At 48.5% G+C, this 71376-nt stretch overlaps 1 protein-coding gene across 8 annotated transcripts; it reads right to left on the bottom strand.

Annotated features, from left to right (window-relative positions):
- Positions 1 to 6327: 6327 nt before the first annotated feature.
- Positions 6328 to 54195, bottom strand: Fubp3 (far upstream element binding protein 3). Of its 8 annotated transcripts, none has more exons than XR_013050408.1 (19): positions 54031 to 54195; positions 40497 to 40602; positions 30807 to 30840; positions 28410 to 28459; positions 27991 to 28062; positions 26660 to 26717; positions 24662 to 24824; positions 23247 to 23345; positions 20451 to 20555; positions 19036 to 19138; positions 18393 to 18493; positions 15725 to 15866; positions 11769 to 12424; positions 11444 to 11517; positions 11124 to 11195; positions 10929 to 11002; positions 9075 to 9146; positions 8017 to 8144; positions 6328 to 7643 (listed from the first exon to the last, which is right to left on the bottom strand). XR_013050408.1 is itself a non-coding variant. In XM_076568959.1 (19 exons), exons 1-19 carry the CDS (start codon positions 54112 to 54114, stop codon positions 7635 to 7637), a joined length of 1704 nt encoding a protein of 567 aa, XP_076425074.1. In that variant the 5' UTR covers positions 54115 to 54194; the 3' UTR covers positions 6328 to 7634. The 8 variants fall into 8 exon arrangements, 7 of the variants coding, with proteins under 7 accessions (XP_076425074.1, XP_006983504.1, XP_076425077.1 ...); XM_076568959.1 differs by having other exon boundaries at positions 12264 to 12424; positions 30807 to 30837; positions 54031 to 54194; XM_006983442.4 differs by having other exon boundaries at positions 12264 to 12424; positions 54031 to 54193.
- Positions 54196 to 71376: the final 17181 nt, after the last annotated feature.

Raw genomic sequence — 71376 nt, forward strand, 5'->3', positions numbered from 1 at the left:
GCTCATGAAGTCCCACCCTATCTGAGGGACTATTGGCAATGGAGGCTGCAGAACTCAGGCCCTAAGGGGCTGCCTGTGCTCCAGGATGTGGCCCCACACCCATGCGCATACAGGCTGCACCATGTGAGTATTGAGAGAGAGACAGAGACAGAGACAGAGAGGTGGGGAGGCAAGAGCTCATGAATTTGGAGGGGAACAACAGGGGCCGTGTTGGGGGGCGTGGTTTGAATGGCCTCCCTAGGCTCATAGATTTGAATGCTTGGTCATTAGGAGATGGCGCTACTTGACAGGGATTAGGCAGTGTGGCCTTGTTGGAGAAAATGTGTCACTGGGGTTTTAAATGCTCAAGTCAGGTTCTGTGTCTCTCTCTCTGCCTGCTGCCTGCCAATCCAGATGTAGGACTCTCAGCTCCTTCTCCAGCACAGGTCTGTCTGCATGCTGCCACGCTTCCCGCCATGATAATGGACTAAACTCTGAAATGATGGTAAGCCAGCCCCGATGAAATGTTTTCCTTTATTTATTTTTTTCCAGAGCTGAGGACCGAACCCAGGGCCTTGTGCTTGCTAGGCAAGCGCTCTACCACTGAGCTAAATCCCCAACCCATGTTTTCCTTTATAAGCGTTGCCATGGTCATGGTTTTGTCACAGTGATAGAAACCCAAACTAAGACAGGGTGTAGAGGATGAATTGGAGAGGAGTAAACTGGGGTGGGTGGATCAAAGTATGTTATATTCATGTATGAATATAAAATAAAACATTTAATTAAAGAGGGGGTAATTAAAAGGAGAGATGGCTCAGTGGTTAAGAGCACATGCTGCTTTTCTGGGGGGTTTGACCCTGGAGTTCCAGCTCCAGGGGGTTTGACCATTTCAAAGTACCTTTGGTCTCCACAGGTACTTGCGGTCATGTGCACACACCCACACACAGACACATAATTAAAAATAAAAAATTAAATTAAAAAGCCAGGCACAGCCCTGGGTGTTTGTAACCCAAGGCCCAGGGCAGGCAGAGACAGGAAGACTCCTGGAGTTTGTTGGCCCATCTTAGCCAGGGAGCTCCAATTTCAGTGAGTGACACTGCCCTCTGTCTTTTTTCTTCTTCTTTCTTCTTCTTCTTTTTTTTTTTTTTTTTTTTTTTTTTTTTTTTTGAGACAGGGGTTTTCTGTGTAGCCCTGGCTGTCCTGGAACTCGCTCTGTAGATCAGGCTGGCCTCGAACTCACAGAGATCCTCCTGCCTCTGCCTCCTGAGTACTGGGGTTAAAGGCCTGTGCTGCCACCACCCAACCAGAGTGACCCTGTTTTAATTAAGAAAAACAAAAAAGGCGGAGAGCAACTGAGGAAGACAGCCCAAGTGTCTGTGTCCTACACACACACACCCTCTCTCTCACACACACACACAAATATGTGTGCCTGTACACACCGCTAGCCCACATACAAACAACAAAAGCTCACAACTCAAAACTGAACCAAACACCTATGCATCTATAGATGCCTCATGGAGCCTAATGAGATTTGGATCATGAGTGTGACCCAGATCCAAGGAAAGGACCTGCAATGAACAGGCTTGACCTTCTCCAATCATAGGGCAAATCCCCACTGGAGTGGGGACATAGCTCAGGCCCCTCTTGACCGAAAAGGAGGCAGGCTAGGGAGGAGTCTAAAATATCCATCTAAAGCTGAGTGTGGTGGTACCTGCCAATGGCCCCACCACGCGGGAGGCGGAGGCAGGAGGATCTAGAGGCCAAGGCCATCCTTGGCTATAGAACAAAACTGAGGCCAGCCTGAGCTACATGAGACACTGTCTCAAAAACAAACCCAAATCACAAACCAAACAAACAAAAAACCCAAGCCCAAACCAAAACACCAAAACCAGCCCCGCAGGAAACGTTTAGACAGATGGCCCAACTGTCCTGAGCACACAGCCAGAGCCTTCCTGTTTCCCCGGCCCACCTGAGGGATGGAGGTTTGCTAGGAATGCGGGGGGGGGGGGGGGGGGGGGGGGGGGCAGGGGCGGGGCAGATGACAGAGGGGTAGTCCAAAAGAGAGCTGTGAGCCAGCTTCAGTTCTGGACCATGGTGCAGCTTCCCAGGGAAGGGATGGATGGTCAGAAAATCCGACACACGAGTTGCAGTACCTCAGACTTGTTAGCAATAAGCCAGAAGTGAGATTTCCGGAAACGTCGCTGTGTGGGTCAGAATGAAGCGGCCTTGACTAGACCAGCCGCCACCCACTTGACTATGTGGTGGGTCTGGCTGTCTGCAGAGATCCCTCTCGTCCTGGCTGCTCTCTCCCAGGGACCGGCTGCAGGACTGTGGGGGCCGGGGACAGCGAGGTGCTGTGTTCAGATCAGTTCGCCCCTGCTGCTCTTGCAGGAAGTCACCACGGTGGTCAGAAGTCATTCTGCAGTCATTACTGACGGCTGCCACTTCCCATGGTGACCTCAGGTTCATGTCACCCCTTGAGGAGGGTGCTTATCGCCACCTGCTGTGAGGGGCTGAGGTGGAAGGAGGGGGAACAGGGTGGCCACACAGAGGCCAGGGAGTGTGTCACTTGTCTTCTCAACACCTGAGAGAGTGACTTACAGAAGGCCGGAAGCCTGAAGGGACAGCCCACCATGGCGGGCAGGATGTGGAGGCAGGAGAGTGACTGCGTCTGCAGTTCCTGCTGGTCCCCAGCTCGCTGCCTCCTTTTCCTTCGGTCTGGGACCCCAGCCGTAAGGTGGTGCTGCCACATCCAGCCTGAGTCTGTTCCCACAATTAAACCTCTCTGGAAGTGCACTTTCCCACATCTGCCCAGGGGTGTGTTTCCATGGTGATTCCAAACTCAGTCAATCAACACTAAAGATGACCCTCACAAGGAGTGAGGCAGGGTTCTGAGGCAAGGCCGAGGTCGCTTGTAGACACCCTGCACTCTGCTGCCTCGATGGACTGGACTGCTGGGCCCCTCTGGAACCACCTCAGACATCCCTCAAGCACTGGCTCTTTTCTGCCTACATCAAATAGACAGGGTAATGCTCTTGCATGCCTCGACAAGGTCTCTCTAGGGCGGAGCACAGCACTTCCCTCAGAGGGAACCACGCACTGGATTCTCCTGTGGTAAATACGGAACTCTTACTCTGAGGGTGGGGGTCACATTTTCTGCTCTAACAGTAGAATGCTTGAGGCTGGGCGAGGCAGAATGACTGATTTCGCATAAAGACCCCGCATCTAGGTTATAGAGCCAAGAGTTTGGCTAACAGGCCCTCGGAAGGAGAACAGGAGGCCCCGTGACCCACCGTGGAGAGAGCACACCCTCTCCTCACAGAAAAGCATGCATTCCTCTCAGGCCGCTGCTGGTGGTCACACGACCACTCGGGGTTCAGAGGGGTTAGACTGTGTGGAAGTTACAGCAGTGACTAGGTTCGGCTTCCGGGAGCCAGTGTAGAGCAGTCCGTCAGTGCACTGCATGCTTCCAGCCCGCTTCTATACTCACTGTGTGAGCATCTGTCTGTATGTCGCGTGCATGTTTCTGTATGTGTGCTTACCGATGTGTCTGTATTTACAGGTGCATGTGTGTATCAGTTTCCATCCACCAGCTTCCATCTCATGGCCACAGCACGGACTCAGGCTGGCACACAGCCTGGTGTCTTCACCTACGGCCTAAAGGTCTACACCAGCTCCCTGTGCTCAGTTACCAAACAGCACTTGCTGGCTTATCCTGCTTGGGTTTAACAGCAAACTCACCAACAAAAAGAGCGTGCTGGCATATACTTTTAGTCCCAGCACTGGGGAGGCAGAGGCAGGTGGAGGCCAGCCTGGTCTACAGAGTGAGTTCCAGGACAGCCAGGGCTACATAGAGAAACCCTGTCTCAGGGTTGGGGATTTAGCTCAGTGGTAGAGCGCTTGCCTAGTAAGCTCAAGGTCCTGGGTTTGGTCCTCAGCTCCAAAAAAAAAAAAAAAAAAAAAAAAGAGAAACAGTCTTGAAAAAACATAAAAAAAATTTAAAAAGGCCACACAATACTGTCTGGCTAAACTCAGCAGGGATGGCACAGAACAGTAACAATCACTGACTTTGGTCCATGAGTGACTGCAAAGGTATTGAAACTTTGGAGTTTCCAAGACATCTTGGTGAGGTGAATGGCAAGTGACTGATGCACCTTGGGCTTGCCCATGGCTGCTGCTTAGCTCCTACTCTTAGGACGGCCTCTCCTCCTCATCTACCTCACTGGGCATCTGTCCAGAGACCACCAGCTCTAGGATGGGCAGTCTTGGCCCTCCTGCAGAAGACCTGGGGGATGGGGAGCAGACGACACAGGGCCTGCCCCTCTACCTCCCAGGCCTGGGCCCAGTGTAGAAAGGGTGAGCACTTCCTTAGAGAAGTTGGAGAAAGGTTCAAGACAAAAAGCCCAAGATAACCATTGCTCGAAGCCTTTGGGATGTCTTCGCTTCCTCTTGCAGGCACCCTGGCCCAGCAGCCCCCTGCGGAATTGTCAGGCCACTTTCGGGCCATTAATTGGGGTCCTTCAGGAGCGGTTGCATTAGCCCATCCTAAACCCCAGCTGGGCCCTGGAGGGCTGGGAGTGGGCCTGGGAAAGAGCAGTGCCGGAGCCAGCTGGAGCTGGGGCTCCAGGGTGTCCAGAGCACCTTGGCCTGGGCACTACAGCATACCATCTGTGCTCCTGTGGGGCTGCAGGACAGACACATGGATGGTCACCACGAGAGAGGGCCCACTAACGGATAAGACTGCCTCCTACTTGAGAGGCCGGGGGCAGGAAAGGAGGTGCGTCCCATGGAGGATGGAGAACTCCTCACTCCAGTTCCAGTTTGGGTGGGGCTAGGTCAGTTCAGCAGGGGTCCTACTGAATGCTGTCTGTGGGCAGAGCCACTGTGGGTGTGGGGCAAGCCCTTGAAGACAGAGCAGGCACTGCCCTCCATGATGACCATGCAGCTTTCTTAATGGAACACAACCGCTGAACTTGGTACATTTCAAGCACTTTAGCCTTCCAGGACAGCCGACTGCTGATGGAGCCCATCTTCAGAGGGCGGGCGCCATGTTAATGAGAGGCCAAATTTCATATGCTTGCAAACTCTCCCCCCTGCGGCCTGCTGCTCTGCACACCCCACCCCCCAACAGAAGACTGCATCAGAGGGAAAGAGAGATTTCCATAATTTATAGTACGGCATTTCACTGGGGACAAACGCTAATCTGTACTTACCGATACATTTAAGAAAATGCATCCTCCCGCAAGCCTGCGCCATTTACGACTCTTGGCACAAACCGCAATGCTCAGTCTTCAATTAAGGGACACCTTAGGGTTCATTATCACACAATTGCTCCCTGTGAACCATGCCAAATGCTGTTTTGGCACCGAGCTTGGAAGATGAATTAGAAGGAAGTCTTCCCTGTAATGCCCTCTCCAACTCCCATTACCGTCATCAGCGCTGATGCCCTCTCGGCCGGCCCTCCCCTCCCCCGGTGGCTTTCACTATTCAATTTCTCAACGTCAAACTCGATTCTCTAGAGGTGTAGTTAAAGATGCCACATCTCCTTTTTGTCTTCCGGCTCTCAACAGGCCTCAGTGCGGCCCAGATGGGACACTCTCCCCACCCCCTTTTGGGCTAAAGGATCCACAGATGTGTCTTTCCCTCCTGTGTGGTGCATGCGTGCACAGCACCTCCCCACAAGAGGTTCTCAGCGAGGACTAATGGGCCTGTTGTCTATACGCAGACAATCCCACAGCATAGAGGTCCAAGGTGAAGGTTGGGCCAGGTAGATGCCCTGGAAAAAACCTGAATTTCAAGCCAGTTGCCTCCAAAAGGTGATAGAAAACAGCCAGCAAAGCTGCCTTTCCCCCATCAGGTCCTGTGGTTAGGCCTGCAGTGGGACTAGGGTGGGTGTGGGTAGTCCCCTTCTGTTTCCAACAAAAGGCCTGCATCTGCTGCTGTCCCACCTGAGACAGCAGAGCACAGGTGAGTGGGTCTGGAGTATGCAGCAGCCAGGGCAAAGAACCCAAGAGCGCACACTCGGCTGGGTCTGTGTGTGTTTAGGTGAGTGCGTGCCTGACTATGGGGCTGGAGGGTGTCAGGCTCAGGATGGGGTGCAGCCCCACTGGGTCCCCTCGGACACTGCACCCTCCCAGGCCCAGGCAGGACTACTCACTCATTTGCTGTGACAGAGAGGACTCGTTCTTACTGTGGCCCTTAAGTCAAAAGATCTTGTGCGAAGCTACACCTAAACACCAGACTGGCTTCAGAAGTCACTGTGCACCAACAGGTCAGGCTGATGCAGGCAAGGTGACCTCAGCTAGGAAGTGAACGAGCCAGGGGCCAGCAAACAGAACAGACGGAGAACACTTTGCCCACAAGGTGTCTTGTGGAAATTTTATTATATAGAGTGTAAAATGAATTGTCAGTCAAATAAAAAGAACACCTTAAAAAAACAAAACAAACAAACATGCATAACATTTCCAACTGCCTTTTTAATAGTTAGACATTTCAAGCATTGTAAGGAAAATGAGAGAACTGGAAACTGTAACTTGAGCACATTTCAAACGGAATGTTCCTCGGGGTCAATTCAAAAATGCAAGAAAAAATAGCTTCAATTCCGTTTTTTTTTTCTTTAAAAATACATGTTATCTGTACAAGATACACTACAGTAAACATTGGAAATCATATTATCCCTTTTATTAAATCAAAATTATTTAACTCATACTGTGGTTAATACTAGATTTATTTATTTATCTAGTTAATTTGACAAATATTAAGAAAATATTTAAAAGAAAAAAGCAAAAAACACCTTGGAATTAAAAAATAGTTACTACATTTTTATATGGTTTAATGTCCACAGTGTTTGTTAAAAGTTATATTGAATTTCTTTTAATATTAAAAATAACAGTATTTATATTTCTGAGAATAGAGAAAGGCTTTTTGTTTTTAAAACCAGCTTGGAGGTCTAGACATACAACCGCACCAGGTGACAGAGACGGGCAGCTTACATGAAGGTGGACTGCGTCTCTGCGCTACCCTCAGAACGCTAGAAATGACACAACCCACAAACGCCCCTCCCGCATACAAGGACCCGTCTCAGCTCACAATTCACATCATTAATTACAATACATAATAGTTCAGCTTTAAAAAAAAACGCAATAAAACTGGACAGCCAAGATACAAGTAATTAGAAGTGAAACACTTAATGAATTTACATTTACGAATATTTAAATACTGCTTAAATTTTTTTAAAGAATTTGTTACAATACCACCTAAGACTTCCAAGCCATTTTTTCTGTTGCAACAGAAAACAGAAACAAACAACAACAAAAAAAACTGTAAATAAAAAGACACAAAAATAAAACAAACCCATTATTTGATGAAATGTCGAGACTCTGAGGAGAATTGGGCACCTGAGCTCGCAGGCTTTGCTCCACAAGAACCCCAGAGCTTACACATTTGAAGTGACAAAGGAATCACGACACAGAAATTACCAGCAAGGTTTAGTAACTCATTTTCCCGATTTTTAGAAAAATTCTGTTAATCTAAATATAGTGTTTCACAGAACAAAACAAAAGTTCTTCATTGAAAGGTTTGCAAATCTAAAAATCTCTGTAACAAACAGGTTTTCCTCACACTGATTTCGGGGAAGAGCCGCGGCGGACGCCCATCTACTGCTCCTGTGGGGGAGGGAGAGGGTCAGCCCCAGCACCGTCCACCTGATGCTGGAGCCTCCCACAAGGCCTGAAGGCATCGGGTCCCCAGGAAGGTGCCCTGAGGGAGCACCAGGCCCTTCCCCCTTGAACAAAGGCCACGGCCCTTCAGGGGCAACTACTGGAGTGGCCCTGGAGTTCCCTGCAGATACAGGGAAAGTCCAGCACTTACTTATAGTTGGGCTACTAAGGCCCAGAGCTGTAGAGAGCAGCACCTGAGCAAGCCCAAGGCGGGGACAGAGGGAGACAGAGGAGATCCCCACAGGCCAGTGTGCTCACCGAGGGACTAGGTAAGCACAAAGGCTGGGTGGCATCATGGCACTGGGGACTGGCTACAGACCTGGCTGTGGGCCTGAGCCTGCCCTAAAGTCTGCCCGTAGAAGGCGGCCTGCTGCCTGTAGTACTCGGCCCAGGCCATCGTGTAGTCCGGCGGGGAGCTGGTCTGTGGGGCGGCACTGGTGCTATGACCTGGATGACAAAGGACAGCAGAGTTAAAGAAAGTGGAGGGAATAGAAGGCCCTTTTTCTTGGGCCTTGAGGCATCTGCTTCCCCCTGGACCACTGCTGCCATTTGGGGCTGCAAAGGTGCTTGCCATATAAAGTGCTGTGGCCTTCTGGTGCCAGCCTCTGCCACAGTCCACCCAGAAGCTACACTTCTACAGGTCTCCATACACCAACTGCCCGCCCAGCAACTCTGAGTCTAGAGAATCAACACAGCCAGTGGGGAGACAGTGCAGTGTGGCACTCAGATGGGGATGGGGGGGTTGGTGTTAAATCGGCCCTGGGTACCTGGAGTGCAGGTTGATAAGTTGTGGGGGGACAGGCACCTGAACTCCTCCACACCCCAGTAAGTAGACCACCTGACACCTGCCTGTCTAGTCACCAGAGGAGCTAGTGGCCCAGAGAGGACTCTGCCTCCAGGTCCAAGCAGCTTCTGACAGCCTTAAGCTGGGCCTTCTAATTGGCCAAGTGATTGTTCTAGGTGCAAGCTATTGCCAGGGGAGCCCTACATCAGACCCAGAACTGGCTTCAACTGGAATAAGCCCAGGCCCTTTGCTTTGGCAATCACTCAGGGGACATTTGGGTGTCGGCATCCCTCAAGCCTGCCTTGGTTCCTGGTGTTGTAAAGAGAATGGACTTCCACAGGAAAGACAAGCCACCAGCACCCAGGGAAGGAAGCTCCCTTTCCTGCACTGTGACCTCTTGCCTGCCCTGACATGGCCCCCTGTAAGGACTGTAAGGACAATACAACCAGCAGACATTGGCCATATCTGGCTTCCTCTGACAGGGCATGGGAGAGAGATCAGGAGGGCACCCAGATGCAGTCCCAGAGGGGTGTAAACCAGGTGACACTGGACAGCAAAGCCACAGCCGGGCAGTGTGCGGTGGCTGCACTCACTCTGCTTTTTGTAATAGTCCTCCCAGGCCTTGCTGTAGTCGGGCTGGCTGCTCTGTGGCTGGCTCTGCTGGCCTGTGCAGAGAACAGAGAGCAGTCAGGCCTTGCTCATGGACTCCCATCCTGCCTCACTTCGGCTCCAGCTGGGAAGCACAGTTATCACTGAGCAAGGCTGCAACCAAGGTTACCAGGAGGCAGGGCTGGAAGCCAGTCTTCTTAGAGTCGCTGGGCCTAGTTCCCAAGGGACAGTCAGGCCCCTCACGCTCCACTAGCGCTCTGGACAAGGAAGGTGAGAGGGGTGGGGACTCCCTGTGGCATGAAGGCACAGGTCTGGGGTTTGAGGCCAGAGACACACCGTGCATATGCCAGGGGCAGAAGCAACAGGCACCCAACTGGGATCTTCCTAGCCTTTCTTCCTGGGAACAGCACAGAACTCTAGGCACCTTCTTCTCCACTGTTGGCAGGGGAGGCAGGAATGAGGAGATCCCCAGTGTCAAGGCAAGGCAGCATTAGGCTCAGGGGCAGGTAAGCAGAGGGATAAGGCAGTGAGGCCAGGGACAGCGCCTTTGGTGCTGAAGGGTTCACCAAAGCCCTTCATCTCTTTTCAGAATCAGTCTAAGGCAGACAGAGGAATGTGAAGAATGTGCCCTCAACACAGCTCAGCAGGGTGCCTTTTTTGTTGTTGTTTTCAGGGTTTCTGTGTAGCTTTGGCGCCTTTCCTGGAACTCACTCTGCAGCCCAGGCTGGCCTCGAATTCAGAGGTCCTCCTGCCTCTGCCTCCCACATGCTGGGATTAAAGGCGTGCGCACCACTGCCTGGCAGAGTGTCTTATTTTTGCCATGCCAATGAGCTGCAGCCCAATGGCAGGGAAAGGCCCACTTGCTGAACTGCAATGTGGGGCTACGCAGCACAGGACTGCTTCCTGACCTGTCTGGACACAGGCAGACAGGTGGAAGTTGCCAGCCTACTTTCCTTCCTCCTGCTCACCACCCACACCAAGGACAACCCACCGGGTGTCAGGTTCTGCTGACCCTGACCCTAGTGCTCCGTTTGGGGGCACGGGGAGAAGCAGCTTTCCTCTCAGGGTTTATTCTGGGAACAGGGCAGATGGGATCACAATCTTGCCATCCTCCTGCCCGGGGGATGTACAGAGCACAGCAGTATTGACAGCCAGCACTGTGAGGACACCAGTTCCACAAGGCAAGGAGAAAGCAGAGTGCTGGAGAAGATGAGAACCAGGAGCCCAGGGCGACAGAGAGGGGCACTGTCAGGGGCACCCGCTGACAGGGAAGCACTGCCACAGTCTGAGAACATCAGAGCACATCTGGATGTGGAGATGCGGAGGGAGAGGGCTGAGCGCTGCACAAGCCTCCTCTTTGCAGTAGCTTCCTGGCCAGGGAGCCCTTAGCGGAGACAATTGTGTTGGTGTCCGCAGAAGTCCAGGTGACAGAAAAAGCCCTTTTCTAAGTCACTGGTGAGAAGTAAGGTCACCTTGACAAAGAAGACTGAGGAGAGGGGTCCTCAGCAGGGCAGGAGGCTGCTTAGGAGAGCCGAGCCCAGGGAAGTTGTAGGCTGCAGATTCGCCCTCAGAAGAAGATGGAGACAGGAGAGACTCTTATCAAACCACACCCACCGTCACTTCCCCCCTGCCCCAAGCTCTGAGGAGGTCCTGTGAGCCAGGGAAAGCAGCCTCACCTTCCTGTGCATTCACACATGCTAGGTGTGCCGGGCCCTTCTCTGGGGAGGAGCTGAACCAAGAGCGAGGCAGCAGAGCCCCTCACATCCCCAGTTCCCGGGATCTGTGAGCCTCAGGAAGCCACCTTGGCACCCACCCTCACCCTCCTGCGAGTCACTTACTTGGGACTTGTGTGGGCTGCTGCCAAGCCTGGTAAGTGCTGCCCCAGCCCTGGGTCAGAAAAGCTGGAGGGCCACTGTGGATGACAGAAGAGTCCTTCGTGACAGCACGGGTCACACACCCTCCCCCTGCTTTCCGATCATCCTCTTTCTGACTCCCTCACCCTCCTACTGGCAGAAGGACGGGTAATCACCTACCTCACAGGGGTGCTGTGGGGGTTCCCGTTAACTTTAGCAGCGATGTTGGGGAAGCCCCTGGGAGGAAAGGCGCTGTAGGCAAGGGAGGAGCATTGTTGATTTGCAGGAAGGGCGGCCCTTTCGACACCCTCCCCTCTCCCCAGGCAGTGTGCTCCCTTGGGAAGAGGGAGCTCTGAGGCTTTACCCTGTCTGGTCAGTGGTCTACAGAAAGGAGAGGAGATGCTGTCCCTGCCCAGGACTTGAGTAAGCACTTCCCAGGAGCAGGACAGAGGAGGTTAGACAGGTAATGGCCTCCGTCAAGATGGAGGCAGAGGACTCACTTTTGATGTGGCGCAGCTGGTGGCTGGCTGAAGGGGTTCTGTCCGAAGGCTGCAGGGGCTCCGAGGCCGGCACCCTGTGTGAGCACAGAGGAGCTCTCACCCCATGCACCACATCAGCGTGCCCTCCGCCCCGGCCCGCCCAGGGAAGCCCACTCTGGGAGGCAAGTCAAGTGAAGGAGACAGTTCTGCGCTCACACTAGCTTCCTTCCCCCAGCAGACAGGGTCTGCAGTGGTGGCCCTGCCCCTCAAGTGACCAAGACCACCACACAGCCAGTCCTGGCACCACCACGATTGCCCTGGCATGTCACCCTGGGGGAGGACCAACCTGCTTGACTCTCCCGTCAATTTAGGCTGGCCCAGGGCTCTTTCTGCCATTCTACGTCCCCATTGAGGTGAGCAGTGGCCCATCTGTCCTCCATCAACACTCCCTTTCTTTATCTGCTTTGAGGTGCCTGAAACTAAAGCCAGAGTCAATGAAAGCTGCCTGCAGGGCTGGTGGCCAGGGTGACGCCTGAGGGAGCCGGGGGCAGTGTTGGGGGAAGACTGCTGTCCGGCTGCTCATCTATGCCTGCAAGGACATGCTCGGAGGGCTGACTGCTGGAGCCTTGGCCAGTCATGCCACAGGCTTCTTTGATTGCATCTGAGCCTGGCATTCCCTGAGCCTTGGACTTTCCCTTTGGCAGAGGAGAGGCTGCCCCCATGTGATGCAAGGATGGAAAGGCACAGGACGCACAAGGTTCTGGGGGAAAACAGGTACCTTGGACATCCAAAAGCAAATCCAGCTAGTATAAGCCAGGTGGGGAAAGGCCCGTGTACGTACGCCAACTTTCTCATCTATGAGATGCCTGGCCACCTCGATCTGCTGAGGAGCGCCCCTGATGGTAAATATCCGCAGGTTGGGGTCGGTGTTAGGAGGGGGGTTCCGCTGAAGCTCCACATGCGCACCTGATTGCTGGTTGATGTTTTTGATGTTCTCGCCCCCTGCAGGCAAGAGATATAGCTGATTGGACCAGAGGTGGCTCTGAGTCTGCGTGGCCTATGTTTCGGGGAGGCTGGGAGCTGCATGCTAACTCTTGCCCACAGATAGCCACTTTCTTCTGCTTACTGGACAAGGGCCCTGACAAAATCCAGGGCTTCTTGTTCACAGCACTAGCTATTTGGAATGAAGATGACCGTTTGGAGCTGGACTGAGGCCTGTGGCCACAGGGCCTATAGAAGGGTCTGGGCCCAAGGCCCTTGGATCTGCCTTGAAATCCACCCAGAGTCACTGCGAGAGTAGAGACCTGATGGCCCTGCCATAAACAATGGGGCCTCCAGCCTAGGCAGGGCTGCCCTCCCTCCACAGGTCAAATGGGCGGCCACAGGCCCCACCAATGCCTGGAGCCCACTATGGCCTTCAATACCAAACCCTGTTCCCTCCTGGGTCCCTCTGCCTTGGTGGGGGATGGGTCCAGACAGAAGTGGTACAGGGGGGGAGGAGGCGGGGCACAGGGCCTAGATGGAGCAGGGTGAGGAAAGTTAGTTGTTCTCTCTGAAAACCGGCTAGTCTCAGTCTCTTCATAAAATGTGCGGAACAAAAACTCCACCAGCCAGGGAACAATGACCCAATTCCTGTGAAACTTCACAGAACTTACGGGTCCTGCATCTGTGGGAGTGGAGTATAGCCAGAACACAAGGAAAACCTGGAGCACAAGTCTTTCAAAACTGAAGAAGATAAAACGTTGCAGGTCTGGTGGTGTAGAAGAGCAGGGAGTCCACGTGCCCAAAAGCAAAGCCCACGTGCTGCCCCTGCCCACTTCCAACGCAACCCAGCTTGAAATGACAGGTGTAACACACTCCAACCTTCCCTACTGCCTTAGCAGATCAAAGGTCATCTAAGCATATCACCAAGCGATGTGAGGTGGCTGTGGAGGAGGAGAGCAAGGGCAAGCTTTGTCTTTATTTCACCCCGCAAGGGTCATGGAACAAGGACGGAGGTGAGTCTCAGGGAGCCTTCCTGAAGGTGGGGCAGCCAGGCTCGAGGAGGACAGACTAGGGGCTGACAGCTGAGTGCTCGCTGCACGCCCAGGAGAGCTCCTGGGTCCTCTTCTCAGAGGCTGGCACCCTTCATCATCTCTGCCCCATGCAGAGTGAGCAGCTTTGTTCCCAATCAAGCTCTGGAGATCCGACGAGGACAAAGCAGCAGCAGAGACCATGACCGCAGGCACCTGCACCCGTCTAACCTCAGATGGCCCCTGGCCAGCAGGCAAGGGCAAGTGTGCCCGAGACTGAGGACTGGCAGGCTCCAAACAGCAGCCCACCGTGGCCAGGCCGGCAGCCCAGGATGCTCTGCTGGGGCCTCAGGAGCATGCTAGTCGGCATGGAGGCACCGCAGAACTGCACGGGGCCAGAAGGAGTTAATTTAAGTTCATCGTCCTTCAACATGAGGTCACTAGTTTGGCGCATGGTGGCTGTCTTGAACTCATTCAGCAGCCTGCTCCATTCTTCCACCTGATGGGGAGCAGAAGTGACCCACCAGCGGCTGGCTGGATGTGAAATCGTAAAGCAATTAATCAAAGCTGCTAAAAGGCCTGGCTGACAAGGGCAGGGCTGGCCAGACTATCTGTCAATGTTGCTGTGTTTATCATGGAAATCCAGCAGGGGCCCGGGAGGCTGTCCAAGGGCAGAAGCCGGGGAGCTCTGCCTGGCTGCCTGGGCTCTCTCCTTCAGACATGCTTTTCCCAAGAAAAGGAAACCGCTCACGTGCAAGATCCTCTCCAGGGCCACCTTAGCTTGCAGTGGGTCCCAGACTGTTAGTGAACACAGGGACAGGGTGCCAGCCACCACTTCACTCTGTTATCACTGTCCTCTAGGCCCTACCTGGGTGGCTCCGTGGAGGATGGCAATGATACCACACACGTGCGCACGCACAGATGGGGTGCTCCTGTCAGGGTTTGCTGAGACACACTCAAATGAAAATATCACTGACAAGATGGTTTTCAAAAGGCCAAGACACCTATATCTGATCCCCTATCTATAGGTACTGGTAAATGTGATCTCTTAGTGCTGTCAACGGGCTGGGTGGGGCGTGGGAGGGGTGTGAGAATGTCTACCATTCTCAGCAGCGAGCAGGATCACGATACATTTAGTAGCGTGTACCAGAGAACAAAAACAACTGCTCCATTTGCCACCATGCCACAATTTCAGCAAGAGTAGGGGTTCTCAACCTGTTGGTTATGACCCCCAACAGGGGTCACATATCAAATATCCTGCGTATCAGATATTCACACTATGATTCATAACAGTAGCTATGAAGTAGCAATGAAATAATTTTATGGTTGGCATCATTACCACATTAGGAATCTAAAGGGTCCCAGTGCTAGGAAGGTGGAGAACCATTGACCTAGAGGCTGAGACAGGAGGGTCACAAGGCAGAGGCAGTCTGGTCTCAAACCAAAACCCTCCTTCATTATTCCTACCATCCAATAATCTGAAAGACATGGATACAATAGAGTAATATCTTGAAAGAGCACAAACACTCCCCCAAGGAGTGGTAACTACAGATGGGGGGGGGGTGTCCTGTGGTGGTAATACCCACTTAAGCTCCCAAGGTCACACGGGCAGGCGGGTGGGGTTAAGATCTGCTGATGGAGACAGCCCAAGTCACACTCCCTAGTAAGAAATCTGAGGGACTCTGGGGAGAAGTCATTGTCTCCCTATGCTGTCAAATGAATAATGAAGGAAAACACAAAAGAGCCAATGTCACACAGAAGTCCTGTTGGTAGTCAAGTTCAGCTCGGTGCTCGCAGGGAGACCAGCCAAGTCTAGGTGGTCCATGGCCTACTCTGCCTGCTCCCTCCTGGCTGACAGGAAGGAGGGCATTGTGCAGGCAAGAATGAGGCATTCCACCCAATGCTCCAAACTGCCCTCAAATGTCTAGCATCAACTAGCAAGCCAATCTCTACTCCTCTCACAGGCTGTCTGCATTGCTGAAAGCCTCCTAGGCTGTCCACGAAGACCCAGTGGCCAAATCCAGTGAGGGAAAGGTGACACCCATGTCAGAAAGCACTCTGTGGAAGGAAGGCATGAGTGTTGGTGACTTCCCAGGGCCGCGTTCATTCCAGTCTACAGACAAGGCCCTCACTCAAACAGGTGCTTTGCTTTTTTTTTTTTTTTTTTGTCACTCCATCGTGACAAGCCAAGTCAGGGACCCCAGAAGATGCCATGAATACAGGGCGGAGAGTTGGCTTCCCCTTCCTTGAGCAGCTGCAGGGGACAGAAACCCTGACAGCTGCCTCTTACCTTTGCCAATTACAAGGCCACATTTATCAGCTGGCACTGTGTATGTAATTTCCTGGACACTACCAGGAGTGCCCAAACTCCAGTCCCCACGGCCACGGCCTCTTCCTCTAGCCAGCGCCAGGCCTCCAAGGCCATCTCTTTCCTGGTAAGGAAAAAAGGTGACAGTGAGGACGTCTGCCATGCCATCAGCACATCTCCCTTCTCTGGTGACACCAACACCACACACTGGACCCTCAGCACTTCAGACTTGAAGGCTCGAATTCAGAACAGAATTAACCAACACTTGGTTATAAAAAGATACCCGTGGGCACACACAGCATCCACACACCTGCCTAAAACCGGAAGCCAGAAACTCTGGCTGAAGCCTGGGACTGCCCACTTTTCATTACAAGGCCCTCAAGACCAGGCTTTACTCAAAGCTGAGGCTAACTCATGGTGGGTCTGTCCGAGCACATAATGGCTACGAGAGAGCTACCAGTAGCATCTGAGAGGGGCTAGAGGGCAGTGTGTGACTCAACTTCTCCACAAGGCTGTCAGAGAACAATGGCAGCAGAAAGGGTCAAAGGACTTCAAGTCCTTGGTTTGGTGGGGTCGCTCAGTGGGTAAGGACGGCTGTCCTGAGCGTAACCCTGAGACTCACCTGGGGGAAGGGAGACCCAGATCCTCAAGTTGTCCTTCAACTGCACACACAGGCCACGGCATGCGAACATGCACATGTAATAAGTACAAATGTAATTAAAAAAAAAAAAAAAAGGCGGTCTTATTACCAAGAAGGTGTAGAAAGACCCTCAAGAGTGACCTCTTAGGAAGGATGGTGGCAGGTGTCCATAACCCCAGAGAATTAGGGGGACAGGCTGAGGGACAGAGGGACCTAGAACGGCTGGCCCAAGGTTGGTGTGTCGGGAATAACGGGAGTGGCAGCGATGGCAACAGGAGACAGCAGGCCTCACGCTGGTGTCAGGGAAGCAGCTCCCACACAGTGAAGAAGCACCTGCTGACTAGGAAGACGGGAAGCCTGACAAGGAAGCATGCCTTCCTGAGGGTTTCTGCTCAGACTCTGCCATGGGCAGCCAGCTTCCCCAAGACGCACGTGAGGGAAAAGGTGGCTCTTCAGCTTTCAAACTTACACAGAAAAGGTGTTACCGTGTTCAACCCTAAGAGACCACCAGGGTTCTGGTTAAAACCCAGGCCTATCCTGGTGATCAGGGACTGAACAGGAGGTACACATTTACAACTGAGAAGTAGTCCTTCACCCCTGAGACTGCTGGCGGAGCCTCCAGGCACCTCAGAATTTGCCAGAGGTCATGAGCTAATGGACAAGTAGGTAAGATGAATTTCGAAACTCTGCCCAGTCCTTTGTCTCTAGTTACTGATATGTCTTCACTCCTGCAGGCCTGGAGGATGTGCTAATCTACCACATGTGCTCCCTACCACACGTCCTCAGGTTAACAGATGCTACCGACAACATGAAAACTCACCTACATTCTAAAGGCAAGCCTGGAACCAAGTATAAGAGCAGGATTAGGGGAACATATCTCCAATCAATACTTGAGAGGCTGAGGCAGGTGATCTTTATGGCGGGTCACCATAAATTCGAGGCCAGCCTGTGCTATAGGGCTAGGCCCTATATCAAAATGGCCCCCAAAACATCAACAAGAGCCGGGCGGTGATGGCACATGCCTTTAATCCCAGCACTCGGGAGGCAGAGCCAGCCTGGTCTATAGAGTGAGATCCAGGACAGGCAACGAAACTAAACAGAGAAACCCTGTCTTGAAAAACCAAAGAAAGAAAAAGAAAGGAAGGAATGAAGAGACAAACAAACAAAAACCCCATCATCAACAAAACCCAGGTGTATGAAGACATGGTACCATCAGGGATAGAACAGGTTCTGCTCTATGTCCTGGATTCATTCCATGTTGGTTTTATATCATATACACCTGACTGTTGGAAACAGGCACTCTGCCATGACTCTGTCATCTACCAAGCTCATGCTTCAGAACCACATAACTGGGGATGGAAAGATGCTCAGAGGACCCAGGTTGTTTTCAGCACCCATGCCAGATGGCTTACAACTACCTGTAACTCCAGTTCCAGAGGATCCAACATCCTCTTCCACCCTCCATGGGTACTACATACACATGGTACACACACATGCAAGCAAACACTCATACACATGAAGTAAATATGATTACCCAAACAAAACAAAGTTAAAAACAAATTTAAAAATCTCAAAAGCTTCATGTAAATTTGCAATTTTGTACTGGGCTATAATTATAGCTAGGGAGCATATGACCTATGGGCCACAGGTTGGACACAGCTGCCGGATAACGAAAACCTAGGGTATGTGAGACGGCTTGCCCTAACAACCAAACCTAACAGCTAAATTTGATCCTCAGGACACACATGATGGAGTCTCCAGAGAACTGACTGCCACTTGCATGCCATACCATGTACACACCACACATACGAATAAATGCACGCGTGCGCGCGCGCGCGCGCGCGCGCACACACACACACACTCTAAATGTGTAGTGAAAACCTAAATTCTGGGCGATCAAGACAGGGGTTACAAATCAGCAAAGAAAAGCACCGAGGCAGGAGGAGGCAGATGTGGAAAAGTCTCCAGTTAGGGGCCTGAGTGGTCAGAGCCCCATGGTTCTGGACCCACCTGCGCTGTGAGAATGAGCTCATTGATGATGTGCGCTGCATGCTGACACCGATCTGGAGGGCCCATGACCTGTGCTGCTCTTTCTGGACTAATCCCATCGTCTGTGGAACCAAATGAGAGAGGGTAAAGAAAAGCCTGAGATCAAACAGCAAATAACATCTCATCTCACGTCTGAACTCTCGGAGGATCAGTGTGAGGAGGACTGTGTATGAGTGTGCCTTTTTCACACGTGTCAGAGTAACACCCAGTCACTGTGCAAGCACAGATGACCCAGCCCTTGGGAGGTTGAAGCAGGCCAATAACCAGCTCAAGACCAGCCTAAGCAACACAGTAAGATCTTCGGCCCTTCCATGAAAGGTTTATCCTTCTTTGTGATATTAAATTGTCTCTGATTTGCATAAAATCAAAATGGTACATTTTGTAAAGAAATCTTCACTTAGCAAAATTACAAACTGAAAATGCTTCACAGTTTGTGTGTGTATGTGTGTGTGTGTGTGGGGGGGTAGAAACCACAGGCCAGAAAGATCAAGCCAGAACACAACTAAGGAGGGGCACACTGACTAGGAAGGAAACGGAGATTGGCAAAGAGAAAGAAAATACACATGGCTAACACAGCCCTGGGTAGATCTAACACCAAACTAACCTGGTTTGAACTGGATCCTCACACCAGCATCATTCTGGATCTTTTTGATCATTTCTCCATTTCTTCCTATGACAATCCCAACAGCAAACCTAGGCACAGACACCTAGACAGACAGACAAAACCATCAGAGCTTCTGCAAATGTGGCTTTGTAAAGACTTAACTTCTAAAAAATTCATTTATTCTAATTTTATGTGCACTGATGTTTTGCCTGCATGTATGTCTTGTGAGGGTGTCAGATCTTGGGAGTCAGAGACAGCTGTGAGCTGCCACGTGGTTGCTGGGAACTGAACTCAGGACCTCTGGGAGACCAGTCAGTGCTCTTAGCTGCTGAGCCATCTCTCCTGACCCAATTTACAATTTTTAATTGTGTGTGTGTATGTCTTGTATGCCTACAAGTACAAGTACCTACTGAGACAGTGTGGAGCTAGTTACAGGTGTCTGTGAGCTGTTGTGTGGGTGCTGGGATCTGAATCCAGGTCTTCTGGCAAGAGTAGCTAGCATTCTTAACTGCTGAGCCACCCCTCCAGCCCCTGGCCTTTTCTTTTAAAAGGAAAGACTTTAAATAAACCCCTTAGTTTTTATTATAGTGCAATTTTGGAATTAAAATAATAAAGCATTTTTTTTCCTTATAGGACAATTTGTGATTGATGATTATGAGTCTGTGAAACTGCATACAAATATATGCCATTGGCTCTACCTGTGGCCTTTTACAGTCTTTTGTTCTTGATCTGTAACTGTGGTAAAATGCACAGGCCATAGCACCTGCTGCTCAGTCATTCAGAAGTGCAGAGCCCAGTGGCCTCAGATGGAGTCATGATGCTGTGGAGTGACCAGCAGCACCATCTAGACCCTGTGCCACTGAACAACACCACTTGCTTCTATTATGTTTTCTGCCTGACTCCACCTTGTCCAGAGTGGCCACTGTGAATCTAGCTGAAGGCACTAGGTGTGATGTTTGCACAGTGTGGCATAAATGGAAATTGTAGGACAGATTTTGATAGCATTTCATCTCATCAATAAAACAAGATTCCAGGTTTGATATAATCATAACACATTATCACTTTGAAAACTTGGATTTTGGCTCCTATTTAGACATCAACTTAACCTTTAAGCAAAACTGTGAAAACCAGAGGAATGACCTGCCCTGTAAGGCAGCTGGTTTTCCATGCTTGTTTCTTCTTTATACCCTTGAGCAGTGTGTGTACTCTTGAGTTTTGAAGATGAGAAAAACTACATAACCAGTTTGAGGCTAAGGAGCTGAGAGAAGTGTGACCAGTGGTTTTAGCGACATTCTTTTTTTTTTTGAGACAGGATCATATCACTATGCAGCCCTGGCTGGCCTGGGCTTGTTATGTAAACCAGGCTGGCTTTGAACTCAGCCTTGTTTGCCCACTGACCTGTGGGTCCAGCTCACCTCTATACTACCTCCTCCTGCTCTGGAGGTGAAATCGCCACGCACACCCCGAAAGTCAGCCTGGTCTTTCTCTCGGATGATCTCTAGGACCATTTCTCTTGCTTGCTGCAAAAACAAAAAGTACCAATGGGGAAAAATTCTGGAAAAAGACAGCACCGGATGAAAAGCCAGGATCAGGGTCAGGATCAGTGTGACCCAAGACTGTGAAGGCGCTCACTGCTGACAAGGATGAGAGTCTTGGGGGACAGCTACTCTAAGGTTCAAACTCTAAGTGTCACCTACTCTACCTGCAGCTCGGTCAACACAGCTAAGGAGAGTGAGTGGAAATCCTTCCAGTGGCCCCAAGTGTTTCTAGCAGAGGCTCCTTGAGCCAGAGGACAGACAGGAACAGGCAGCACAGGACATAGACACAGCTCCTGCCCTCCGAACTCTTAGATCTTGGCTTTTATACATGAAGTGCTAGGGGTGGAACCTAGGACTATGCACAATCGTAGGCACATGGTATATGGCTGAGCCACACCCTAGGTCCAGCTGAACTGCAGCAGGTACCGACCTCTGATTAAGATGGCATCATAGGCCGGGTGGTGGTGGCAGTGGCACATGCCTTTAATCCCAGAACTCAGGAGATTTCCGTGAGTTCGAGGCCAGCCTGGTCTAAAGAGCGAAATCCAGGACAGGCACCAAAAACTACAGAGAAACCCTGTCTGGGGGAAAAAAAAAGACAAAAGACAAAAGATGGCATCATAGACCTGAAAGCACGAGGCAGACCCTACTGCCCTCTCCCAAAGGTACGTGCATCTGCTCACACCTGTTTTTAATAACAAGTGGACTCAGTGCTTGCTTACCCTGCCTAGGACCTCAGGTTCAATGCCTAGGACTGCAACCAAACAAAAGGAAAAAATAACTGAAGACCTTAAAATCACAATTATTTCCCTGCAGATTTAAGAAGAAAGATCAATAAAATAGGGGTGTTTTCCTGAAGAAGACACTTTCCAAGAGGCTGGGGATGTACGCGTGTGTGGAGATCTAGGTTCAACCTCTAGCACTGTGTCAACTGTGACACAGTGGCTGGATACACCTGGAAACTTGACCGATGCAAAGACAAGATGCAATCGGATCGGGTACCTATCTATGGTCTGTGTTGGCAGGAGGAACTGTACACCGTGATTTTTAAGAGAGGGTCTCTCACTGGCCTCGAGGTCTCCAAGTAGGCTAGGCTGGCTGACCAGAGAGTTCCCAGGATCAACCTCTCTCTACTTCCTTGAGCTGAGATTAACAAGTGCCATCCACACCTAGCTTTTCTTTGCTTGCTTGCAAGGCAGTCAATTACTTTATCCATTAGATCATTTCCCTGACCCAGTAATCTTTTTTTTTTTTTTTAAAGATTTATTTATTTATTATGTATACAGCATGTATGACTGCAGGCCAGAAGAGGGCGCCAGATCTCATTACAGATGGTTGTGAGCCACCATGTGGTTGCTGGGAATTGAACTCAGGAACCTCTGGAAGAGCAGTCAGTGCTCTTAACCTCTGAGCCATCTCTCCAGCCCCCTGACCCAGTCATCTTATTTTAAAGAAGGCTAGAAGCTCTGGGGAGGAAGGGCCACTGGGAGCCGCTGGCCTGAAGGAAGGGAGGGAGGAGCTACAGTGCCGCCAGCCTCCCTCCCACCTAGCTTTCCCTGGCCACCCTGTGCAGCAAGAGACGGGAGTGACACGGAGGGACTGACCAACTTCACTGGGCCAAAGTCCAGTGCTTTTTGTTTTGGTTTTTCGAGACAGGTTTTTCTCTGTGTAGCCCGGACTGTCCTGGAGGCTCAGAGATCCGCCTGCCTCTGTCTCCTGAGTGCTGGGATTAATGGCGTGCACCACCACTGCCCAGCTCCAATGCTCTTAAAGAAGCACGACAGGTTAGATGCAATAAGGAGACAGGCTGCAGATGACAGAGCACTAGCATTAACCTGACAACATATACCCATAGAACTTACATTTCTGTCCCAGTAAGAGGGAGTGTGCAGCCACAGGCTGAACTCTGCTTTCCCAGTACAGGAAGCTGCTGAGGGCAAACACACCTGGCACTTGTTTTCATCTGCATCTCCAGCTGGCCTCGGTTTAAGCTGACCACAGCACAGCAAGGCTAACAGTATACTTAATCTGGGTTACCCAGTACCACCTGCAACATGAAAACTAGCGCATGCACTGTCCCAGGCAGTCATCTGTTCGTATGTGGCCACATCTAGCCAGTGGCTTTGGCACTGGGCACAGCTAGAAATTATATCTCCATCACATTTCCCCAAAGATGTACCACCAGCTACCAACAACCACTTGGGTCAGACCAGCAATTCTCAACCTGTGGATGGAGATCCCCTTGGATAGTGGTGGTATTGAATAACCCTTTCATAAGGGTGGCCTAAGACCACCAGAAAACACAGATATTTACATTACCATTTATTATTTTTTTTTAATTTTATTATTTTTTTTTTTTGGTTTTTTTCAAGACAGGGTTTCTCTGTGTAGCTTTGTGCCTTTCCTGGAACTCACTTGGTAGCCCAGGCTGACCTCGAACTCACAGAGATCCACCTGGCTCTGCCTCCCGAGTGCTGGGATTAAAGGCGTGCACCACCACCGCCCGGCTACATTACCATTTATAACAGCAGCAAAATTACAGTTATGAAGTAACCACGAAAATAATTTTTGGTTGGGGGTCACCAGAACATGAAGAACTGTATTAAAGGATCACAGCATTAGGAAGATGAGAACCATTGGGCTAGACAAATCTAACCCACAAGTTCTTCTTACCTGTACTTTAAATGGATCTCCAGTGATGCGGAGAGGCTTGTCTGCTCCTGTGGGCAGTGGGCCATCCTGGATCATGACCATTTTCACACCTGTCCGCTCCTGTTGGGGAACATCCAAGACACAACCCTCAACGTCATGGGGAAAACGCACGATGCCTCAAGAAGCAGGGCTGGGCCAGTTCATCCTAAGTCTGCGCCACACTTCCCATAAGGTGATGCCTTCTCCCCTGGACAGGCTTCGGGACAAAACTCCAATGTGCCCATCCTCTTTACCCATGTCCGGAGTATCTGAACTCTAGGGTGCTGTTCCTACTGAGAGCTACATATGAAGTATGTGTTCTGCTTATCATTAGCTGATGACAACCTGTGCCCACCATGCAACCAAGTGCTGCTGCCTCCCAGGCCCAGGAGAAATGGGTTCTCAAACCACCCAGGGGTCCAGGGCTAACCGGCTGATATGTGGGTTCTGTGACATCAAATCCCAAGCTTTTACAATTTACCCGAGGTTTTAGGAGGCCTTCTACAAATCTAAGGCTTGGGGTATAACATACAGGGCATCACCTACAGCCGTCAAGTCCCCGAGTTCTGAAGTCGGCTTAGAACTCAGTAGGACATGCACTCAAATGAGTAGCTCACCATTCTCGGGTCAGTGTAGCGGCATGTGTTTGGCTGGGGACATATACACTGCCTTAGCTGGACATGTTTAATCTCAAACATTCTTGACTAAAGGTTCTGCAGCTGAGAGCGGCCTCTTCATTGTGACTCTGACTATAGTAAGACAGTCACTCCTCTTTCTATAGACAAGGACTGTGAGTACTTGAAAAGTAAATGAGCACTTTTGGGCTTTTTGTTTAAGGTCTCCTAATGTAGCCCTGGATAGCTTGGAACTCACAGAGATCTACCTGCTTCAGCCTCCTGAGTGCTGCTAGGATGTTGGGGGAAGGCATGCACCACAACTGGGTTTTTAGTCTGTTCAACTATGTAATTTTGAGATAGGGTCTTACTATACATAGCCCGAACCAGCTTCCAACATACATTCTTCCCACTCAAGCCTCCTAAGCCATGAGACTCCAGGCCTGTGTCACCATATTTAGCTATAAATGAACCCCTCCCCCAAGCCAGTGTCTCATGAAGCCAAGAATGCCCTCAAACTCATTATGTAACCTAGGCTGGTCTTGAACTCCTGATCCTCCTGCCCTCAGCCCCTCAGGTGCTGAAATTCCAGGTATGTGCCCCTTGTCTGTCTAAACGAGCATGTTTAAGAGCACAGAATCAATGCTAACAAGGAGCAGATTTCTGGAGTCCCAACTCCAGGCTGTCCCATGGTGTCTGTCCTGCCCCATATGAGGAGAGGCTTGGAAGGAGCCACAGCTCTGCTGGCGAGGCCAGCCCAGCTCAGCACCCAGTACCACGCACCTGCAGCTGTTTGATTGTCTCCCCTCCTTTGCCGATGACCAGACCCACTTTCGATGCCGGGATGAGAAGCTCCTGGATTGTGCTGTTGCTGTCTATGTCATTGTGAAAGCCAGGGCCATTCCGACAGCGGTCCACAATCTGCCCCAGGAGCCGTTTGGCTTGTCTTTGGGAGGGAGAAAAAAAATCACAAGAGACCCAGCATTAAATGGATGTTTAAGGTCTTCTGGGAAGGGAGATGGTGCCGGGGAAACCACGAAGGAGTCAAGGCAGCCAGCCCTCCATCCAGCTCCAGCTCCTGCCTCACAACCTGGGAGGTCTGAACCAGCCACCATGCTACAGAAGTGCAATTCAAAAGAACACACACCGTACCACACACTGCAGTTTCCATGGAGTGCCAAGGAGCAGCCACTGTCCGACCCCATCCCTACATGTCCTGCTTCCTACTTGGAATGTCAGCAGCTCTGGTGGCAGAAACCTCCTATTCCTGTGTTCATCTCTGTTCCCCAGCCCAGCACAACCCTCACAGGGAAACACTCAGCACACTTGTTAACCAGGGTGAGGGAGAGAAAGAGCGATGAGAGAGACGGAAGAAAGCAAGGGTTAGTAGCCACGCTTCAGCTCCTGAACTCCAATGTCTCCCTGTGCCAGCAACACTGCTTTAGTACTTCCAGTTAAGCCCACAACACCTCCAGTGTGGTTTCGGGGCACAAGGGGCAGTGTCCTGCTGCAGCTGTACTCCAGGGGGCACCTGACTGGTGCACCCCACTCTCTGTCTTCATCTCTGCAATGTGGCAACAGTACAACCCAGCCTACCAATGTCATATGTTGGGTCGATTCCCTTTTCTGCACCAGAATCTTCCCTGGCTGTTATTTGCAGAATTTATTCTTTAAATCATGCACCATCTATTTTTTGGCTCCTCTGATAGAAACAGATTCAGCAACCAGACAGGCTGGCTGTGTTGGAGAAAGATTCCTCTTCAAGTTTAGTTCTCAAGCCTCAACTCCTCGGGTAGAAACAAAGTAGGAACGCTTAGAAGAGTAGGAAGGACATGCCGTCTTTTGCAGTCTTGAGCCTTTGTGTAGACTCATCTTGTGGGCTCTCAGCTGCAGCAGCTTTTTAGTATTTTGCTAGTGTACTAGATTAACCTGTGCTGGAAAAAAAATGCGCTACTCCAGCAAAACCATCCAGCTTGCCCTATAATGCACACCTGCCAGGGATATTTATTCTGGTTCACTGCTTGCAATGTTACAGCAGAACAAGAGAATTTAAACCCATCTAGGCTCCCTGAGAAATGGAAACAATAAAACAACCCTACCTATTGAGCCAGACATAATCTCAGCTTCCCCATGCCCTAGTGAAACACTACTGCACAGATTCAAAGAGGGGAAACGAGCCACTCCAGCCCGCACGGTCCTCCTCCTTAGGAGGTACTTGGGTTATGAGTCTGTGTTTGGTACAGGGCTCTGAGCAAGCATGTACCAGGATAGGAAATCAAGGCAAATTATCAGGGCTCTTGCCAAGAGCCTCCAAAGCCAAGGCATCTGCTGGTTCACAAGGCTCTGTGAGTGGAGCAAAGGCCACCAAGAGTGGATTCACTTGGTTCACAAATACCAGAAGGGCAAACAGATCAATCAGCCCAGGAAAAAGTCCTGGTGTCCAGTTCTCTGTTGCTCACAGCGATCCAGTCCTCTGACCCAGGCCTGTTCGGTATGGGAGGTGTTAACAAGGAGGTGGCTGGCCAGGATGAGTGTCCACTGAAGTCCCTGGTTTATGGAGAGGCCACGACAGCTGGAAGGCATTCTAGGTTTGTGTGTCTGAGGTAACAGAAGAGCTCTCCTGGCATGGCAACCTCCCAGGCCTTTCTCCTACTGGAGGTGTGCTGTGGGGCAGATTCAGCACAGACCAACAGTCTGCAGCAACAGTTTGCCCTTCCATTTCTCCTCACTTGGGGAAGGAGGAAGAAGAGTAAAAGGAAAAAGTAAATAAAACAAACTTACTCAATACTTTCTGGGGTTCCGGTAAGTACACAGGGCCTCTCTGGAATCCCAGAACTCTCTATAAGAAGAATCAAGAAGATGAGGTGTGTTGGTGGGCATCAGGCAACCGTGTGCCTTTGCCTCTGTGTATAGACTGTCTCTCTGGGGCTGGCTCCTACACCACCCCCACCGAAGAACAGTCTCCCAAAAAGACCAGTTTGCTTTGCTGGGGAACAGAACTTTAGTTCTCAATGTAGAGACTGAGTCCCACAGGGGAGCCAGGAGGACATGGCAGAGCTCTGAGAGTTGGTCCTAATTACCAAGCTCCACTCACTCTGACCTGCCCAGAGGCTCTGTAGCATCTGAGTCACTCCATTATGCTTCCCTCGCTCTGTCTGCAGAGCAGTCTCATGGACACAGGTCTGCAGACTGCTCTGAGGTGCTAGTAAGGACTTCATAAGCACATCAGGATTAGAGCAGCTACTGTAGCCATAGCCCAAGAAATTGGCAGCAGGGATGCAGCAGCATGGGTCCTGGACCATTTGACACGAGAAGAAAACCTTTGTTTCCAACACCCACATGTTTTAGACTGACCCTAAAAACTCCTTAAAAAAATGCGTCCTCAAAAAGTTGAAGGAGGGAACTGGGGACATAGCATTGTCCTAGCCTATGTGAGGCTCTGTTTGCAGCCCCCCCTCCCCCGCACTGTAAAAAACGAGCAAACAAAATTCTCAATAGCTAACAATAGCCAACAGCAATTACTGCCTTTAAGATATGACAGCGAGTTATCTTACAAATGACAAACAGCTTCTACCGCAATGTCTCCAGACCCTTCCTCTCAAATAGAAAGAAGACACACTCAGATGACATAATAAAACTACAAATAAAATAACAACTGTTGTTCAATCTGTGTCTTTCAACACCCATGATCAACACTGCCCGTGTTGTAGAGGTCCTGAAAGGTGTCTGATATCCACTCAATTAGCTAGGACCCCCCTGTCCTCTCTCCACAGAGTGGAAGGGTGGTTGTGCAGGGAAGCTGGGTGCAGGCCCCACCATGCCTGGCATCCCATTCTGGTGCAGAAAACATAGGTGCTAGCCCAGCCGGCAGGTGTCAGGAAGAGGCCATGCCGGCCAGAGTTGAGTGCTGCCCTAAAAGGCAGGAGAGAACCTCATCTCCAGGCTGGCTTCTGCTCTGGTGCTCAGGTGGGGTCCAACTCCACAAGTGCAAAACAGATGGCAACCACACATACTTACCCTAGCCTCTACCAAAAAAGCAAAGACACCGAATCTGGAAAATGTGTGGAACACTGATTTCTACTAAAGAAATCTATGAGAAAAGCAGCCCTTACCTGAGGCAATTTGAATTTTGCAACCAGATTCTGCTTGAATTCGTGAAATCTGCTCACCTCCCCTGCCAATAACTGCAACAAAACGAGCCGGGTCAGAATATACCTCCCCTTCCACACTTAATCATGCGGATAGCTTAATTAACCCAACAGACATTGATACTCTGCTCCCAACTCCCTGGAAGCTGATCTCTGGGGAGCCCATCAACTCCAGGGCATCACAGCAGCAGAAGCTACATGTGAGATCAGCAGGCAATGGTACCTTAGCTGAGGTGACCTTAGCTGGGGGTGGCCAGGCACAAATGCTCTGACTCTACCGACTCCAGTGCCCGACACACTCCCACTAGCATTCTCCCACAGGCAACATGCTCCTAAGAGATGGTAACAGACCAGGATTAAGGGAAAAGAATGCAGATACTTACTAAATCCAACCATTTTATCAGGCACTTTGAATTCTTCTGTTATTACTGCCCTAAAAACAAACAATAATTTTTAAGAAAAAGTCAGAATTCAAAATTCTGCAACCCCCTTCGATCCCCAAGATAAAAAGCTTACAGCAAATCATGCTGATTTGGCCCCTCCCAGGCACTCAGAGAGTGTCATTCCATGCCTCTTTGGTCAAGCATGCCTCAAGAACACCAAAGCTTCTCCCCTCTAGTCAGAAGTAAACCATCCTGATCCTTAACCAGCTCCTTCCTTAGCTGCCTGTTCTACATACAGCTGTGCTCTTGTGGCAGGACAGTTAAAGATCTGCTAGGGTTTAGAAAGAGGTTCAGACACCTATTCGAGTGTGCTCTCTAGATTAAAACAGAGATAACTTTTTGGATTTCCTGATCTCTTTGTTTCCTAGCCCCCCTCCAATATACCTATGTCTTCTAAGGTGGTAATGTGCCCACGACAACCAGCACCCCGCATAGCCTAATCAGTGTTGGCCAGGCCAGTATAATCGCCTCACTCGTGCTGTGAGAGACTCTTGTTAAATATGATCCTGTCCATCAGGTGCCTTCAAAAACAAAAAAAAAAACCTCCACTGGCTCTTTCAAACAAACTTTAAAATGTAGCATGCAGTGTATTGTGGACAATATCCAATTGCCCAGCACCCTGGAAAGCAATTAAATCTAAACATTTACCTTAGGGGATGCTAAATACAAGTAGTTTATTAAAAAAAAAAAAAAAAAAGCATACATTTTTAAGCATCTCCCACACAGCTGGATTTTTACCCATCATGGAAAGGATTGAATACAGTCATGTTTTCAGGGGAGTGCAGCACTTAGAAGAAATCTAACAGCATAAACAGCACTGTCACCACATCACTGTGACAGGAGCCACCTCAGCCTGTGTACATGGGGACCTTTCCTCATTTCTCTCCCTGTCTCGAGCAATACAAGCATTCACCCAATCCTAATAGGGCCAATTCACAGCCCTCAAGGCCTAACACCCCCTGGCATCCCACAGCCCTCAAGACCTAACACCGCTGGCAGAGACCAGGCCCGTCAGGTTGTGCTCCAGCACAGATGTCAAGGCTGGGACATCTTGTACACAGGACTGAGCACTGTGCCTGCTTATGTAGCACAGGCTGTCCACAGGAGCCGGCTAGAGTGCCTTCTACATTAGCACAGTGGGTCACCCTGGACGGAGTGCTCACCTAGCATGCTTGCTGGCAGTCCTAACTCATCCCCAGCACCAAGAACAAAAGCAGTCCCTAAAACAACATACACAATAGAGAATACCACAGAGCTGGGCAACCCCTCAGCTCTCATAAATAACACTGGCAATCAATCTCTAACTCCCCTCGATGTACCTCTAGCTGCCCTGGAACTTCCTATTTTAGACCAGGCTAGCCTTGGACTCAAAGACATCCCATCCACGCCTCACAAGTACAGTGACAGTCCTATGACACCACACCCCCAGCTCAAAGGCTCTCTTCTGAAGGCAAGGCTCTTAGAATAGGTATTCTGGAAAGGAAACATGCTAATTACAGTTTAACAGGAAATGCTCATCAGCATTTCATACGAACAACCCCATGTCAATTATTTTAACTCATTAACAAACAAAACAATGCAAACAAGAAAATCAGGCTAAACCTTCCATTTAACTGACTCTTAGTGGTGTTTAGAAACCCCCAGCATTCACATACAACATGGAGGGCAGAACTGTGTCACTGGCAGTGCAGATTAAGGACACAACTGACAGTTACAGTCTGCAGAGGAGAAGCAGCATAGTCTCCTGGGCACTTTCCCCCTCCTGTAGGTGATGCTATAACCAGATGCTCTTATCTTACAGATGGGCCCTTTTAAAGCCTAGGATCTTTGTCTCTAAATCCTCAACTTAATGGAAGGCTATGAGGGAAGAGGGAGAGAAGAAACTAAGGCACTAAGGCACTAAGAAACTAAACATTGTTCAACAAATCCCCAGTCCCAAGCACATCCTGCTTCTGAAGCCCCATACACTCTGTTCACCCAAGAACTGCATTCTTCTTCTGTGAAGAGGCTGAAGATCCTGAGGCACTGGGAGATTCACAGAACCAGCAGGACAATGCACTCCCTCCTTTCAAATTTAATCTACAGTGGAAGAGAGCAACTCCACCATTGTGAGAGTCTCTTGAGGCCCAACAGGGGTGGCTTAGTGCCTCATGTCAGTCTGCTCCTCTGGCTGATACTGTTTTGGAGAGGGCTGGCAGAAACCATGGGTCTTAAGGAAATCTAGCCCCTGGCTTCCCACACTCCCAACCTCTGACTTGCTAACACTCCAGTGCAGATGGTGGATCAATAAACAATTAGAAATGATCAATAAATAATAAAACATAACCCACTGCTTACCTTTGATGTACCAAGGCCCCTAACTGGTTACCTACTGTGGCAAAGAGAAAGAGAAAAGAAAAATCAAAGCATTAGCACGGATAAACTAACTTCATCCTTACCCGCATTCTTACTGTTCAGGGGTGGGCGGGAGACAGAAAGAAAGCAAACAGTAATTTAGGCTCAGTGGCTGAAATGAATGCGTTATGTGATATGAAACAGGAGGGGACGTCTTGTTCAACAGTCTCTAACCCAGTGTCCAGCTGAACGAAGGATAAGAAATTGATCTGTGTGTCCACATGCTGAGAGGCCTAGGAAGGAAGCCTGTCTGTCTAAATCCTGCCCGCTCCCTCCTGCTTGCCATCCAAACCCAACGTAGATACACCGGGTCCTTCCTACTCTTTTAAAACCAAATGAGAAGATTTATCTCCTTGGAAGCACTGAGGACTGCTCCATGGCAGCTGCAGTCACTAAGAACACGCACATATGCCCCTGTTCTGTAACCCCCCCCCCCTCACCCAGAACAGCACCAGAAAGGACCAGGCCCTCCTCCTGCAGCAGCTTCTCTAGTCCATTTCCCAGAGCTGAGTGCCTCTCTCAGGCCCTCACTTTAGAACAGACTCTGCAAACCGCATTTCCAGAGTGGCTCTCTCTGCCAGGCCCCCTGGGCTAATCTCTGTCTCTCGGCTATCGATGTGCCTGCCCCTCCTTCACCAGCCATCAGCAGAAACGGTTCTGTGCTGCTTCTCTTCTGGAAATGCAGTTCAAGAAATACAGTCAGTGGACAAAGGGAGACTATAAACTCAAGAACTGAATGGACCTTTCGGGATGCTAAAAGAGCATTCAAAAATATGTCCCTGGGGAAAGTGGGAAAGCATCAGCCACAGCAATGTCTGGGAGAGTGAAAATGCTTAAGAAGGCCAACTGCTGTTTCCCGTCCAGTTCCCCTGCCATCCCCTGGACAGTAGAGGTCCGTGAAGAGACAAACAAAAGCAAACCAGACCATGACATCCTCAAAGGAGAGAAAGCAGAGGAACAATATAGCCAAAAGTAAACTACTGAGTTCACTGAAGCTATTGATCCAGAAAAAATACTCTATTCCATCTGGATCAATAGCAAGCTGACAGTCTGCAGCCAAAGCAGAGACACTGTACACTGTTAATCGCTCATCTCAGGGGAAGAGAGTTGTTTTTAATCGACTCCTAGAACTTTCTTTGCCCTTACCCAGTGCTTGATTCCCTTTCGCATGAAAACTGGATACTCTCCAGCTTAGCAGAGGAATCCCCATCATGGGCTTTGCCCAAAAACTGTCCACCACCGAGGGGACAGAACAAAACGCCAGAGAGAAAGGCAAGGGCAGAGGCTTGTGGGCTGCATAGCAGTTCCCCCTGTAATTCCAGCACTCAAGAGGTTGACCAGCCTTAGTCATACGCACAGATTTCAAGGCAGCCTGGGTTATACTGAACCCTGTCTCAAAAGAAAGTTTAGCTTCCTCAATTTCCATCAGAATCCTCTATTAGAGGATGAAGAGTCCACTGAACACAGGAAGAACTAAACGCCCGCCAGTGAATGCAGTCCTCAGTGAGAGCTGCATGGCAGACTGCAGGCCCTGGCTCAGAGAAGCCACAGGAACACAGCAAAGGGCAACTTGGCCACAAAGAACCCTGTGAAACTCACCGGAACACCATTCAATGACAGCCTGTGTTCACGGCAACAGAAATTCCTTTTTGTTGGCAAGGTACATGTCACTGGCCATACACATGGCATAGTTCTGTCTCCCAGACACTCAGAGGTGCCCCAAACACTGGAACCAAACCTGCACACACCATTACTACTAAATACACAGCCTTCAAGGGCCATGACACCAAAGGACAAAACCAGATTCCACCACGTCAGTATTGGGCCTCAGGCAGGCTAAGAAGCCCAAATTCTCCCCTCTCTCCATGCAAGCACAACACATGGTACACATGTGTGGCTCCATGCATCTATCTTATTGGGTGCCTAAAAATGGAACCAACAGAAAGGACATTGGGTGCTGTGCATGCAACTACAATGCTCCTCTTGGGTCTCCTCTGTCCTCCTGGTGGGAGGGTCACACTAAGGAGGCATCTCACTTCCCGAGTCCCCTTAGCTCAGTTCCAGCATACCTGCACTCACAGGGTGGTTCTTACTGACCCTCCACACCAAACAATGGAAACTGCCTGGGATGTTGAGGGAGAATGAACTTTTCAGATATGCAGCAGCTGACAATATAAAAAACTATTTCTGAGGAGTAACATCCTGTAAAATTTCAGCAATAATCTTAAAAAAAAAAAAGTATAGTGCCAAACATATTCTTTCTCATGAGGGAAAAAAAAATTACCTTGTTTTTGGCCATTGCAAAGAAATGCTAGCAAAGTATCACTGGCCAATTAGCCCAACTTTCTAAGAAGCTGCAACTTTTTTTTTTTTTTTTTTTTTTTTTTTTTTGTCGGAGCTGAGGACTGAACCCAGGGCCTTGCGCTTGTTAGGCAAACACTCTACTACTGAGCTAAATCCCCAACCCCAGAAGCTGCAACTTTAATAATCATCTGCCCCTACCCCCCAGACACCAGGTGCTTGGGATAGATACCAGAGTGCAGCTCCAGCAGGAAGAAAAATGGCAGGATTTTTATGCTCAGCAACAACAAAACCAATTTCCTCTTCAGATTCTTTTTTTTTTTTTTAAGAGATGGTTGGTTCTTTCTTAGGCCACAGAAAGGCAAAGGTAGTTTGTCTTTTTTTTTTTTTTTTTTTTTTTAAGATTTATTTATTTATTATATATACAGAAGAGGGTGCCAGATCTCATTACAGATGGTTGTGAGCCACCATGTGGTTGCTGGGAATTGAACTCAGGACCTCTGGAAGAGCAGTTGGTGCTCTTAACCTCTGAGCCATCCCTCCAGCCCCCCAGATTCTTGTTTTAAGTCTGGATTTGTGTCCAAGAGCACCTTCATGCATAGTGCAGGCTTCATGGAAGTTCAGGTCACTGCTGCACACTCCAGGCTAACAGGCCGGAAGCTCCCGAGGAGTGCTGGGATTGCAGACACTGCACACTGATTTATATGGACTCTGGGGACAAGACCTTGGGGTTGTCATGCTCTCACACAATTGCTTTACCCCCTGAGCCATCTCCCCAGCCCTCCTCCCTCTTCAGTTTCAACATTCCCCCGAAACCCAAGCGCCCTCCCTTCTGATTATGATTGGCCCTTTCCTGGTCTCAGTTAAAGTCAGTGATACCCAGGTGGCTGAGGGGGACATAAAGGCTTCCTGTGTCCTATTACAGCAGCTCCTGTCCCAGACCACAGAGTGCTCCTTTGCTGAAGGGCCTTTAGGGCAAGTGATCCATTACTAATTTTGCCAATTATTTTTTTGTTTGCTTGTTTGCCTTGTTTTTTAAGACAGGGTCTCTCTGTATAGTCCTGGCTGTCCTGGAACTCTCTCTGTAGACCAGGCAGATCTTGAACTCACAGAGATTCACCTGCCCCTGCCTCCCTAGTCCTGGGATTAAAGGTGTGTTCTACCACCACCTGACTTCCATTTTACTTACTTACTTACTTACTTATTTATTTAGTTAGTTAGTTTGTTTTTGAGACAGGGTTTCTCTGTGTAGCTTTGGAGCATGTTCTGGAACTCGCTCTGTAGACCATGCTGGCCTTCAACTCATAGAGATCTGCCTGCCTTTGCTTCCTGAGTGCTAGGATTAAAGGTTTACCACCACTGCCCGGCCTCCAATTACTTATTTTTGAGAACTGAGAGAAGGGAGGTAGAGACAGGAGAACTGAGGGTTCCAGGCTAGCCTGGTGTACTTGGTGATACTCTCAACAAAGAAAAAACAGGCAACTGCTTGAGGGTGTTCCTCACTACTAAACCTGCCTTCTTTCCTGAGTCCTAAATCAGCAGGTGTAGGTTCTGCTCAGCCCTCAATCCCTTCTTTGGCTACTGACCAAATCGTGAGCATGCCTGTCCTGATCCTCAGCTTTCTCATTCTTTTTCTGAAGACACTCTCACACTCCATGCAACTGCATTCCAACTTCCATGGAATATGTCATTTTTTTCTGGACCCTAACTAAAAAGGCAGGGTGCTTTCTTCTTCCTCCTAGCAACTTTGAAGAGTTATAGCCTGTATGCACTGCAGACTGGAACAAACTGGTCTGCAATCCTCAAACAAAATAGGAAATGACAATGAGTTTGGTACATGTCTGCTAGCCCATCACTTAGGAGGTAAAGAAAGAATCAGGAGTCTGAAGCCATCATGAAGAAGTGCAAGTTCAAGTTCATTTCAATGTCACTCCTGCTTGCTCCTGAGCAGAAAAGACCAGCAGCAGCAGCTACACGTGGCACTGCCCTGCCACACCTGCTTTCCCCACTACCAGGGAGCTGCTGTCATTAGCAGCCTTCCAGGGCACAGCACAGGACACCTACACACTCACTCCAGCTGCCTGGATCCACATGGGCGCTGCCATTATCTGGGCACTTTTGGATCATTGTTTAGGAGGTGCTGAAGACGGAACCCAGACTTTCCTGCACACTAGGCCAGTATACGACCACTGAGTTGCACCCTCCTCCTGTAATATTGTTTCTCCTCAGCCACCACATCAGGCCATTAGGGTGCATAAGGGTCCAGTGTACACTAACTCAACTGGAGGGTCAAGATGAATCAACACCTGTACCCCTCCACCAGTACACCCTTAAAGCCAAGGCCTGACCCAGAAGCAACAGAGTAACAGTGAGTGAACAGTAGTGCTCTGAGGCCATCAGCACAGTACTAAGCCTTCCTCCCATGATAAATATGGGGCCCCAGATTTCTTTTTTGTTTTTTTTTTTTTTGTTTTTCGAGACAGGGTTTCTCTGTGTAGCTTTGCGCCTTTCCTGGAACTCACTTGGTAGCCCAGGCTGGCCTCGAACTCACAAAGATCCGCCTGCCTCTGCCTCCCGAGTGCTGGGATTAAAGGCGTGCGCCACCACCGCCCGGCAGGGCCCCAGATTTCTTAAGAACCAATTTACCACATAGTGAAGGTTTACATTTCCTAAGCCTTTATTTCAGTTTTGTGTGATTTTTTTTTTTAAGGTGTATACTAACTAGTTCTGATGGAAACAGGATTTAACTCATTCATGAGGGATAAGTTTTAAAAGTAAAAGCACTTCCTTTCCTATTTGTGGCAGTCCCGAGGATTGGATTTAGGGCCTCAGCCTAGCTCAATCTACTACCGAGCTACAGTCTCAGCTCTAAAACACATCTTGCTACAGTCTTCATGGATAGTCTCATGACGAGCTGTCACTGACTACAACTCATCCAGCTCCCCAACACTAGGGCTAAGCCTGGATGAAGACTATTTCTAGAAGGAAGTCACATCAACCTTGCAATCTAACACCAAGTAGGAAAGCACCGGCCGAGGCTAGGGGTCTAGATACAGACAGAGCAGAGAAGCAGCAGTTGAGCAGGCTGCCACAAAAGCAGAGGTGGACAGCCAGGCCACGAGGATCTAGGGCGTAGGAGAGAACCCTAACAAGCCAGACAGCTCTGGGAGTGGTACACCTCAGCATGTACAAAAGTCTGACAGGAAAGCACTGCAGTTGAGAACAAGGATTTCCAAACTGATGCAATGTCAAAGGTGTATCCCCAAAGATGCAGTACATGTGGATATCAGCATTCAGAGGTGAAGGGTTTGAGAGTCTGGGACTATGGTTTCAATGAACCATCTCAATGGATGGCACTGTGGGTAAAAGAGCTTGCCATAAAGCCTGATGACCTGAATTTGACACATGGAACTCACAAACAAGTATAAGGAGAGTCCTCTGACCTCTGTTCACAACCACAAGTATACCATACAGACTATAAAAAGAGTGACGAGTATAACTGCTTGAGCTACATGATGAGCCTGACTCCTGCCTCTGTCTCAAGGAGACTAAAAGGCTGGGGAAGAGCAATGAGCAGGCCTGGTGAGCTGAGCTGCTGTCCTCCTGTAGGACTAAGAGGCTAGAGAAGCCATCTCAGGGACTGGAGAGTTGGCTCAGAGGCTAAGAGCACTGGCTGCTCTTCCAGAGGACCCAGGTTCAATGCCAGCATCCACATGGCAGTTTAAAACTGCCAGTAACTCCAGTTCCAGGGGATGTGACACTCTCATACACATGTACATGCAGGCAAAACACCAATGTATGTAAATTTTTTAAAAAAATCATTAAGAAACAAACAAAAAAGAAGCCTAGAGTGCACTGATTTGTTCCTTTCCATACGGGACACTTCTTAAGGCAGCACGGCCCCGCATCTGCTTAGCTCTCTCTCCTCCGCAGGACACAGCTCCCCAGATCTGGCCCAGTGACCTAATTCCCAGTGGCCAGGGAGGGAGAAGATGATGCTGAGGCCAAAACTAGGCCCTATTTCCAGGGTTCTTCCTCTGCTCAACAGAAAACCTAAATTCCAAACTTGGAGAGCAGGAGGAAAGAAACAATTTTCATAAGGTGTTTAACAAAGAGGTTTACTTGATCAAAATGTGCTGCACAGTGCAGAGCACCTGCAGGTAATGTCTGCTTCCTCCAGTACAGTGGGTTGTTATGAGACAAGTGTGTGTGCAAGATCCGGGAGACCCAGCAGCACGCAGCTGCACTCTCCCTGGTACTCTCTCACTACGAAAGCACACTGCAGAAAGGAAAGGAAAGGGAGCTATACTGAGGAGCTGTCTGTCCTCAAGGACAGACAGACACAGAGAGTGTGTATTTCAAAAAGAGGTAACAAGGCAGACACAGTAGTGCATGTCTGTAGTCCCAGTCCTTGGGAAGTAGAGACAGCGGGGTTAGGAAAGACTTCACCCTGGCTTATATGACAATTTGGAGGCCAGTGTATGCTATCCTTAAAGTGGGCACGGTAGCACTTCCCTTTGATCTCAGCACTCAGGAGGCAAAGGCAGGTGGCTCTCTCTGAGTTCCAGGACAGCCAGGGCTCCACAGTGAGACCCTGTCTCATAAATCAAACCAAACCAACAAGAGAAAAGAAGTGAAAATGCATGCATTATAACAAGGACTTGGGATTTTAGGTGAGATTCTGGTCTTCTCTTCAGAGTCTTGTCTCTGGCACCCATATCTGCTTGTTATCCTGTGCTTTTTATTGAAATGTTTACTGATTTCTTTCAAACAGGCTAAAAACATCTTTTTTTTTTTTTTTTTTTTTTGCGGGGGGGGGGGGGGGGGGGGGGGTCGGTCGTCTGAGACAGGGTTTCTCTGTGTAGCCCTGGCTGTCCTGGAAATCACCGTAGATCAGGCTGGCCTGAACTCACTGAGAGTCGCCTGCCTCTGCTTCCCGAGTGCTGGAATAAAAGGCGTGTGCTACCACTGCTCATCGAGAAAAATATCTTCAAAGTGCCAGAGGGTTTCACTAACAAATATTTAGGTATGCCCTATGCAAAAGACAGCATGACCCAGCTTTTCACACTTGGAATCCACAGGCTGAATTCTAGACAGGACTGGGTAAACTGTAAAGTGATTGATCGTGATTTCTGGGAACACTGCACTAGAGAGATACCATCCATTAAGAAGATCTGTGCTCAGAGCCAGACAACTCCATTTTATTTTTATATTGACGTCGTCCTGCAGGAACAAACAAAGTGCAAGGCCCTGGAAAGGGAAAGAGATCTCTCTGACTCACTGCTCCTCACTTGTGCAAAACTGCCCTTAGCACACTCAACCACACTAGGTCTAAGAAACCACTCTACAAAACTGAGATACCATAGGATACACTTAGCAGCAGCAAATTAAATGGTTACCTGCATTTTGACAACCTTGAGGTGAATTTCTGTATGAGATCACAAACAGTTCGGGGGGGTTTTTTGTTGATGTTTTTTGAGACAGAATTGTAACAGTCCTGCCTTTCCTGGAACTCACTCTGTAGACCAGGCTGGCCTCGAACTCACAGAGATCTACCTGCCAATGCCTCCCAAGTACTGGAATTAAAGGCATGCAGCACCACTGCCCATCTTGTGATTTTTTTTTTTTAATGTATTTTGTATGCATGCATGAATGCACAGATGCATTGTGGAGTTCAGAGGACAAATTGTGGCAATCAGTTCTCTCCTTCCATGAATTGAACTCAGGTGCTGAACTGTCTCCACAGCCCATGAATAGTTTTTTTATTTTTTTTTTTTTTCTTTTTTCGAGACAGGGTTTCTCTGTGTAGCTTTGCGCCTTTCCTGGAGCTCACTTGGTAGCCCAGGCTGGCCTCGAACTCACAGAGATCCGCCTGGCTCTGCCTCCCGAGTGCTGGGATTAAAGGCGTGCGCCACCACCGCCCGGCTGAATAGTTTTTTTAAACAGACAAGAAATTTCACTCTTAAAATCCTTATTGTCAAAAAAAAAAAAAAAAAAGAAAGAAAGAAAGAAAAAAAAAATCCTTATTGTCCCTTATACTTAGAATCTAATCATTCTTTAAAAAAAAAAAATCTGCTAGGCAGATCTGTGAGTTCGAGGCCAGCCTGGTCTACAGAGTGAGTTCCAGGATAGCCAGGGCTGTTACAGAGAAACTCTGTCTTAAGAAAGCCAAAACAAACAAACACTCAAGTCAGGTATAGTGGCTTATGCCTTTAATCTCAACATTCAATAGGCAGAGGCAAGTACATCTCTTGAGTTCAAGGCCAGCCTAGTCTGCACAGTGAGTTCTTGGCCAGCCAAGAGCTATGTAGAAAGAACCTGTCTCAAACAAACAAAAACCACACTCTTTTGAAAAGGAGATTACACAACACATACAATTCTAAACCTTGGTGGTTTTTTCCTCTTAACAACACATCACAGAAGCATCTGTACACAACTGGCTATGTACCCAGAGCAACAGGAAGGTCAGCAGAAAAGACACCATCTCCCCAGCTGTACGCAGACCCATGTGTAACTCTGTTCACTCCCCCCCCCCCAGTGTGCTCCACTGCAGGAGGGACAAAGCCAGTGTGAACTCTTGTGACAACACAAGGCTGGAGCACTGGTGACAGGTACTCTGAGTGTCCCCAAATTCCTTTAGAGATAGAGTTGGAAATAGAAATCAACAAACTAACAAATGAATGAATGAAAATGGACGCTTCTAGAAAAAGCCTGAAAGTATATGGAGACTATTAGGGAAGATGATGGGTCAGGGATGGGAGAGGGAGACAGAAGGGAGAATGGTCAGAGTATGTAACATGCATATCTAAAAATGTCATCATGGAATCCAGTAGTGCATATAAATAGTACATGCTGATTTTGAAAAAAATTCAACAATAAACCACGCCAGACACAAATGGAAATGGTGAAAACTGGCAGAGACTGGAAAGGTCACCAATCTGCCCTTTCTTAGAGGTCAGCTAACTACAGTTTCCCCAGGACTTGCACCAAATCTTAGGATTTCACAAAAGTACTAACTTCAATTCCCATGCAAGTGCCAGAGGGACTGAGAACTAAATCAAACACAATTCTCAAATGGGTCAAATTACTTCCAAGTGGACGCTGAGGCCAAGTCTTTACCGTGGAGCCCAGCTGAAAAGATTCCTGTATTATCAAGGCAAATAGGAACTCAAATGCCAGCCAATTGCTAAGAAAAATCATCCTAACTACTTCCTCTTCAGCATTCCTCTAAGAGTGTGATGCTGGAGAACTGCTCAGAAATGGCTGACACAGACTCAAAATAACTGGCAGGTTCACTGCCATCAAAAAGGTGAGCCGTTTACAGCAACTTACCTCCATCATCCAGGGGCCGTTTCTGTACTCCATATCCGTACACCGAGGGGTCCACCAAGGGTGTGGAATTATTCAAGTGAGGAATTGAATCAATTTTAGCAGCAATCTACAGAGAGAATCAAATTTAAATACTTGGTAGCGAGTCATAGTTTTATCCCGAGAGGGAAGACATCGTCTTCTTTAAGGGGCTGTGACCCCATTTCTCCTACCTAGAGCATTTTCTCTGGTAGGGCAAACATTTTACCTGTTGAGTTTTCTTTGGTCTTGCCGCTTTAGAAATTAACTCCCCAAATGTTGTCTTTTAAAAATTTAATTCAGGGGGAGAAGAGGTGTGTGTGGAGGACAACCTATGATTGTTGGTTTTCTTTTTCTACCTCTTGAAGTCCATGGTTCAAACTCACATTGCTTTTACAAACTGCTAAGCCATCTCATCACCCCCTAAGAAAACCAGAATTTTTAGTCACTTAATATATATGTATGCCACATCTTCCAGAGTCCTCTGACTAACTCATAGGTCTTGTTTTAGACAAGATCCTACTAGATACCTTCAAACTAAGGGAAGCTCTCTGCCTCAGCCTCCTGACTGCTGCTATTATAAGCATGAATGGCAGACCTGGCTCTGGGCCACCTTAATTTTAAGAGCAGCCTCAAATATTCTCAGCACATAGTAAAAATGACCCCACAATGGGTTGGCAGGAGAGCTTAAAAGGTAAAGGGCTGGCCACCCAAGCCTGACTACCTAAATTTGACCCGCAGAACCCACACAAATGTGAGAAAACATTCCATAAACTGTCCTCTGACTTCCACATGTGCACACACATGCACAAAATTATTCTTATTTTATGCTTATGGGTGTTTTGCCTACATGTACATCCATGTACCAAGAGTGCCTGGTGCCCTCAGAGGCCACAAAACGGTGTCAGCTGCCCTGGAACTGGAGTTACAGATGGTTGTGAGGAGCAATGTGGGTGCTGGGAATGCAGCTGGGTCGTCTAAAGGGCAGCCAGTGCTCTTAATAGTCAAGCCCAGTCCATAATAACTTTTACAAGACTTGAGGAGCTGGAAGAAGAACTCGGTCAAGAGCTTCCTGGGCTTGCAGAAAGTTTGGTTGCCAGCACTCATGGCAGGTGGCTTACAATGATGTCCTATAACTCCAGCTCCAACAGAAGGAAATCTGACCCCTTCTTCTGGCTTTGGGGGACACACCCATGTGGCATATATTCACAGATATCTTTTAAAACATTAACTTTAAAATGACTCCCAGCCAGGTGGCAATGGAGCACAGCTTTAGTCCCTGCACTTGGGAAGCAGAGGCAGGTGGCTCTCTGTGAGTTTGAGGCCAGCCTGGTCTATACAGATAGTTCCAAGACAGCCAGAACTACACTGAGAAGAAAAAAATCCCACAAATAAACAAATAAAATGACCTCCCCTAAAGAGGTAAAGGGGTTCAAACAGTCAATGAGCAGCCTGAATACGGACAGGATCTAACCACAAGTCTGTACCTTAGGCAGGTTATTTCCATTCCCTTTGGAAGATGCCTCTGGTTTCCAGATTTTTGTTTGCTTGAGACAAGGTCTGCCTCGGCCTCCAAGTGCTGGTTTGCAGGTGTTTACCACCACACCCAGCCATTGTTTTTTGAGTCAGGGTCTCATGTAATCCAGTCTGCCAATCCTAGAACTCACAATACAGCCCAGCTAAACTCCTACCTCTTGAGTGCTGGGATTGCGGATGTGCACTACTATGCCCAGCCTCCTTCCTTATCTGTTGGTCTTACAAATAGCTGGAATGAGTGTTACGATGGTTTCCTACTGTTCATTTTATTGAATCAACAAGTATCCTTCTAAACTATAATGGAAGTTTTTGCATCCGTTCTAAATTTATGATTGTTTTCGTTGTCTATAATTTGGGAAATTACCACTGGGATGGAGTAACATAGAATATATGTGGTGGTCTGAATGAGAATGGCCCCAAGAGGCTCATATATTTGAATGCCTGGTCACTAGGGAATGGCACTATTTGAAGGGATTAGAAGGATTAAGGGGTGTGTCCTTATTTGAGTAGGTGGGACATTGTCGGACGAAATGTATCACTGGGGATGGGCTTTGGGCTTTCCCCCCCCTTTTTTTTTTTTTTTTTTTTTTTTTCCTGAGACTGGGCTTCTCTGTGTCGTCCTGGCTGTCCTGGATCTCCCTTTGTAGACAAGGCTGGCCTTGAACTCAAGAGCTCTGTCTGCCTCTGCCTCCCAAATGCTGAAATTAAAGGCATGGGCCACCAATGCTCATCTGGTTTTGAGTTTTCAAAAAGCCATGCAGGCCCAATCTCTCTCTGCCCATGGATCAAGATGTAGCTCCTAACCATTTCTCCAGCACCATACTGCCATGTTCCCTACCATGATGATAATGGATTAAACCTCTAAAATTATAAGCAAGCCCCCAATTAAATGTTTTCTTTTTATGAGTTGCCTTGGTCATAGTGTCTCTTCACAGCAATAAAACAATGACTAAGACAACATTGTGTATATAGTATATGGTAGTATGGGATAACAGTTAAAAAGACTAGAGCCAAGTATGGTAGTTCATGTCTGTAATCCCAGCACTAGGAAGACTGAAGTCATGAGTTCTATGCCAGCCTGAGTTACATTGTGAGACACTGTCTCAAAACAAACAAGCAAGCAAACAAATAAAATCAGGTTGGAAAGATGGCACATCACTTAAGAGCTCTTACAGAGGACCTGAGTTTGGTTCCCCAGCACCTATTGTGAGTGGCTTACAATCACCTGGGGATCTGACACCTCTTGCCTCCAAGGACACCTATATGCATGTACACAAACCCACACACAGATACAAATGCATATACGTAATTAAAAATAAATCATTTTACAACAAGAAAAATGCAAGAAAACAAACAAATAACAACAAAAAACCCACCATAGGTCAAAACAGGAAGATTGCAAATTCAAGGCCACCTGGGACTATAGAAGGGAGACCCTGACTCAGTCACACTCAGGTCTTTCTTGCACATGTGAGGCAAGTGCTCTCACTGAGCCATATCCCCAGCTCTAAGGAGACCTCGTCTCAAAAACAACCCCAAACAAAATTTATAGAACAAGACACACTGTAGCTCTAAAGCACTCTGAACTTGAATCCTGGCTATACAAATGCCTGTTACAATGTATCATTTATATTCTAGTGTACATTTTATTATGTTACAGCATAAAGAAACAATGTTTTTCTTTATCATACAAATGCAACCTTGTGGGCAGTGGTGGCACACGCCTTTAATCCCAAGCACTCAGGAGGCAGAGGCAGGCGGATTCTCTGTGAGTTCAAGGCAAGCCTGGTCCACAGAGCAAGTTCCAGAACAGCTAGGGTTACACAGAGAGACCCTGTCTTGGTGGTTCAGCAGGTTAGAGTGCTCAGCTTTGCAAGCATGAGGACCAGACTCGTATCTATGTAAAAAGCCTGTAATTCTAATGCTGTAGGGAGGAGACAGATGGATTGCTGGGCTTTACTAGCTGAGGGTTCAGTGAGAGAACAGAACACCTAACAGCCCTCTCCCATCTAGCTTCTGCAAGCACACACACTCGAATACAGAGTTCAGAATACATGACTGAGTAAGGTGGCAAGGTTCTTTTCCTTGATGCTTCCTCCAACAGGTACACAAGGCTGTTCTTGTGGTTGCAGGATCCATGCTTTCAAGACCACACACACACTGTTCTTAGTTCCCTTATATGCACAGCTAAGTCTCCCATTTGGGACAGTGATACTCTTCCCTTTTATTATTTCAAGGCCAGGCTCAATGGATAAAGCATTTGCGACAGAAGCCTGAGGATCTGAGTTTGGACCCTCCCCCACCCCACCTCCCGCCTTGCATCCACATAAAAAAAGCCAGACAAGCATGGTGGCCCACCTGCAATCTCAACACTTAGGTGGCAGAGCCAAGAGAGTCCCTGGGGCAAGCTCAGTGAGCTTGGGTTCATTGAGAGATTCTGTCTCAGTAAATTAAATGGGAAGCAACTGAGGAAGACACAGTTGTCTACCTCTGGACTCATAGCATACTTGCAGAGTGCTCCCATATATGCAAACAAGAATATGCATGTTGCTTTAATCCCAGCACTCAGGAGGCAGAGGCAGGCAGATCTCTGAGTTCTAGGTCAGCCTGGTCTACAGAGTGAGTTCAAGGACTGCTAGAGCTACACAAAGAAACCCTGTCTTGAAAAACAAAACAAGAATATACATGCATGCATGCGTACATACAATATACATTAGCAAAAAAAGAAAAAGGAAAAACTATTTTTAAACTGGAACCACACAAAGTAACTCATGACTGTAATGGTAGCACTCAAGAAGCTGAAGTAGAAGGATTGCCGTAAGTTCCAGGCCAGCCTGATTTTCAGGTCAGCCTAGAATGTAGCATGAGACACTGTCTTAAAACAAACAAAAACAAGTATTTTCAATCCAATGTGGTTGACATGAACCTATAATCACAGATCCTGGGATACTGAGGCAGGAGGACTTCAAATGCACTTCCTTGCACAAGGATTACTCAACTGGGCTCCTTAACTGTTTACACCCCATCATGGAGGGTTGGAGAGCCATGAGACTCTCACCTTAGTAACCAACCACTTTCCCACCACCTCCCTGTGGCATGTAACTCTGCCTTAACTGCAGGAAGCCTTGGGGAAGGGATAGACTATACAAGGGGACAGGGACCCCATCTGGGGGCGGGGGCTCACTGCTGCTGGTAGTTGTTTTTCAGGTGTGACCTGTTTAGGGGAAGAACCCTCACCTATGCTCTGTGAAGTCCAATAAACTCATTGGTTCCATGGTGGAATTATGCAGTTTGTTGCTGGGATCTTAGGAAAAGGGGCAGATATTGCTCCCCTGGAAAGGAATTCCAGCAACACACAGTGAGACCCCAATCCCCAAAATAAAACAAAGTAAAAATAGTAAACACACAATGTACTGAGACTTCATAAACACTGCAGAGGTCATAAAGGAGTCACAGTAAATCACTGTCACCAGGACACGGCACTTGCTATTCGCAGAGCACTCAAGATTGAGACTACAGACTCAACGCCATGACAGCTCATCTTGCAAACCCAAACGGGAAGCTGGAGCCCACCAATTTATCCTTAGAAACATGCAGAACCGCTAAATAAATGCTAGGCAGCCACCCACATACTATGTGGGCTCCAATAGCCCTAGTAACCCTGCCTGGGGGAATATGAGGCTGGACTGGCATACTCTGCTCCCTGTACTAACTAGCAGGAAACAGCAGCCAGGGTCACAGACCCAGTGCCAGGGGCTGGAGCCACAAGCCACAGGGCCATGTCCTGGTCCTGCATTCCATATCCAAGTACATCACAGAGAAAGTGACACATCAGATTCAGATTCCCTACACACCAACAGATGTCTGCAGTGCTTCATTCCTTTATAAAGTCTTCAGGGATCTTATAAAGAGCTTCCTGTGAGGAGGGGGTTACCTGGAGATAACAATGTAACAAATGCAAAGTACCCCGATCAGCCTGGCACACAGTACTAGAAACCAGAAATGGCCACCTGAACCTTTTATGGAAGTGTAACAGTAACTAAGAAAAGCCAGAACCTATAGCACCCTGATGGAAAACAACATTGGGCTAGGGGTGTGGCTTGGAAGCAGAACCTGCACACAGCATTTTACCAAGCCTAGATAGAGTTCAATCCAGACCTAAAAGAAACAATGTTTCTCTGCCTAGGATCCCTTCCCATCACTCAAGGGTCCTCTCCCAATATCATCTATTTTTAAGAAAATTATTACCATCAAGAACTTCCACTTCACAGATGAAAAACCAAGGCTTAAATAAGAGTTAAATAAGCCAGGCATGGTAGCACATGCCTATAACCCAAGTACTGCAAAAGCTGAGACACTTGGCTGACCAGTGAGACATCACCCAAGAGGAAAACAGAAAAAAGACTTTGTCAAAGTCTCCTTATTGCTTAGTGGGACGATCTGTTTCCACAGCATGGATCAGAATCATATCATGTCACTACCTCCCATTGGGGGACCTTACGACCATCAAATGAGTTGACATATCTAAGAACTCTTGCCTGGCACCCAGCACAATATGGATACTGTCAATACAAGGTATTACCACCACTGATGTTGCCCCTGGCTGATCCTGCTCTATTTACTGGCATTAAGCAAAAGGAATTCTGACTGTAGAGATGTCAGTTCCCAGCTTTCTCTAACCATTCACTGCATCCACAAGGGCAGACTGAAACTCCTCCATCTGTAGCACTTCACAAACTCACAGTGGCACAAGCTCACATGAGGCAGTTAGACTGCCTCCTTATAACTATGGGTTCCCCTTATAACTGGGGGAACAGGTCTGCCCCAGTCACTGTGGTGCACTAGGATTCGCCTACAGAGGAATCCTAAACTTAATAAAATTGAAGTATTTCTGGGGAGAAGTTCAGCTGTCAGGAGTCTGAAAAGGGTCTAAGTTCTGCCAGAGTTAAAGCAGACCTTCCCTGATGGGGGACGTCATGCTTGGCATGTGGCAGGTATTCAATAAACACCCGCAGAAGGCAAAGCAGGTATGGAGAAGTCCACTTGAAGGATCATCCCGAGACACGGGGCTAGCAGGTGGGGCTGATATGGCATGCCTCTCGGCATCTTCCTCTCCATCCTGCCCCACAAGCATCCCTTCACTACTGGGTCAGAGAGCTGCAGTCACCTCACGGAGGGGGAAAATGATCCAATGAACTGGACAGAATCAAGTCCTGCTTAAAATTCAAGAGCCAGCCCCAAGAGCCACAGCATATACAGCGTGTACACACCCGTGTGAAGCCAGGGGTACGTCTTCCTCATCCACCCACCCCATTTCGTAGGTCAAGGTCTCTCATTGAACCTGGAATTCATAAATTCAGCTAGGTGGGCTGACCAGTGAGCTCCTCCTGTCTCTACTGCCCCAGCACCGGGATTAGATACAAACCACTGCACCCAGGGACCGGAACTCAGGTTCTCATGATTGTGTGGCAAGTATTTCAGAATCTGGGCTATCTCCCAAGCCCCTGTGTGCCTTTTTGCGAAAAACTGCTCTATCTCCTTTAGTTTATTTTCAAATATGAAATAAGAATTCTAGTCCCAGCCCTGCATCAACTCCACAGGAAAATGAAAAGTAGCCATCAATGTGTCTGATTTATCTCCCCCTCTGGCCCAGCCCTTGGAAAGAGGCCTTGGACATGGCAACTCCTCAACTCTTCAAATAATGGCAAGTGACTTGCCACTATCTATTCTCACAGTACAACCAGTTTGTGCCCACAGAAGCAGACTGGCTGTTCTTCCCAGTCTCTTGTAAAACTCCATATGCAGCTGACTGTGGCAAGTACACCTTAGTCCCACCATTTGTGATGTGGATGAAGGATCAGGAATGTGAGGACTACATTTAGAGACTCTGAACTAGCCTGGGCTACACAAGACTATTCTAAAAGACCAAAATTATTCTTTTCAATTGGGATGATCCACAGGTGAAACAGAGTAAGGCAGTGGGGCATGGTGGTGCACACTTTTAATCCCAGCACCTGGGAGGTAGAGACGGAGGTAGAGGTGGAGGCAGGCAGAGCTCTGAGTACAAAGCCAGCCTTGGCTACATAGATCAAGACAGCCAGAGCTACATACAGAGACCCTGTCTCAAAAAAATAAAGGAAGACAGAAGAGTGCGAACAAATACCTATTATGTTAGAAAGCAGAGAGACCACAAAAAATGCAGCCATGTTTTCTGGCTGCAGCTAGGGGAGTTCTGCATGTTCATGGATGTGAAAGGGCTCCTGAGGTTGTCTAGAGTTTGACCCATAGAACTGACTTGTTTCCGTAAAGTGACATAACCCTCTCTACCCTGGTAGGCGTTACTACACATAGCTATTAGACTCAGAGCCACAGCAAGGACGTGGCTCTATCTTTATTTAACCCTGCCCACAAGTTCTCTTCCATCAAAGACCTAGAACAGTGTGCAAACGCACACAAACGCAGTAGTCAAGGCCTGGCAGCTACTTGTAAAAGACTCGGGCCTCTTGACGGGCTCCCAATTTGGAAAAGGATGGGAGAAAAACTGTCAGTCAGGGTCCTAATGGGCAGTATAAACAGTAGCAGCAAGGTGGCAGGAATGAAGGCAGCCCAGAGTGTCATGGCAGCAGCTACTGTTAACTGCAGTGGAAGACAATGACGGCTGTGGCAGACATGGAAAGGCAGTCAGCTTTCCTGGAACAACTAGAGCCCTAGATCTGTACATGAAGCCACACTGGCTTCTAAGTGTTACAGCGTGGGTGAGACAAGACCTAGCTGCAGGTTTCCTGGAGTCTTCTCCAGCCCACGAGGCACTAGCTGAAGAGCTGTGGTCAAGGTATTAACTACACAGCTGGGACTTCAAAAGACAGCAAAATTTGGTAACATAAGCGGGCTATCAAACCTGAAGATTATGATAAACTCCACTGAAGTCTTTGAAGTATACCATGGACTGCAGTTAATTTACTACCTACTTTTCAATATCAAGTAAGTTTCCAACTTCTACCAGGACAGCCGTTCCCAACCTTCCTAATGGGAGTTTGCCACACAACCCTTGTGTTGTGCTGACCCCAACCATAAAATTATTTTGTTGCTACTTCATCACTGTAACTTTGCTACTGTTATGAATTGTAATGTAAATATCTGGTATGCAAGATATCTGGTATGTGACCCCCCAAAGGGGTTGCGACTCACAGGTTGAGAACTGCTGGTAGTGATACATGGCAGTCACCAACCAAAACCAAACCCTCACAGGTGAACTCACTCCAAGGGTTCAACACTGCCCCATCAGAGCAAAGCCTCAGGAGCAGGTCAGGAATCCCCATAGACACTGGCTTTCCCCAGCTGTCTGAGAAAGCTGAAAGTATATAAACACAAGGCAGGATTTCAGTAGAACACAACTTCATTCTCTTCAGCATCCAGCAGCTCATCTGAGCCATGAATCAGACCCACATATTAAATGAGCAAAGGCATGAGCTGTCAAGGTGCATCCAATAGCCAGTGAACAGAGCTTTTGCTAATAGCAGGCACACTCTGTTCTTTTAAAGGAAATCTGCTGCTTATGCCAATATCATTTTACTGAAGCCCCATATTAGCCCAGGAAATAGGACACTTACCCCCAAGCAATCAACTCTCAGTCTCAAAAGTAGGAAATGGAGCACCACAAGGAGGCTGAACTTCTGAGGCCACACACTAATCAATATTTCCCCCACAAAGGTGCCAGTAGTGATTAGATTTCTAGGCCTACAAAATTCCTCAAAGGAATTAAGCTATTTTGCTAGCCTTCTCGATTTTATAATGGCTTGGTCACTTTTATTTGGGTGCAAGGCATGGTGCCCAACCCCTTGAAGAGCCATCTATACTGCACTCTATGTGAGTACACACCATGGAGCTGGGTAATGCATAGGGCCTCAATGGGGTTAAGACAAAACTCCTGAGCAAGGTGTGTGTGATGCTGCATGCCCATAATCCCAGCTCTTAGGAGACTAAGGCATGAGGAACATGAGTTTGAGACAATTCTGAACTACACAGCAAAACCCTGCCTCAACAAAACTACCTCCACAACAAATAGGAACATAAAGTCCTACAGAACACTGACTTTGGCAAAATACCCTATCTTCAGGAAAGCTAGTGGGAGGCTGTTGGCAGTTTGTAACACTGTGATGGTACAAGACCCTGTTAACAAGTTACTGTCTTTACGGGATGACCAGTGCTAACAGACTTTCTGGGAACATTTTTCTTTTTGGATAGGTTCTCATGTAGCCCAGGCTGGAATCAAACTTGCTATACTCCCTATGTAGCTAAGGACAACCTTGAACTTCCTAATCAGCCTACTTCGATCTCTCAAGTGCTGGGATCATATACATATGTGTGCCACCACATTTAGTTTATATGGCACTGGGGACTGAACCCAGTACTATATATATGCATACTAGGCAAGCATTCTACCAACTAAGCTATATCCCTAGCCAGGGAATATTTTTAATCATCCTCAGAAAAACTTTATTTATTTTTTTTGGGGGGGTGGTGGTTTGAGACAGTGTTTCTCTGTGTAGTTTTGGTGCATGTCCTGGATCTCACTCTATAGACTAGGCTGGCCTCAAACTCAAAAAGATCCACCTGGCTCTGCCTCTCTAGTGCTGGGATTAAAGGCGTGCGCCACCACTGCCCGGCGAGAAAAACTTTTAAAAGTAAAACAGACTAGTGTCCACTGGTCCCTCTTGTAACTCAAAGTCAGGGCACAGGTGCAGAATGTGACTCTGGACGATGACTTTCTTTGGCTGAGCCCACACTCCTAGCATCCAGTCCTCTCTAAACTAATGAAGGAACATTTGAACTTGCTAAGCAGCCAATGACTTGAAGAACTAGCCATGATGCTCTGGGAGTATCTAGCTGTCTTATACTTTATCATTAGTCCCAACTCAGATCCTATTTCTACTGCCCTTCAGAACAGATGTGAATTTCTTTTATCTGCCACACAGTAATCCCCTGGACCCCCTACTCTGGAATTTTTTTTTAAGTTTTATGAGTATATTCAGAGATTCCCCTTGAGTTTAAGAATTCCATACTCAAGTACACTAACATCAACCATTGCTGTTATGAGCCTGGAGACACTCGTATAAAGATGCTTTAAGAAACCACCAGGAAGGAAGCTCAGTGGCTTAAATGACAGAGCTATGCAACAGGCTTAACAGACTGAATTCCAGCAGGGCCACCTCATACTACTAGAACTTGCTAATGTTAACTGAACACAAGACAACTCATTACTCTGAAAAACTAAAGGCCTTACTGATGCTAATATTTATGAGACCATCCAAGAAGGGAGAAAGCTCTATGCTTATTAAAATGAAGAAATATGGTGCTGGAGAGATGGCTCAGTGGTTAAGAACACTGATTGCTCTCCCAGTGGACCCGGGTTGACCCACATGGCAGCTCACAACTGTCTGTAACTCTAGTTCCAGGGCATCTAACACCCATGGCAAAACACCAATGCACATAAAATTAAAATAAGTTTTTTAAAAAAAGATAAAAATGAAATATAGTTAAGTCAAGCCTAGGAGGTCAGGCCTGTGATCCCAGCTATGTGGGTAGCTGATGCAGAAGCCTGAGTTCAAGGCCAGCCTGGGCCTCTTAATGATACCTCAAATTTTTTTCACTGTGTGTTGAAAGGCTTGCTTAGCACATACAAGGTCCTGGGTTCAATCCCTAGTACAAACAAGACAAAACAAAAATCTTATTTCCATTTACTGGGGTGAGGGAGGCATCTCACCTTGGCAGCACTCTGTATGTGATGGAGACACAGAACCTTAACTATCCAGAACCTCAAACAGGATCTCCTTTGCTAAGCTTTATCATATGCATATAATGCAGATTTTTTTTAAAACATAATTTTACTTTGTGTGTAGATGTTGTGCCTACATGCATGCATGCATGTCTGTGCACAACCTGTGTGTGGTGCCAGAAGAGGGCGTCAGATCCCCTGGAACTGGAGCTACCAATTTGTTAGCCACCATGTGGGTGCTAGGAATACAATTCAGGTCCTCTCCAAGAGTAGAGCTCTACAATGCAGATTTCTCATGTTCAGTCTTACCCAATGAAATCTACTAATAAACCCCAAAATTACCACCAAATCTTTTGTTTCTTGGGTTTGTGTGTGTGTGTGTGTGTGTATGTATGTATGTATGTGTGTTTTAAAGACAGGGTCTCATTATGTAGCTCTGGCAGTCCCGGAACTCGTTCTGTAGACCAGGCTGGCCTCAAACTCACAGAGATCCACCTGCCTCTGCCTCTGAATGCTGGGATTAAAGGCGTGAGCTACTTATACCAGGCTCTCTCTCTTTTTTAATCCCCTTCAAATCTTCAAAGGTTGTATGGACCTCCAGCTGTTGCCACTCAGCAGCAACACCCCCATCTCCAATGGGCTTCACTACCGATCCAGGCATCAGATCAGTGCTTCAGAAATAAGAACAATGCTGATGAAGTTTTCCTTCTCCAGTTCTCCACATTAAGGCAGCATGTAACTCAAGGCACCCCCCTCGAGCAAGTTAAGAGATGGAGTCTTAGCAATGCTTAAAAATTCATTTTTCCACTCTGTAGGCAGAGACTCTAAGTTCAAGGACAGCCTGGTCTACAGAGCGAGTTCCAGGACAGCCAAGGGGATACACAGAAAAACCATCTCAAAAAACAAAACAGAAAGAAAAAGAAAGAAAGAAATTCATTTTACATTCAACTAAAGGGCTACAGACAAAGGACCTGAGCTTTCTAAACCAGCAACTATAATTGTTAGTGGTCAGAGAAAGCCAACATGATGACTTTGACATGCTAGCATAGAGGAAAATCCAGTAGATAGTACCAACTAGTACAAAACAGGGTTCAGGACCCTGTCTGGCAGAAGAAAATACTAGAACGTGCCAGTGAGCACAGTGGTGGAAGAGGAGGTGGGTGGCATGTTCATCCGTTACAAGTGCGTAATTGAGTAACTCTGTAGTGGAATATGGATGGATGCTCACTACTGTACTGGTTGGCCTAGACAGTGACAAACAACTCATCAGAGAAAACTTTGGGTGAGTCCAACATTGGGAAGTGTCAGGCTCCAATAATGTCTACAGAGCATCAGCATTAAATGCAAACTGCATGGGAGACAGGTAGGTTCCCTCGCAGGACTCCTGGAAAGTGATGCAAAGGCCCCATTTTCACGTGCACAGGTGAGGACTTCCTAAGAACGAATCCTGTGGCATTCTGCTAGGAATCAAACAGTCATTAGTTACGGCCCAGCTTTCAGAGAACCAGCGAGCTTCCAAAGTCAGGGAAGATAAACATCACTGAACAGAGGGAAGTTTGAGCGTCAGGGTATCTTGTCACTAAGTTTCAGGCAAGAGACAAGGACAGTTCTGTTCTAGGCACTATGCCAGGAGCCAGAGAGGTCCCATATTCATTCTCCAGGGAAGCTCAAGCCCTCTAAAAAGCCAGTTTCACTGACAAAACGCACGATATTGCCAGATGGTAAAGCTTCACGGTCGGAGCGAGCCCATCCCACACTCTTCCCAGCAGAGCAGGACTAATCGCCAGAAGGAACTCTTGGGGACCACCCACTTAACACCTCCCCTTCTCCTTTCTGCAAAAAAACAAAACAAAAAACAAAAACAAAAAAATTTCTTAAATATAAAATGTCTTCGAATTTCTTCCAATCTGCTTGAAATGCAGCAAGCGGAAGATGAGGTTTCCCACGGCTGCAGAAGCCACGTCTAGGGAGTGAGACGGATGCCCGGGGTCTACACCCGGGTGTCCACCAGGAGCTGTAGGGATTTGAACCCCGACTGGCAGGCCTGTGGGTGCAGCCGGGCGCGCAGGCGCCAGAAGCGCTCGGCTAAGGCTTGCTCCGGGCCCGGGCGCCTAAGGGAACCGCCCGGGCCTCCCGTGTCCCAGTTGCCCACCCGAGGCGTCGGCGAGGCGGCCTCCCGCCCCCGGCCCGAGCCTCCCGCGCCCGTACCTGCCGGACCCGGTGCAGGGCGTCCACGAAGCCCTCAGCCTTCATGCCCACCGGAGCGCTCTGCCCCTGCACCAGCTCCGCCATGGCCGACCCCGCCGCCGCCGCCGCCGCTCCGCTTCCCCGGTCCGGCCTCCCGCTCCGCTCCGGGACCCGTAGCCGGAAAGGGAAAGTCGCCCCACTTCCGGCGGAAGGGAAGCGGAGGGAAGGCACTGCCCGCTCAGTGAGAGACAGGTTGGGGAGAAGCCGCGTCTGTGAGGCGGGGTCTCCAGGCACGTGACCGCTGTCCGGCCGGAAGTGGGGGCGTGGCCGCGGCGCGAGGGGGCCTGCCCAGCGCACGAGGCTGCTGTCCGTCAAGAAGGCCGGGTCGCGACCCCGCCCTCTAAAGGGGTCTTGGGCCCCGGACCCTCATCTTCTGTGTGACGGCCGCTGAGGCGCGGGTGCGGCTGCCAGGCGCCCGCTGTCAGATTTTGGTACCTGACGGAAGGGAGACGTGGCTCTTCCAACACCTCGGCCAACCGTCGAGGCGCCCTGGCCGCCCACCCACCACCCCCGGAATACCGTGGTGTGCTGCGTTGACTGTGGCTGAGCACCTTGACATGGCGCTGGGAGGCTCAGTACTCCAGCATGTCCCAGGACTGGCCATCAGTTTGCCAAGGATGGGTCTGAGGACGCCGCTCTAGACGGCCACCTTGGCTGTAAAGCCAGCCTGGTGTCCTCTTTCACATTCTTTCGCTGGGGGGACAGGAAATACCCTAGGACCGTCACTGCCTCCGGGCCTGCCGAGGCAGGAGGCAGGCGGAATGTCTGAGTGCTTGAGAGGGAAAAGCTAGCAGCGATGTTTCAGGGGGGACTGAGGGCAGCTCGACTTTGGAATATGCTGCTTCTGCCCTCAGTCCTGTTAGAACAGAAAGGCACACCTGTGGATTAGCCCAAGAGGAGCAGGAGTTCAAGATCATCTTGAGTTCGCTAGTGAGGTCTTCCTCCCTCCCTCCCTCCCTTCTTTGTGAGCATGTATGAATGTGTTGCCACACGCAGGTGGAGGTCAGAGGGCACTTGCTCGAGTCGGTTCTCTCCTTCCTCCGTGGGTCCCAGGAATCAAACTCAAGCCATTAGACTTGACAGGAAGCCCTTATACCTGCTGAGGCCCTCACCACCCTAGAGGCTCTTGTTCGACCTGTATTCGTAGAGTTTGGCACATAGTAGGTGCTTAGGAAACTAATTTTAAATTGAATAATGTTGAAGCTGAATAATTCTTAGATTATGGCAAAATAAAAGAATAGCCAAATTACAAAATTGAAATTGATCACGTTTAGTCATCATTTCAAAACCTGTAGGGAAGCATGCATGGGTAGTATGGGCGTTACTGAGCACTAGCCATCTGGAAGCAGGAGGCAGCACTCTGGGTGGCTGAGTGTTGTAACTGTATATGATGGAAAAATCAACCATAGAGTTTCAGCTACAGACAGGCATGGTTCTACTTGACATCCTCGGTGGTGCTCCTGTTTTTACTGTTTCTACCTTTGAGGAAAGAGTGTTCACGCACCCCTATTGCTGCCGACTCTCCCTGTAAGTAGGAATGGGGTAAAGAGATCAATTTCCAGACTGTTTGCACTGCAAAGGTCACAGAACGCTTAGCTAGGATGACCAGGTTCTGGCCCACCCTCTTTTTCTGGTTGAGTAACTCTAGTCTGGTCAGTTATCTCTGGGGGGACCAGACGAGGAAGATGACTCTAACCTGGTCAGGCCACTGTGGAATGTTCTACTGTCCTGGGCTTCATTATCTAATACTTACTACAAATCCCCTGAAGCGTAAACCTAATTAGTCTTAATAAATAAAAACATGGCGCAGATGTTAGCAGGTTGAAAGTTGAAGGATCAGAGAAGCAGAGCAGCGAGCCACTTGAGAGGTTTTTTTTTTTTTTTCTGTCTGTCTTGGAACTTGCTTTGTAGACCAGGCTGGCCTTGAACTCACAGAGATCTGCTCGCCTCTGCCTCCCGAGTGCTGGGATTAAAGGCTCATGCCACCACTGCCTGGCATCTATGGTTAACTAATGGCTAGCTCTACCCTCTGATCTCCAGACAACCTTTATTTGTCAGAACACAAACAAAGTATCATACAACAATCCCCTGTTGCATTTGCTTGGCTCTTAGTTCAGCGAATACAGAAAAAGAATTCTGTCCAAAGAGCACAGAGAAAAAGAGTCTTAGACATTAAATGCAGAAGCCCAGTGGATGCCGCGCTGGAATCCTAGCACTCGAGAGGCAGAGGCAGGAAGTTAGGGAGTTCAGGTCACTCTTGGCTATACAATGAGGTCCAGCCTGTGATAGACCCTGTCTCAAAATAACAAAACCCATACACACTGTGGTTGTAGGTAGCTTTGTCTCTAAGACTATCACTTAAACTATTCCTTTGGCTGGAGAGTCGGCTCAGCCAGGAAGGTAAATGCTTGCTGCACAAATATGAGGTCCAAAGCCAGTCTTCAGAAACTACATGGTTCTGGGCATAGAGCTGGAGGGATGGCTCATCCATTAAGAGCTGTTGCTGCTCTCGCAGAGAACCCAAGTTTGGTTCCCAACACCTACATTGGATGGCTCATAACTTCCTGAAAGTCCAGTTCCAAAGGATATGACACTACACAGATGTGGCACGCACACACACACACACACACACACACACACACACACACAATCATTAAAAGAAAATAATACTGGGCCTGGCAGTGCATGCCTGTAGTCCCAGTGCTGAGTGGAGGGATGGTTAGAATGTGGTGGGGTCTGATTGAGAATGCACCCCGTAGGCTCATATCTTTGAATGTTTGCTTCTCAGTTGATGGACCATTTCGGAAGGATTAGGGGTGTGGTCTTATTGGAAGAGTGTGTCACTGGGGATGAGCTTTGAGGTTTCAAAAGCCCATGACAGGCTGTGTCTCTCTCTGCCTTCTGCCTGCAGATCGGGATGTAGAACTCACAGCTACTGCTCCAGCACCATGCCTGCCTGCATGCTGCCATGCTCTCCACCATGATGATAATGGGCTAGTCTGTCTGAAACTATAAGCAAGCCCCCAATTAAATATTTTCTTTTATAAGAATTGCTGTGGTCACAAAGTTTCTTCACAGCAATAGAACAGTGACCAAGACATGGAGACAGGAGGGTCTTTCTAGTCAAATTGGGGAGTACTAGTTTCGGTGGGACAGCCTATCTCAAAAAAATTAGGTGGACAGCAATTGAAGACATCAGCCTTTAACTTTCACATGTGTGAACACACATGCTCATGCACTCACACAAACAACATACACATACACATAAATGGGCTATTTTTCTCCGTCTTACTGATGACATTGAAATGCTTCATCCTTGTAGATGTGATGGCACACACCTCTAATCCCAGCAATCTGAAGGCAGAGGCAGGCAGATATCCGTAAGTTCCAGGCCAGCCTGCTCTACACAGTGAGTTTTAGGCTAGCCAGAGCTACATAGTGAGATCCTGTATCAAGAAAAGGGGGGGGGAAGCTGGAGAGATGGCTGAGCAGTTAACAGCACTGAACAGTAAGCACTCCTAACCACTGAGCCATCCATCCAGATCCTTGCTTTGTTTGAGACAGGGAAGGACTCTGGGCAGTTTGGAGTCAAGGAGCCAGAGAAGATGGCTATGTCTCCTTGGTCAGTTGATCCTTTCATAATTTCATACCATTTCCTCTTAATTCTCAGTAATATTGTTTTAGAGACAGCAATTTGATATGAATGCAGCTATTCCCGTCTTGTGATTATTACTGTTCGCTTCAGCTCAGGGACTGGCAAGATGGCTCAGTGGGTAAGGACTCTTGCTGCCAAGCTTGATGACTGGCCTTTGATGCTCAGAATCCACATAGTAGAATGAGAACTGACTCCTGAAAGCTGTCCTCTGACCTCCACCCATGCACTGTTATATGTGCATGCCCCTCACGCAAAAAATACATAAATCATATGTAAATAAATGAATTCAGTCCAAGAGCCAGTGAGATTGCTTAATAGGTAAGGGAACTCACCACAAAGGCTCATAAACTAGTTTTAATTCTTGGAACCCACATGGTAAGAGTGAAAAAGTGAGAGAGAGCCAACACCCATGTATGTGAAACAGGCACACACACACATTCACACACACACACACACACACACACACACAGAGCCAACACCCATGTATGTGAAACAGGCACACACACACACACACACACACACACACAGCCAACACCCATGTATGTGAAACAGGCACACACACACATTCACACACACACACACACACACAGAGCCAACACCCATGTATGTGAAACAGGCACACACACACATTCACACACACACACACACACACACAGAGCCAACACCCATGTATGTGAAACAGGCACACACACACATACACACACAGAGTCAACACCCATGTATGTGAAACAGGCACACACACACATACACACACAGAGTCAACACCCATGTATGTGAAACAGGCACACACACACATACACACACAGAGTCAACACCCATGTATGTGAAACAGGCACACACACACATACACACACAGAGTCAACACCCATGTATGTGAAACAGGCACACACACACATACACACACAGAGTCAACACCCATGTATGTGAAACAGGAACACAGAGAGAGAGAGATAGGAAGCCAACACCCATGTATGTGAAACAGGCACACACACACATTCACACACACACACACACACACACACACACACACACACACGGGTGGGGAAGACTGAGAGAGAGCCAACACCCATGTATGTGAAACAGGCACACATACACACACACACACACACACACACACACACACACACACAGAGGGGTGGGGAAGACTGAGAGAGAGCACTGGCTCTGTTTGGCTCAGAGAGCAAAACACTTGTTGCACAAGCATTAGGACCAGAATTCAAAATCCTAATGCCAAACGTGAATGCCAGATAGGCATGGCAGCTCACCTGTAATCCCAGCTCCTGGGAAACAGTTTAGCATCTGGGTAGCTAAACTTGTTGAATTAGTGTGCTGCCTTGGCTTTGCTTGCCAGAGTCAAATTGCTCTTCAGACTGGATAGTCTCTCTGAATTGTGACAAGCATCCTGCTAGCTATGGGCAAGAGTTCTTACTGCAGGGCCGACGAGATGGCTGGGTGGGGAGGAGGTAGCAAACATGCATGCTGGGCAAGCTTGATGATCTGAGTCCAGTCCCTGAAAGTAGAAGGAGAGAGCTGACTCCCAAGAGTTGTCCTAAGACCTCCACATCCACACAGTGCCAAGTGTGCATCTCCGCTCACACATACATACGACACACAGTTTAAAAATAGGACTTCCAATGCTTCAACCTTGTAACATTTGGTGTTACACTCTTTTTCTTTATAATCTCTTTTCATTGTTTTTTATATTTATTTTATTCTGTATGTATGAATGGTTTGCTTGCATGTATGTATGTGCATGCCTGGGGAGGTCAGAGCCAAGTATTAGATTCTCTAGAATGTTTGTGAGCCACCATGTGGGTGCTGAGAACCGAATCCAGACCATCTCTCTGCGAAAGTAGTAAGTGCTCTTAATAGATGAGCCGTCTCTCCAGCCCCTCCCCCACTCTGTCTTTAAAAGTCAGAGTTCCTCATCTTGGAGACAGTTTCTAGTGGATACTCATGTTTCTGATCTCAATTGTGTCCTCAACCAATGCTGCAGGCAGGTATGTGAGGTGCTTTTGGGAAGCCCCAGGACACAATGGCCGGGTCATCTGACCAAGGTGCAGAATGTGGAACACATGATTGAGGCCCTGTGTATTGCCCGGTTCAAATTCCATGATCACCAGAAGATCCACATCTCAAAGTAGAGGGGATTCCCCTAGTTTAGTGCAGATGGACTTTTAGACATGGTGCCTGGGAAGCAGCTCATCCTTGATGGCTGTGGGGGCAAATATATCCCTAGCTGAGGACTCCTCCACAAATAGCAGGCCCTGCTCTCCTGTGGGTTTCCACTCAGTCCCACACTCCACCAATCATAGTTCACTAATAACTTTCCTATCCAGCCCTCAAAAAGGAAAACAAACAGTCTTCTGTAGCCCAGGCTGGCCTTAAATTCTTTATGTAGCCATTGGTAACCTTGATCATCTGACTTTCCTGCCTCTACCTCCCCAGTGTTAAGATTACAGATGGTTTATACAGTTCTGGACATCTAACTCGGGCATTGTGTGTACTAAACATGAATTTAACCTACTGAGCTATGTGTCCCCAGCCCCAATACTTGCTATTATCAGAATTTAATTTTGTCAAATTTAATGAAAATATGCTTAAAATTGAGTTTTCTTTTCATTTACAATACAATTCAGTTCTACATATCAGCCACGGATTCCCTTGTTCTCCCCCCTCCCACCCCTAAAATTGAGTTTTTATATTGTGGATATGTGGTAATATATTGAGTACCATAATAAAGCTTGTCTGAGGATCAGAGGATAGAGACAGTCACTAAATTAGACATAGAGACCAGACAGTGTTGGCACACACTCTTAATCCTATCACTTGGGAGGCAGAGATCCATTTGGATCTCTGTGAGTTCAAGGCCACACTGGAAACAGAACCAGGCAGTGGTGACACACACCTTTAATCCCAGTACTGGGAAGCACACGCACCTTTAATGCCAGAAATTGATGACAGGGCGGAGAAAGGTATATAAGATGTGAGGAAACAGGAACTAAAGCAGTTCAGCTGAGACCCTTTTGGGTGAAGACTCAGAGGATTCATGGAGTTGGTGAGTTAAGAGGTTGTGGCTGTGACTTGCTCTGCTTCCCTGATCTTTCAGCTTTCACCCTGATATCTGGCACTGGGTTTTTTATTAAAAGACCGTCTAAGATCAAACAACATGGATAGATATGCATAACACATCATTTGCTGTTTTAATAATTTTTTTCAGTCACAGTTCAGGGACATTAAGAACGTTCATGGTGCCGGGCGTTGGTGGCGCACGCCTTTAATCCCAGCACTCGGGAGGCGGAGGCAGGCGGATCTCTGTGAGTTCGAGGCCAGCCTGGGCTACCAAGTGAGCTCCAGGAAAGGCGCAAAGCTACACAGAGAAACCCTGTCTCGAAAAACCAAAAAAAAAAAAAAAAAAAAAAGAACGTTCATGGTGCTGGGAGGTGGTGGCACGTGCCTTTAATACCAGCATTTAGGAGGCAGGCTCAGGTGGATTTCTGTGAATTCGAGGCCAGCCTGGTCTATAGATCGAGTTCCAGGAAAGCCAGGGCTACATGAAGAAATCCTGTCTTGAAAAGCTCCCCCCCCCCAAAAAAAAAGAACATTCAAGGTATTGTCAGCCATCACCTCCACCCACTTCTGGAATTCTGCATCTCAGAAAATGGACACTGTATCTAGCAATTAATAGCCACCTACTCTTCATCCAGAGCCATCTGGCCACCACTCCACTGCTCCAACCTTATGGATTTCACCACTTGGGGCATCAGACAAAGTCAAGGTCACAGCTGCTAGCCCCCAGTTTATTTCACATGGCATATTGCTTTCAAGGCTTGCCCATGTAACAACAGTGTGGTACATGTTGGAATTACCTTCCTTTTTAGTGTGTGTGTGTGTGTGTGTGTGTGTGTGTGTACTTGAATGTGAAGGTCAGATGACAACTTGAGGGACTTCGTTCTACCACATGGATCCCAGGTCACCAGGCTTGGGGACAAGTGTCTTTACCCACTGGGCCATCTTTCTGGCCTGTGTGTGTGTGTGTGTGTGTGTGTGTGTGTGTGTGTGTGGTGTTTGTGTAGTGTTGTGTGTATGTGTGTGTGTTTGTGTAGTGTTGTGTGTGTAGTGTTGTGGACTGAAACCAGTACCTTTCACAAGCCAGGCAACAACTCTACCAACCACTGAGCTGCATCCCTAGTCCCTGTTTGTGTTTTTGAGTCAGAGTCTCACTGTGCAGCCTTGCCTGGCCTAAACCTCAGAGCTCTGCCTGCTTCTGCCTCCCAAGTGCTAGAGTTAAAGGAGGCTGGAGAGACGGCCCCGCGGTTAAGAGCACTTGCTGCTCTTCCAGAGGACCCGGGTTCGATTCCCAGCACCCACTTGATGGGTCACAAGCATCTAAAACTGCAGTTCCAAGGGCTCTCACGCCCTCCTCTGGTCTCCAAGGCACCAAGTGCACACATGGTGCACAGACACACACGCAGGCAGAAGGCACCCATATACAAAATGAATACATCTTTTTTATTGTAAGGTGAAAGGTGACTGCCATCAAGCTAGTTTGGTTTTTCAGGACCTGGTGTAACTATATAGCTCAGACTGGCCTTGAACTCACTATCACCAAGCCCCCGCTGAGTGCTGGAATTACAGGTATATGCAACTATGAGCAACAAATTTGTTTATTTCCTTTTTTAAAATATGTGTATGTGTGTGGTGGCTGTGTGTGCACACATCTGTAGGTGTGTGGGCACAAGTGTAGGTGTATGTATGTGGAGGTTCTAAGCAGACCTCAAGTGTCTTTTTATTTTTTGGTTTTTGAGACAGGGTTTCTCTGTATAACCCTGGCTGTCCTGGAACTCACTGTGTAGACCAGACAGGCCTCAAATGCAGAGATCTGCTGCCTCTCTAGTGCTGGGATTAAAGGTGTGCAGCAGCAGCAGCACCCTGCTCCATTTTCTTTCCTGAGGCAGTCTCTCACTGAACCCAGAACTTGTCGATTCCCGCTAGTCTAGTTACCAGCTTCCCCTGGGAACACCCGTGTGCCTCCTGAATAGAGAGGACTGGTGGACAGCCAAGCCTGCCAGGTCTTCATGTGGATACTGGGCACGTAAACTCAGGTCTTCAGGCTTTCATGGTAAGGACTTTACCTATCTCCCCAGAGCCTTTATTTTTTGTTAAACTGAATAGTGACCCATCTATAAGCACTTAGCATCTGTTTCCACTCATGGGCTGGTGGGTGCTTGGATGGCTTTCAGCCTGGGCTGTTGTGCATGTCATTGCAATGGACACAGATTGGAGACACATTCTGGAGGCTTTGCTTTCTATAAAACTGGATTTTGATTCATGTTCTCTCAAAGACATGCTAATTTCCAGAAAGATGAGCCATGCTTGTAACCCCACCACTGAGGAAGATGAGGCAGGAAGATTGCTGTGAGTTCCAGGTCACCCTGGGCCATAGTGTGAGACCCTGTCTCAAGAAACCCTTTAAGCACTAGCTCTTTCTCTCTGGCCCTCAGCCACGACTCCCAGTGCACCTACATTCTTTCCTGACTCCATACTGACACACAGCTGCTACGCTTAGCTGGGAACCACATCGCTGCTTTGCTCAGCCCACATCAGAGGCTGCTTCTTTCAGTCACTGGGAATTAACACAGAGACCCACAACTGGACAGTGCACAGACAATGGGGGACTTTGGAGCACTTGGCACTATGTGGAGTGTCTTCATCCAACCGCTCCCACAAGGCTTAGGGATCTGTGTGGAGGAGGATAGGAAGACTGCAAGGGCCAGAGGTGGAGAATGACTGCAAGGAAACAGTGTCTCCCAGCCACAACAGGATTGATGCACATACAGACTCACAGAGACTGGCTGCATGCACAAGACCCGCACAGGTTCAAGCCAGACAGAATCCCCGCACTGAGAGAGGGAAGTGGACACAGAGTCCCTCCTTTAACCAAGAAGCTAGCTGTAATTAACAATGGCTAGGAAGGTGAAAATCAGCTTTCTCCAGAAGAGTGTCACTGGGTACATCTGCCACATCCCAGGCCAGACTCCACACCAGGAGTAATCGGCCAACACAGAACAGACGTGTGTGTGTGTGTGTGTGTGTGTGTGTGTGTGTGTGTGTGTGTGTGTGTGTGTGTGTGTGTCGCTCTGGCTGTTTTGGAACTTGCTCTGTAGACCAGGATGGCCTCAAACTCACAGAGATCTACCTGCCTCTGCCTCCTGAATGCTGAGATTAAAGGCATGCACCACCACCCTGAAGATTCAGTTTTTGTGTGCTTTTTCTTATTGTTATGGTTTGGTAGTTTTTGTTTTCTTTCTTTTGTGGTTGTATAGTTGGACTTTCTTGTCATCAGACTTTCTCTGGACCATCAGCCCCTAAATAATGACATAGAGACTGTTTATTAATTACAAAAGCGTGGCCTTAGCTTAGGCTTGTTCCCAACTAGCTCTTATAACTTAAATGAACCTGCTTCTATCAATCTACATTCTGACATGTGGCTTTTTGCCTCTCCTCTATTCTGTACATCCAACTTGCCCCGTGTCTCACTGGCATCTCCTAGCACACCTAGATTCAACCCCCTGAGTTCCTGGCTCTGCCTGGAAGTCCCAGCTATCCTCTCCGGCCTAGCTATTGGCCGTTCAACTTTTTACTAAGCCAATTACAGTGACACGTCTTTGTGTAAAGAAATATCCCACAACATGGTTGTTTTGTTTTGTTTTGTTTTTGAGAGTGAAAGAACATGAAGTTCAGTGAGTAGGGGGCGGGTGGTGCCTAGCACCCATGTAAGAGCCAGGCATGATGAAAGAGCATGCCTGCCATCCTGGTGCTTGAGGAGGTGGGGACAGGGGGATGCCAAGTGTAGCAAGAAACCTTGCATCAAAAGACAAGGTGGGCTGGGCAGTAGTGGTGCACGCCTTTAACCCCAACACTGGGCAGATAGAGAGACAGGCGGATCTCTATGAGTTTGAGGCCAGCCTGGTCTACAGAAAGAGTTCCAGGACAGCCAGGGCTACACAGAGAAACCCTGTCTATTGACCAAACCAAACTAAACCAAACCCCAGAAAAACAACCAAAGGAAAAAAAGCAGAAGAAGGAAGACACAGGGGTGGGGAGCAAGGCCTCAGCTCAAGCAGGAGCGGATCTGGTCCTCTGCTCCTCCTTCCGGCTGTGGCAGAGTTAGCATTTTCTTTGGAAGCACTGCATTTCTCCTGTTTCCTAGCAGCCTTGTTCTGGTGAAGCGGTCATTGTTCTTCTCCCTGACAGCGGGGCCGGGAACGCGCCAAGTACAACAGTCAGGCTGCAGCCCAGAAAACGCGGTTCCCAGGCAGCCCCTCACCAGGCCTGGACCGCCTCACTCGATGCGGGTACACTCACTCACAGTGTGGCACACACATTGGGCCAGCCGGACGGCTCAGGGAGCAAAAGCACTTACCATACAAAGCAGATGCCTTGGCTTCAACCCCTAAAACCCACAGTGGAAGGAGAGAACTGACTCCCAGACACTGTCCTCTGACCACACACACTGTGGCTCAAGTGTGTCTGCATTCACACTCTTGTGGGCCATTATACCAGGCCTTCTTTGGCTTTGAGCCAGGTCTCCCTTCATATGTCCGGTGGCCTGGAACTCACTGGGTAGCTCAACCTCTGGCCCCAGCCCCCGCCCCCAGGTGTGGACACTGCAGACGCATGCCCCAATACCCCTGTATGCCAATTATTCATCTTCTGCACAAGTCAGTGCCTTAGATGCCCCAAGGAATAAACCGCCTGAGGTCTAGGTCTATGCTGACCCTGTGGCTCCTAAAATATTGCCTGGCTGAAGGATATAATCACAGGTGACCTTTGTCATGCCTGGGCTGTTGCAACACAAGCCTTTCTGGTTTTTCTAGTTCATCGCTTTTTCCAAAGGGCTCGGGGCTCAAGGCCTGGGCTGCGAAGGTTTCCTGAGCCGTCTTCCAAAGTATAAAGGAAAAATAGATGACCTGCTAGAGAGCCCCCCCCCCCAGCCAGGCTGGACAGGTGGAAGAGAAGTGTAACTTCCTCTTTCGGACCCTGAGGCTTACGGGGGTTCCGACCCAGGGGCATGGCGTGTTTGCAAAGACAGAGCAGATAAGGCACTAGGAGAGAAAGGATGAACCTCCTGATGTCAAGAGTCCCAGCAGACCAACAAGAAGTCAGTTATCTAAAAGTACCCAATCTCTTAAAAACAAAAAGATTGGTTTTTATTTTATGCGTATGAGTGTCTGCATGCATGTATGCGGACCATGTGCACACTTGGTGTTCACGTAGGTCAGAAGAGGACATCAGATCCTTAGGAACTGAAATGTGGAACATGTATGGGGACTGGGGACTGCAGGTCTCTGCAAGAGCAGCAGGTGCAGCCCTCCCCAACCTCACCTCTTCTTTTCAAGTCTGGGTCTCGGGTAGCCTAGCTTTGCCTTGAACTGCATATGTAGTCAAGGATGACCTCAAACTCCTCATCCTCCTGCCTCCATTTTTCAAGTGCTGTCATTACAGGTGTGTGGCACAATGCTGGGCACAGGGGATATTCCGCCTTGGCATGTATCTGCCAACCACTTGGTCCAGAGGACTGCCCCCTCCTTCTTTTGGCTCTGGTATAAGTCAGAAGTAGTGGTACCCACCTTTAATCCCAGCACTTGGGAGGCAGAGGCAGACAAATTCTCAGCTTGAGGCTAGCCTGGTCTACAGAGCAAGTCCAAAACAGCCAAGCTACATAGAGAAACCCTGTTTACTTTTGTTTTGTTGAGAAAATAACCTGCTATAAGCCCTTGCTGGTCTACTTGCTGCATAGAACAGGTCGGTCTTGAGCTGGTGCTAACCTTCATGCCTGTCTCCTGAGGTCTGGGGTTACAGACGTGTTGTGGAATATTCCTTTACACTGTGTGAAGAAGTGTCATTGTGATTGGTTTAATGAAAAGCTAAACAGCCAATAGCTGGGCAGGATTTGGGGGGCAGAGAGAACACTGGGAAGAAGAAGGCAGCGTTGCCAGCCAGACACGAAGGAAGTATGGTATGTAGGAGATGAGGTAACAAGCCATGAGCCACGTGGCAGCACATAAATGAATAGAAATGGGTTAATTTAAGTTATACGAGCTAGTTAGAAACAAGCCTAAGCTATCGGCCAAGCTTTCATAATTAATAAGAAGTCTCTATGTCATTATTTGGGAGCTGGCTGGCAGAACAGAGAAAGACTTATTACAAGGAAGATATCCTTGAAGCACCAGGGCCAGCTAGCTTGGCGTGTGCAGTGTGGCAGAAATACAAGGGAGAGGCTGCCTCTAAAGGCAAAAGGAACTGACTCCTAAAAGTTGTCCTCTGATCTCCGCATGTGTGCCTTGGTGCAAGCATGAACCACCCCCCCCCATAATAAAACTGAAATAAAATAAAGAAAACCAGGCCCCTGAGTATTGAGTGTATTTTAACATACCAAATTGAGAAAAGGATGTGACCCTGCTACCTGACCTCATGAGGAGGACACTGGCCACCTCGTGCTGCAGTGACAGTCTAGCTTGCTTCCCCGTTACTGTGACAACACACTCGCACACCAAAAACAACATGGGTAGAACAGGGTTTGTTGAACTTAACTTCTGGGCCATAATCCATCAGTGAAGAATGTCAGGGCAGGAACTGAAGCAGACGTCTGGAAGTACTGCTGCTTACCGTCTCCATCACTGATTTATGTTCAGCTAGCTTTCTCGTATAGCTTAGACCCATCTGCATAGGGATGGTGCCACTCACGGTGGCCACACTGCACACTCCAAGCTCCCACATCAATCAGAACAATTTCTTACAGACGTGGCCACAGACCAATCCGATCTGGGCAGTTCTTCAGCTGAGGCCCCCTCTTCCCAGGTGGCTCTAGGTTGTGTCAATTGACAATAAAAATGAACCAGTATAAGTTGGCAACCTGCCAGCTGACCCCTTGGTATGATGTCAAGAGACCCATAGGCAGAGAACTCCCTACTGTTCCAAGGCTCTGCTCTGTCCCCCTGTGGATGGGCTGTCAATCACATCTCTCATTCATCCATCTGGACCCATCATCTGGACAAGGTCCTGCCCTTTACCTCGGTGGCCTCCACAGTCCTGCACAGTTCTGCAGCCCCGGACGCTGGCTCAAACCTGTGACCCCAGGGCCTGTCTCCATAGCAGCATCTCTAACAGGGCTCCTCCTTAGCTGACAGCCACCCCACCCTCCCTTCAGCTTCTTCCTGTCGCCCCTTTTAACCCTTTGAACTCTGTTGTGCCCTTTTTGACTCTCTGCAGTCATTCCGTGTGATGTATCACCTGAACTGATATCAGTAGCTAAGGTCAGAATGAAAGGCTGTAGTCGGCTGTGAAGGGAGTCAGGACCCCCAGGCAAACCAGTGCCTAGAAAGCCAGAGGCCCTTGTGCTCTATTGTTATTTAATACATTCCCATGACGGTGTGTGAGGTGGTTGGTTTTCATGTCAACTTGTCACAAATTAGAGTCACCTGAGTTGGGTGCATCCAAGCAATTGTCACAATTGCCTTCATTTATGTGAGAAGACCCACCCCCAAGTGTGGGTGGCACCTTCTGCTCACAGGCCAGATAAAAAGTCTGCTGAGCTGAGCTGATGGTGCTCGTCTTTAATCCCAGCACTTGGGAAGCAGAGGCAGGTCAATCTCTGTGAGTTCCAGGCCAGCCTGGTCTACAGAGTGAGTTGAAAAGAACAGGAGGCCAAGACAAAACATTCTTAAAAGGTACTTCGGAGGCTGGTACAAGATCACAAGTTCAAAGCCAGACTGGACTGCAGAGTAAGTTTAAGACCAGCCTAAATGACTTAGTGAGACACCCCCCCTACCCCCGTCTCAAAGTTAAAAAAAAAAGTGTGGGGTGGGGTCATATTTCAATGGTAGAGTACTTTCTGGCATATGTGAGATGCAGGGTTCCATGCCCAATACTGGGAAATATGTATAAACTGAAGTTTCCAGAAAAAAGACACACCTGTGTTAAAGATCTGACAAGGCTGACTGACTGATTAGAATGTCATGATTGTGGGGAGTTGGAATATTGCAGGTCCAAAGCCAGATATTTTGGGGCTCTGTATAGACTTTTAGTAGCAATTCATTGGCCACCCCTATGCGTGGTCCAACACAGCTGTGATTATGGTGTAGATCCTTTTAGAATGTCTTAACTGAGAGCCACCAGTCTTAAAGCTGAGAATGTCATCAGAAGGCATCTGAATCCTGCACCAGGGACTTGCCTGCTTTGCCGTCACCCACCTACTGGCGTCTCCACTGACATATCGTGGTTGCTTATTCTTATTCTCTTATTCTCTTCGGTGAGAGCTGTGTTTTTTCAAGGAAGCCATGGTGTGGGTGCACAGAGGCCCTGCCAGAGCACCATTCACACTAACACTTCACTGGGGAGAAAAGGAAGGCTTGGGAGACATTCGGGGACGTCCATGGTTAGCAAGTGGCTGAGACTCCCTCAGAAAGACACAAGATCCACTGGAGGACATAGCTCTGTGGCAGAGCACTTGACCAGAGTACATAAGGTCCTGGGTTCAATTCCCAGTGCTGGCAAAACATAAGAAAGGAAGACCCGAAAGAAAAGCGTCCGGGTGTTATGGTGAGGGAAAGCAGAGGATCCGGAATGGCAGGGAGGAGTTCCAGGATCCCGAGTTGAGCACATTCAGAAAATGTCCACAAATTCCCACGGGTCCCGTTCCCTTGAATCTGGGTGGCTTGTGACTGCTTCTGCCAATACAGCAGAGAGGGTGTGACCTTTGTCCAAAGTGGGGACGTAAAGACTGCAGTCTTCCAGGGGCCTTCCACCTTCCTTGTCCTTGTAGGTGGCCAGGCTAGGCTAGAAGAGGCCACAGAGGAGCATCAGTGAACTGCAGCTGAAATGACCCTTTGCCCCATCTCGGCTCAATACAGGACATGCTATTCTAGAAGTCTCCGTGTGACTTCTGTCCCTAGATATTGGAGTTGTCCCTGACTTTTGGCATATTGCCAGGTGGAGATGTGGACACCAAGGGTGGGACAAGCCTTTCCCTGTGGGTATCATCAGAATTTCTTTTCCAAAATAATTCTTATTTAATAGCTGGGCAGTGGTGGCACACACCTTTAACTCCAGCTCTTGGGAGGCAGAAGCAAAATTTATTTGTTTAGTTTTTCCAGACAGGGTTTCTCTGTAGCCCTGGCTTGTCCTGGAACTCAGAGATCCTCCTGCCTCTGCCTTCCCGAGTGCTGGGATTAAAAGCATGTGCCACTATGTTCAGCTTTTTTAAAAACTATTTTTTATTCACTTGTTTTTATGTGTGTATGTCCATGTTCCTGTCTGTATGTGTACACCATGTATGCAGTGCCTATGGAATCTAGAAGAGGGCATCAGATCCCCTGGAACTGGAATTATGGGTAAGCCACCATGTGGGTGCTGGGAATTGACCCCCAGTCCTTGGGAAGAGCAGCCTGTACTCTTAACCACTAAGCCATCTCTCAGGCCCATACATGTAATTAAAAAAAAAAATTGGCGGGGGTGGGGGGGCCGGGTTGGTTTTGGTTTTGGTTTTTCGAGACAGGGTTTCTCTGTGTAGCTTTGCACCTTTCCTGGATCTCACTCTGTAGCCCAGGCTGGCCTCGAAACTCACAGAGATTCACCTGCCTCTGCCTCCCAAGTGCTGGGATTAAAGGTGTGTGCCACCACCGCCTAGCTTAATTAAAGAACTTTAAATAACTTGAGTCAGAAATAAACGAGTGGGATTACTTGTCTTTCTATGAAGAATGTCTTTTTGTGGATGAACTCATGCGATGTTATGCCAGTGGTGGTGTTTGGGTTCAGGGATGAGGGCTCACTCAGTTAAACCTTCTGGCCATAAATAAGCGTGGCTGGTTGTGAACACCCTTGACAATGATGCCTTTAGGAACATAAGCATCAGCTCTGTAGCAAATTTTGGCTTTATTGGATGTGTGGAAAGCTTTTTAGACTCTCAGCCCTCTTAGACACTCACCCCACATACATTAGCCTTGCCTATGCAGCACCCCAAAAACATTTTTACCTTGATGTATTCCGTGCGTGCGTGCGTGTGTGCGCGCACGTGTGCGTGTGCGTGTGCGTGTGCGTGTGTGTGTGTGTGTGTGTGTGTGTGTGTGTGTGCATGTGCGCACTTGCAGGAGTTGGTTCTCTCCTTCCACCATGTTTGTCCCCGGATTGAACTTAGGCCATTAGTCTTTGCAGCAAGATCTGAATCAGGTATCTACTCCCTTCCTGACTATTCTAGGGATCTCCTAAGAAGGAGAACTTAGAGTGTATCTGTAGCCTGTAGCCCAGAAATCCCCCCTCCTTTTTTTTCTGTACTAACAAAAGCTATATGCCAGGCGGTGGTGGCACATGCCTTTAATCCCAGCACTCAGGAGGCAGAGGCAGGTGGATCTCTGTGAGTTCAAGGCCAGCCTGGATGACAGATTGAGTTCCAGGAAAGGCACAAAGCTACACAGAGAAGCCCTGTCTTGAAAAACAAAAATAAAAACAACAACAAAACCCAAAACCAACCAAACAAAAAAAGCTATATCTACCATGCACCATATTGTACAGCTTACAGAAACCTCTGTGTAACTGGGTGGGAATCCGCCATGCTGTAGCTCCAGCCTGCATGCTGTGAACCTGCCATAGCC

This window comes from Peromyscus maniculatus, chromosome 4, assembly GCF_049852395.1.
Source record: "Peromyscus maniculatus bairdii isolate BWxNUB_F1_BW_parent chromosome 4, HU_Pman_BW_mat_3.1, whole genome shotgun sequence".
Lineage (NCBI taxonomy): Eukaryota > Metazoa > Chordata > Mammalia > Rodentia > Cricetidae > Peromyscus > Peromyscus maniculatus.

What these genes read in the sequence shown, in the direction of transcription:
- Fubp3 (XM_016001986.3), bottom strand. Translation starts at nt 54,114, where the DNA reads ATGGCGGAGCTGGTGCAGGGGCAGAGCGCTCCGGTGGGCATGAAGGCT. An exon ending in ACGGCCCCTGGATGATGGAG is followed by an intron (nt 30,841 to 40,496) that starts GTAAGTTGCTGT and finishes TCTTTGCCACAG; the next exon opens with TAGGTAACCAGTTAGGGGCC. An exon ending in AGACAATCAAACAGCTGCAG is followed by an intron (nt 23,346 to 24,661) that starts GTGCGTGGTACT and finishes GTTCCCCAACAG; the next exon opens with GAGCGGACAGGTGTGAAAAT.